This window comes from Erithacus rubecula (genome assembly GCF_903797595.1).
Source record: "Erithacus rubecula genome assembly, chromosome: 4".
Taxonomy (NCBI): Eukaryota; Metazoa; Chordata; class Aves; order Passeriformes; family Muscicapidae; genus Erithacus; species Erithacus rubecula.
In genome coordinates, this window is record NC_136686.1 from 35,341,972 (window position 1) to 35,414,060 (window position 72,089).

The window sequence follows — 72,089 nt, forward strand, 5'->3', positions numbered from 1 at the left end:
ATTTTCCTGAAGGTAACACTTTTCCTGTCCCTTGCACTCAGGAAATCAACTCTTTTCCAGTGCTGTAATGGAGGACTGTAAAACTCTCCATCAGAACATGTGATGGGAGCCAGGCATCTATCCTATTGCACAATACAGCATATCATCTGTGTCTTGCATGCAGTTCAAAGTAAGAGCTATATCCATTAGTGTTCTTGTTGATGCTTCCCTGGCAGTAGGACTCGGTGTTGGGGAGTACATTCCCTGAATTACATTTTTTTAAAAAATCCAATCACAACTCGCTGTACAAGGACTCAATTGATTCAGTTTTCCATTTTCAAAATGAACTGAATATCAGATCCTTCTATAATTCAAATGAGTGTAACTTTTGGAATGGCCTGTGCCAGCTGAGGATATGCCTCCACCTCTCTGAGCAGCATCTAACCTCAGCTCACTCTGGTATGTAATGCTTTATCTGGAACAGGCTTGGCTAAATCCTTCTGCCTGCTTACAGAGTTCAAAGTGATTTTAAAATTGCTGGATAACCTTGAGAACTTTTCCCGTTGCAATAGAATACTCTGCCTGCAGAAAGATCATGGCATTATGGAAGCATTTGTGCATTAGTCATGTTTCCACCCTTGAAATAAACAAAAGCCATTTGCCATATGTCAACAGTAGAGCAGGATAACACTGAGGTATATTTGCTGAGGCTCTTCGTGAAGTGGAAAATAAAAGGACCTACTTCTAAATCCAGAGCTCCTGGGATTAAGGAATTAAAATCAGCTTTTTTTATTTTTTCCACCCTTTTCTCCACCATCTCCAAATATAGATCAGTTAGAGTGGAAAATCTAGCTCTTAGTACAAATGTATTGAGTACACAAAATTGGTATGTGCCTATATATTGGTAGGTTAACCACTTTTCATGCCCTACTGGGACTTCTAGACACATGTACTCAGACAGTTATTTATGGGCTGGGATTTTTCACATAATTTAGGGGTATGCAAGCTCATACTGCTAGTTTAAAAATAAAAATCCATTTATATAAACATGTGCAGTCAATACAAAATTTCAGTGACAGCACTGAAAAAATGAGTTAACCAAATGAGATGAACAAAGTTAAGTCTGAGAGTGTATAAACTCAGCAGGATTCTGGACAAAAACATCAGAGTCTTTAAAATAAAAATAGAAATGTTTATGTTGGATGATATTGAAAGTATAAGCAATAGCAGCAACAGTGTCATTCCTTCATTCTATGGTGCCCATGAACATCCCAAATTCTCTATGTTATTTAGCTATGTGCCATTTTAAAACAAAATTACCCTCCCATAATTGCTCCTTTTTAATGTTTTCTCAAGCACACACTTGTGTTTATATGTAGAGAGATATCACTAACCTGTGTTTTTCCTTTTGCTAATAATTTAAAATATAAGAATCCAAATTCATCGTATTTGTCTCCTGTGTTAAAATAGTTTGCTGCTCAAATATCTGAATGCTGTAGCTTTTAAGAAGCTGTATGAAACTTGCACAGCATGTGACCACACTTGTCGTCTGATAAACAAATATTGTGGATGTATGTACAAAGGGTTTTGTGATGGTTTGAAGAATTTTGGAATGGCCTTGTCCTTATTCCACTCAGTAAAACTAAGAGGCATTTGGGATGAAAGATAATACTACAGGAGCAAGTTTACTCAAATGTCATTCACCCTCAGGTGCTATTTTGCTGGCACACATAACGATTTGGATTATTGCTACCTTGTAGCATGCAAATACTGAAATTGTAATTTGCACAGAAAATAGTTTTTCATGCAGGATTAATGCAAGAATAATATCAAAGATGGAGGAAAGAGCAGGCTATCTGTTGTAATCCTACCCCCTTGCATCTGGAAATTTCTTAATTTCATATATCGATAGCATCTGTGGCATGTGCTTTACAAAGTGTAAGTGGTGGAAGATTTTCTGAATGAGGAAGCAGGACAGGGCACAGAGAACCCTGAAGTCCAGAAAGTCTAGCATAAAGCCCCTTGCCTGTTGAAATAACTGCTATTTGCTGCTAAGAATGCTCATCAGGTTCCAAATATTTGGCAGCAGTTCTCTTTCCATAAACATTGGAGTCACATCATACATGTCTACAGGGCTCAGCCACACCTCTTCTGCCCTTTCCTGCCTGCCTCTAGTGGTGCAGCCAACATTACAGTCCAGAATACTCTCCTTATCATTCTCAGTTCCTCCTTTTAAACCTTCTTAAGTTTTTTAGGGGTCTCAACAGGCCATCTTTCCCCAACCTCTCTCCAATTTGGAGTTGCTGACCTCTTTGTACATTGGCAAAGAAAATTTTTCTTATGCTTCGTGTGACTCTGATTTTAGCCTATGTGTTGTTAGAAATAGCTGGTGACATTTTAACTTTTCAAGAACAGTTTTGAAGCTTAAGAGCTATCTCCACCCTGTTGACCTATTTAGCCTAAACAGATTGCCAAAACTTTGAAGATGCCAAAGGTTGTGGTAGTGAGTTCCATTTGGGTCTCCCACCCAAATAAAGGGTGGAGAAATCCAGATGCAATGTCATTCGGGAAGGCCAAAAGTCCTGTAAGACTCCACAAAAAATATTTATTTTTCATTTTTTAATCAAAACCAGAATAAACAACACCACATCTTTTTTGCCTTAAACTCATGCACAAGAGAAATTTGGACCACCACTGAAGGTGGAAATTCTACATACCTGACCTTATTTTCATGCTTTTAAGCAGAAACACAATGGTTTTAGTGAGTGTTTTGCTTAAAACAGAGGACTGTTTAGCACTTGGGAAATTTTGCTTGTTTGCATTTAAATGTGCATGACAAAATATTTTGACAGCTCTTTGCCTGTGTATTGAAAATGTATGTGCAGGTAGTGTTACTTGTGAAAAGCAAATCCTGGGAGGTACCTGCTTGAAGCTGTCCACAGCAAGAAAGTTTTCTCACTTCTGTGCATTTTAGGTATAGTATAAATCAATAGATAGACAGATGATAGATAGATAGATAGACAGATAGATAGATAGATAGATAGATAGATAGATAGATAGATAGATAGATAGATAGATAGAGAGGCAGACAGTCACAAAGCTCAGCTTGCCACCAATGCTAGCTGACAGCTTTGCCAAAATGGACTGCTTTCATCCTTTCCCCAATAGCTGTTGGAGGAATCCTAGGAAGGGCTTCTTTATGCCATAGATATCCTGATCAGAAACGTAGCTACAAAATTTCTCTAGAGCATTATGCAGATGATACCTACTGGTTGCCTACTGGAAGTTTTCCTTATTGTGATTGGTACTGGGTTTGGTTGGGAGAGAGTCAGATTTATTCAGAGAATGGTGGGGGATGTGTTTTGGATTTCTGATGAAAATGGTGTTGATAACATTGAGATGTTTGGGTCACTGTTGAGTGATCACACAGGGTCAAGACCTTTTCTGCTTCTCAGACTGTCCCACCAGTGAGTAGGCTAGGAATGTACAAGAAGCTGGGAAGGGACACAGCCAGGACAGACAATCCCAGCTGACCAAAGGGATATTCTAGACCATATGGCATCACCCTCAGCAATAAAAGCTGGGAGGTGGAAGTTTCATGAGAGCTGTCATTACTACGGCACTAGCTGGGCATCATTAGGTTGGAGGTGTGCAAATATTTTTCTTTTGTGTCACATTTTTTTTAGTTGCTAATTTATCCCTCCAGTTTTTCAAACAATTAAACTGCCTTCATCTCAACACATATTTTCTCACCTTTACCCTTCTGATTCTCCCTCCATCTTGCTGTGAGGGCATAAGAGAGTGACTGCATGGTACTTAGCTGTCTATCATGGTTAAGCCATGACAACAATTGAACTGCCAAACGAGCCCATTTACTTCTCCTGAATTCCTGGAAATCAGGGATCAGAATGTGGCTTGGGTAATTGTCATGAATGTGTATCTACAGTGCTTAATTTGCCTTGTCTGTGCTCTGTTGTACTCCTAATCAGTATTATTCTAATAGCAGTGGAGGAAAAAAAAAAAAAAAAAAAAAGAATGGATGAGATTCATCTGACTAAAAATAAATATCTACAACAAAAATAATCACTTCTGGATGCCTTTGTAGTCAATGGAGAGAAACAAACATTTATAAAGTATGATTCATCTCATTCTGAGGTAGGTGTCTGTGCTGATCTTGGGTGGGGTAGAGTTAATTTTCTTCCCAGTGGCTGATGTGGGGCTGTTTTGGATTTATGCTGAACCCAGGGTTGATAACAGAGAGAAATTTTGCTATTGCTGAGCAGGACTGACACAGAGCCAAGGCCTTTTCTTTCTCCATTTGTACTGCTGCACAGGTGAGGAGATTGGGGGTGCATGGATGCATGGGAGGAGACACAGCCAGGACAAGTGATGCAGACAACCAAAGGAATATTCCAGACCCTATGACATCATGCTCAGTGCATAAAGTGGGGTGAAGAAGAATGAGGAGATCTTTGGAGTGATGGTGTGGGGCTGGCTGCTGATTGGGGTTAAACCACAACAGTGTCTATTCTAGTTTGCATGAATCATGTCCTAAAAATGCCTGATTCTCAGTGTAATAGGAGCCTCTGATGACAACTTCAAGTGTAGGTTTCTTCACTTTAGAAATCCTTATGCAAAGGGAGGTGAAGTGAATCTCATACAAGGAGATGCTGGGAAGAGATAAACTACCACATAAGGCCAGAACATCTAGCTTAGTACCACCAGAGTTTTATGCCTAAGACAAGATATTTAAAGAATAATGCAAGACCAAGGCAAGTATTATATTTCTTTGTTATCCTCTCCCAGCTTCTGGTAGTCAACAGATTACAGTCTATGTGCCAGAGGTTTCCCTCTGAATCATTGCTTATTATGATGTCTTCTATGCATTTGTTTAGACCAGTGAATTAATGTATCCCACTGGCCCTCCCCATCAAACTGTCTTCTGAGGCTTCAGAATTCTTGTCCAGGATTAAAAGTGTTTTACTACTCCTAATCTGCCCACATACAGAAACTATTTCAGTCCAATTCCTCTGTACTTTCTCTATTTCTATTATTGTATTCAACACATATGTGCAGCATGGATTGTATTTTATTCTTAGTTTCTTTCCTGATATTTCCTAATGTCCTAGCTGTCTATTCAACCACTACTGTGTATTACACCATTTTTGTAGGTAATTATCCACCATTACTCCAGAACTGGGTTTCTTAATAGTGGCAATTAATAAATAAATGAATCATAAAGTATTCTTTTCCCTGTGTGCATTGCTTTACACTTGTCAAATAAACTCCAAATTCTAGTTTTTCACTTAGCCCTTGACATTTTTTTTTTGCAATTCTTTGCATTTATCTTAATTATGATACTCTGGTCTATTTTATATGGTCTGCAAATATTGTTGCATTCTTGTTCATCCAGTTCCTGTATAAATATGTTAAACAGGACAGATTCCAGAACAGTTTAATATAGGACAACACAGATATACTTCTATGAAAAATGACCTCTTAGCCTCAATATTTGCTCTGTGTATTTTAAGCAGTTATTTAAGTTATTTACTCTACAACAGCTGAGGTTTTTTAGAAATTCTTTAATAGAGGACCTCACCATAGTCTGTTAAATTTTATGGTGAGTATTTGCTAGTTAGTGACTGGAAGGGGTTTTACCACAAAGGGATAAAGTGAATTGTAAAATATGCACTGTATTATCAGAGAACTGGGGCTTTAGGTAGTGGAAAGAAAGCACAGAAGATCATCTTATAATAAATAACAGAGGAATTGTGTGGAAAGGGGAAAGAATGGGAAAAAAAATAATTGCTTTCATGATACAATAAATTAGTTTAAATAAGTTACAATACTACTACTTGAAAGAGCAAGGTTCAAAGGAGGAATCTTTCCTCTCCCTGTTTCAAGCCTGCTGCTTTAGAGTCTGCCTGCCTGCTTCTAATGTGAAGCTGTAGCACACCATGTGAAGTATAAATATGGATTCCTTTAGAGGTTTGATGACATTTTGTTGGAAGACACAAACATGTTTCTTGCAGATTTGTGATCTGCAAGAATTCAGTGTGTGCCAGTACATTGGAGACTGTGCCATGGATCACAGTTCAAAATTGCCAGTTCGCTCTATTTATTTACCTGGGTTAATAGAAACAAAAGAATATTGAATTGCAATTAAGCTGAACTTGGAAAAGGATTTATGAAACCTTGTCAACTGTGTTATCCAACACAATACCATTTGTGGGAGAACAAAGATTGTTCATTTAGAATATGTTGAAACCGTAAGTGAAATCACCTTACAAATATTTTTTCTCCTTGAACGGATAACATCTGAGGAGGGGAAAGCACTGCCTAACCCACTATTAAACATTAACAGGTTACCATTATAGTTAATTAGTAAGGCATTACCCATAATCCCCTGAAGACAATCACTTTCTGGCTGTCTCCCAGGCCTGCTGCAGCAGAGGCTCACTGACTCCAGAAAGCTGACAAAAGTTGTTTTTCTGCAAGAGGCATGTTGTGAAAGAAGCCTGGTGAAGGTGAAACATGTGTTGTTACTTCATCTTTAAGAGACCAGTTTGATCACAGCACTTCTGATGTTCATTTCAATGTCAGGGAAAATTTTGCATCAATTTTAAAAGCATAGCTCTGTACACTAATTGCTTTTACTCTTTGGCAGATACCTAACTTTAACTAGAAACTTACTTTAAACTTATGCCATAGTTGAGAGCTCATCAATAGAATATGAAAATTAGGTCACAGTTTGAAAAACTGCAAAATTTTTTCACCCTGTGGAGAGAACTTCTCTGGAGATCTGGATGATAGGACAGATTGTATCCTCAAGTTCACTCATGGCATAAAACTAGGAGGAGTGGCTGATACACCAGGATTACTGGACTTCTCCACAAGGATGGCCTGGCAGTAATGCTGAACATGTTTGTGTGGGACATGTGTGTTTGCTCTTTGGATTGTGCCCATATGGCCCACTTCCTGACCAGGAAAGTGCCAGCAGGATTATGGCTACAGCCCATTCAGCTGCTGAAATGAATAGAATGCTGTGCTTTAATCCATAATGACATCTCCTAGTTACTCAAAAGGAGGTTCAGAGGCTGTCAAGCTCCCAGGTATCTGGCTGGTATGTGGATGGACCATGCAGTAAGCATGTCACTAGACTGTCAGACCTTTATCACACACAGCTTGAGAACAGCTCAGCAAATGTCAACACTGACTTTTGGAGAGAGTAAAGGAACATACAAAGGGATTGCTAAGGTTCTGTTCCTTACAGGATTTCTGACTCATGGTGACAAGCTATTTCTGATGAACATCCTGATGTTTAAGCCCCCACATTTTCAAGGTGAATTTTCAATGACCTTCGAAAAGAACTCTTGCTTTTCCATTTCTTTCATACTTTTATTTTAATGTTATTCTAGCTGGTGATACCAGAAGACATGAAGTTCAGGAAAAAACTGCTTATGTCATAACTCAGCAATCGTGTCGCTCAGCTAGGCTGCATTCTCCATAAACTGCATTAAGTACTTTGTTCATTGAAATATCAGTGTGCAGGTTGCATAGTCCAGAGCACATGTAGAGTCTCTGTCAGGGGGATGTTGGATGAGAAGACCTCATGTAGCAGGCATGGTGGCTTAGCGTGTTCCATTTCTGGAGCACGGTTTATTAAACAGAGAGTATGTAAATTTGCTAATTCACCAAGGCTTCATGGCTTTGTACTGGTGACAGAGGATTCCTCTTTGAATTTTCTTGTTGAGCATTTGGCACTCCACATGGCTACATGGGTCTGGGCTGGTAAGGGACAGAAATGGAGTATTTGAGAGAAGACAACCTCAGTAAACGAAGTACCCTTGGAGAGATGATGGGCATAAGCTTGCCTAGGGTTCAGAACTTTGCCACCTCCTCACCCAACGCACACTGAGACACCTCATCTGGAAACCAGGATCTACTGTATGAACAAAGGCAGTCCTCACAAAATTTTTTGTGGGTGCCCTCATTAGAAAGCTAGAGCCCAAAGACACCCTTCCCATCCTTCTCTACATATTAATGTGAGCCTTCAGCTTCAAGGTGTAGGAAATCTAGATTCAGACCCTATTCATCTTTAAGACATGAAGATTCAGATCTCACACTTGAATGCCTTAAACCTTGGCTATGGGGAAGCAAAGGGACATGAACTTAGTTCATTTTGTCAAAGTAAATGCCAAAAAAAGAGCTAAGGCCAGAGAAAAGGAGTGAGATTGGGCAATTTCCTGAAGGAGGGAGTCCCAAGCTTTTGATCTGCACTTTCAGATAATTATTCCTGTTTATTATATCAAGAAGTCACATTAGAAGAACTGAACTGAAAAAACAAAAAGACCCCTTTACAGGGGCCTAAGTATTTTTTAATCTAACCACAGGTCCCTTCATTGCTAACTTTTATGGTGCTCTATCTCTTCAATGCCCCTGTGGTGAATTCCCTTCATTTTACTGTAGCAAGCATGGTGGCCTGTTACTGAACTTTCTTTCTGAGAACAGTGACATGACTGTAAGCTGTGTGTGTACATGCAGAATATGTGGCACATGCTTTAGCCTCACTTCCCAGAGCAGAGGTATTATTCTTACTTTGGCTCACTTAGTAATTGCACTAATGGCTGGGAGAAGAATAATGGAAACCTGGAGATTTGGCTCATGAGATACAGCTGCTGTGCCGTGAGTAAAGCCCTCTTTGGAGATATCATTTGGGGCCAATTTCCTTATTTTGTAGTCAGGCAAAACTCCCATTGACGTCAATGGGAATTTTCCTTCCATAAAAAATTGGGGGCTCAGCCTTGGCTCTGATTGTTTTGTCAGCTTGGACCACTTCAGATAATGCCATTATTCTAAACACCCATTGGTGGCAGAAAGTCTCTGTAATGTATTTAAGGTATCCTCAGGTTGCATAAAGAGGCAAAATAATGAAAACCAAGTCATCAGCAGCCTTTTGTCAGTCTTCCCTAATGCATCTTATATGAATTGTTGGACGTCCTCATATGCACAAAGATAGTAGCTATTCTGAATTTAATCTTTCAAAATACATTTTAAATCAGACATATGGTAATAGCTTGTAAGTAGAAATGTTAATAAAAATGCATCACATTCAGGGATATTTATAAATGTGAACTGCTCACTCCCCTCCAAGCTTAGGAAAAGTAAATGTTATCCATTTTCACGTAGTTTTTTAGCCAAAGTCTTTTAAGCATATAACTTTACAGCTTTCATAAAAAAAGGCATAAAAATGAAAAATGTGTTTTGCAATGAATCTGCCACTGATATGAGTGTTCAATTAAATGGACCATGCAAGAAAAGAGGAAAGATCTGCTACTGGGGTATTGCCAATGATATCCTTTGACACTTCTATGGTCTCATGTGTTCCCGATCAAGCAGTACAGAGCACTGGAAAATCCCAAACCAATTAGCTTGAAACTAGAGCAGTCTGTATACATTTGATATGCAGTCAGAGGACCCTGACTTGAAATGATTGGCACTGAACTATGGCCTTTCTATTAACTTACCTTAAACCATTTTTGCCCTTTTGTCGACACAGAAATTCACCAACTCTATTTATACCTTGGAAAATTGCATGTTTCTGCTTAGACAACAGATTCAAACTCTGTTTTTACTAGTGGCAGCCATTTGGAATTCTTTCCTACCACACTGTATCCCATTTCACTTTAAATCTTCTCTTCTGGACACACACAAGATTCATACTTCTGTAAAATCTAGTTACCAAATCTGGTCATTTATCATTGACATTACCCAGAGAATATGTAACTGGTTCTAGTCCAGCCCTTAAATTTGTTGTATTTTGTTCCCATCACATAAATTTCAGTTTTCCTGGTGCAGTTTGGTACATTTCCCAGTGTAAGATACAGGCTGCCATACAAATTGTACTGCATGTGCAGAGACAGGAGTGTCAGCTGTGCTGTGCTTTGTCTTGAGCCCCAGCCCTCCCTCCTGTCCTTCTGTGCAGCTGCTTTGAGGACAGATGACTATGAAACAAAGACTGTTAGTTGATCCATTTGAGCCACTGCTGAAGCTGCTCAATGCTGAGATTGCCATGGCTCACAGAGCTGCCTCCTACCTTTGTGGTGCAAGTTCCCAGGAAGAACCAGGATGGGAAATCACAGAGAAGGACAGACAGACTTTCCTGATGGCAGAAAGCCTGCCTGCAATCTGACCTGGGAACCAGTGTTGAGTGCCCATGATTTCTCTAGCTGTAATCTTTTGATTTTGGTACAACCCCCTGAACACCAGATAGTGAGAGAGCCATTGGTTTGGGGAGGCAACTCCTCTGTCCAGCCACTCATTCTGACTGAAGAAAGAAAAGGAAACCCTAAGAAAAGGGTGCATAAATATTTCCATCCTCTAGTCTGCCACACACTTATCCACATAGAAAGATGTATTTAGAGCATAGCAGAAGCTCTTAATGAGGTGAGAAAAACAGAATGCCCCAGAGAGGAGCTTTCCTTATGAAGCTAAGAAGTGGAAGTGTATCCTGAATATATTTGCAGTTTTGCTACCCACTGGCTTACCTTCCATAAAGCTGAAGTCTTCCTTTCCCAGTGCTAGAAATCTGGAACTACTCATAATGATTAAATTCCCTTAAAGAAAAATAAGAAAGAGAGAAAAGGAATTATTTATTGCCAAGGAATGCACGAACTACTGGAAGAAAAATTTTAGAACTGTTTAACACAATGTAACAGAGAGGTTATGCCAGTCTTCAGGATAAAAAAAAATAGTCTCCTGAGGAATTCAGCTTCTTACTTACTGTCTTATGTAATTTCATTCTCCTCTATATGGATATTATTTAGTTTAAAATATAAAAGTAGTATCAGATTTGTTTTTCATATGCAAGACATCCGATTTCCACCAGTTCAAAATTAATCTGCTATGGCTGAATTTGTGTTCTTGGGCATAAGGAAAGATACTTAGAGCAGGTTTCAAACAATTGACATGTAAAGGACCTGCCACTACTCTTCCAAACATGTCCAATTCAGATGCATCTTGATCTTTACTGGTAGAAAATGCAGTTCAAGGTTTTGCTCTCTTCATGGCAACTCACTTAAGTTTCCTTTTTGACTACACTCACCAATGTATCCTGAGCAAGCACATGGATTCCCTGCCCTGCATTTGGACAGTCGACCCCTACAGCAGAGAAAATGGGACAGATGTCAATCTCAGGGACATGTGCCATGGCAGATTTTGTGATTGTTAATAATGTTTCTTTCTCAGGACAGGACAACCTTGCCTAGACTTCCCCATGGAAAAGTCTCTGCTCTGTGCTAACCCCTTCACATTATTTGGGAGAGTATTAATTTTCTCATGTCAAAACTGGGAAGTATTCTAACAATTGTTCAAACTGATGCCCTGAATTTAATTGTTTTACTAGCATAAACATTTTCCAAAATATCTCAAATCCACCTCATTAAACTTGGAACACTAAGGAGTACACTTGAACTGGTTTGCACAGCAGGCACAAATCTTAGTGTGATACAAGTTCTCATTGGTCCTTCTGACTTAAACTGGAGTCTCAATACTGCAAGGTAGTGGTAATTTGGGAACAGAGGAAAAATGGTGATGACAAGTAAGAACAGCATTAAGAAATAAACTCAAGACTGAAAATGTTGAATAAATGTATCTATGTAGCTTTTAAAACAAATGATAGACATGTCTCAAGACTGCTGAAATAATATTATGCCTCAATTTTTTCCCATAACTTTATTCCTTTGTTTAACCAGGAATAATTCAGTACAGCTGAAATTTGGGAGCTGAATTGAAATGCAACTGGGACTAATCCCAGTAAAGTTACTTGCCTCATGCCAGCTATTGACTTCAGTACAATGAGTAATTTTAATTGCATCATGAGTGTCCGAAACACCTTCTATTCAACAGACCTCTTGGAAAAGTGAAGGCTTCTTGTTGAGATAAATCCTTTTAATTTCTTTCTTTTTTATAGTGTGTGAGAACTTAAAAAGAACTTAATCATCAAACTCCAGACTAAATTAACAGTAGGGTTCAGAACAAAGTAAGAGGACTGGAAAACATGCAACTCTTTATAATTAATTTTCATTCCCAGTGAGAAAATGAACTGATGCCATTAAAACCTAAAATACAAGTAATTGTATTTTGCATATCACTACATGGACACCTTCAGAAATGCAAGTTTGGCGTTCTCACATTTGTTGAAACAAAAAAATCCAAATTTATCTTTGCAACTGTATTATTATTTCTTAATTATTTCAGACCTTTCATCTATTGTATCATGAACTTTTTTACAGAGAAAAACAAACAATCCAATAATAAAATTTGTGTAATTTCATGGTTTTAACTTCCTTTCTTGTGAAGTGGTCAAAAAGAGCCTGTTTATTTATTCTATTTTCATTACAGAACATTTTGGCAAAAACTTAATTCTGGAGTAACTTCCTTGACATTTCACTTAGCAGTGTAAAGAAGAATGAAGAGGGGCAAAGAAGAATTTCCACCTGGAAACATTTTTTTTTTGGTGCCACCATTATTCTGTGACATCCACCAGCTATTCAAGATCTTCCTCAGTTACAAGAGAAAATGATATTTGTATGTTAATAATATATGGTTATGTTATGTTATGTTATGTTATGTTATGTTACGTTACGTTACCTTACGTTACGTTACGTTACGTTACGTTATGTTATGTTATGTTATGTTATGTCATGCTATTTTTTACAGTATGTTTTGTTCACATACAAAATTGAGGTAACAGTTCACAGTTATCCTAAGACATTTTGTTTGATGAATCATCTAAAACTGCCCCTAATCTGCATGAGATATAGGCTTTAAAAACTGAAAAAAATCTTCAGGAACTCACCAGTTCTGAGGAAGATCTTTGCAGTATCAGGATCAAAGCAAAAGTGTTCCTGGAATTCCTTCTCAGCAGAAGATAGTGTTTCAGGAAATCATCACTGGGTCAAAACCATGTATGGTACATTGATATACAACATCCCTGAAGAGTGTGTCTGTATCACATTAAATTCCACATTAGCCCAGTACAATGTGTGTGATGTATAGGCTTGGCTATGCCTCTGCACAGTTAAAATAGATTTGTAGATCAGTGTTTTCCTTATGTGTCAGGAGAGCTGTTGAAAAAAAAGTACCCCATAATATCAGGAAATGGGAAAAAACCTGGGAATGTGGTTGCATGTAAGGATAGAAACCCCTAGTAAACACTGTACTCTGAAACTGAAAGACTGTGGAGCAGTTATTAAGCCCATTAAAGCAAACAGAAGTAATTCTGACCACGAGAATTAATGCAATTCACATACAGGCTTGGGTTCTCTGAACAAGTTTGCATAAAACAAGAGCAAACCTGAAACCTTGTAAAAAAAAAAAAAAAAAAACTAAACTCGAACTGAACCAAGCCTTTTCCTGAGGGTTGGAAAAAAATTTGATTAATTGTTTAATTTTCACATTCCTCATCTTTTCCATTTTCAGCTGGGAGAAAAAGGGGACAAGAGAGCATTTTGTGGTATTTTTACTGGCCTGACTGGAGTTGAAGAGGTATTAGAGGTAATCTCATGAGAAAGTTTGACCTTGCAAGATTTCCGATTGATTTCTAAAGCCAAAAGATTCAGATACATTTGGATAGACTTTGAGCAAACATCCAAATTTCAGCATGCCTGCCTGAAATGAATATCCAAATGTTTTTATAGACCTTCCTTCCTCTCCTTGATGAACACACATTTATATTGTGTGCACATTTGGTTGTGTTATTTGGGATACTTGGGAAAATACATGTACATTCAAGTTCTTGTCAGAGGGATTTCGGGGTTGAACTGCTAATTCATTACTTAAAATAAAAGTTGATATGAAACATAAGTGCTAAGTACTCCAGAAAGTGCATTATGGAAAAACAGTTGAGCTATATGCAGTCTTCAGTCTCATTAAGAAGTGAGAAAGAGATGGAATGGAAAAAATTAACTTGTCAACATAGTCATATATAATTTTCAAAGAGCTCAATGTGAGCACAAGATGTTTCACTGACCATTGAAATAAATCAAAAAGCTGTGAATTGTTTCAGAGATTTATTGATTTAATTACTGATCATAACACAATGTGTTTGTTCTAAAGTAATCCTATAAAAAAGGAAAACACATATTTATGCATCTCTTGGACTGAAAAGCAGATCCTTTGAAATGGGTGTTACAGACTGTAAATCTCTCATTTACTATGCAAAGCTTTAAAAAGCTTTCTACAGAGAAGTGCAGCATCAACAAAGCATGCTATATGTTAGAGATTCCAATTGAGATCTTTTTGACCTCAGAGTAGCTGAAGATTTCTCTATGATCTCAGTCATCACTGAAACCTGAAACAAGAAAGGAGCACGCTGACCAGGAAGGTGATTTAGCATGGGAAAACCATTGGCATTTTTCAGTTTTACATGCAGACAGCACCTAAAAGAACTACCCTGAAACACTTGTACCAGGAGAGCAGGAGCCTGAAGCAAATTACCTGATTATTATTCTATATGAATACTTTCCAGCATTTCAGTATTTGAATATCCTGATTCATTAATTCAGTTAAGCACAAGTTGAAGTCTGCTGAGGACTGAAGGTTGTTGTGAAAGTGCTGTCCTGGGACAGGTCTGCATAGATATGGAAGCCAGTACAATGGAGGAGTACAGGAAATAGAAGCTGAAAAACTGACATATAATTATGGATAGGCAGTGAAAAGGGAGAATAAACACAACAAAATGCAAGAGAAGTCACAATGATTAAATTCATTGTCTTATGATCGATCCCTTTGTCAAGGTCAGGTTTTTCTCCTCAGGACATTCTGCTGAAAAACCTTTGCTGGACTGAAGAACTTTGTTGGGATTGTCCAAAGAACCCACAAGGCATGTGATAGATATTTTTTGTCATGACAACACAACACAGTTTATACATTTGTTTGAACAATACTTGTAATCCAGAAATTTCAAAGGTTTTGATTTTCAGGGGTTTGACTCTTTTAAAATGGGACCAGAGTAAGTTTGTGTGTGTTTAAAATGGGCAATCAGGGTGCAAGGCCCCATGAAATGGAAAGTGGAGTAAGTGAATTCAACTTAGTGTTTTAGAATAAAAAGTATCTCCTCCCATAAGAAATTGAGAACAACACAAGGATTCCCATCTATTTTACTTCTGGTCCATTTTCCACATCCAGGGTGATGAAATTAAACAATAATTAATATTATTTATTTGAGACAAAATTTTATTTTTCAGGCTGTCCACTGGCAAAATTAACTACTAAACTAAATCTCTGGGATTTCATTTGGACCTGGTTTTTGTTGGTCATTAAGGAATAAAAGTTAGTAACATCTAAAATAGTGTAACCTACATCTCCCTCAGAGCTGGAATAAACAGAAATTTTTAGTGATCTATAAAGTTTTATGTGTGACTGAACTTGAGTCAACAGTGTTTCAGTGGGATTTCTAGAAACATCAAAAGAATAAAAAGTCCAAATATAACACCATTCCACTTTGGTGGCTGAGAGTTAATAAAGTTAAAACCTCTTCCAAACTCTGTCATTTAACTCTCTATCATAACTCTTGTTACACTAAGGTTCGTTGCCAAGAATTCATAGTTGTAGAAGCAGCAAATGAAAAATGGCCTGAAAGAGCAGAGTTTTGTTAGGCAACACAGTCCAGGTACTAGATTTTGGCTTCTATGAAAGAAGGGGAGGTGGCCAAAACAACTTGAATGTAACAGCCTCCTGATATTATGCAATTACGTAACAATGAGTCTTGTCATTAATATCCATTTTAGCTGTCTCAAAGTCCTCAGCAATCCAATGCCAAAACCTCTCCCAAAGTGCATCAAGTCAATAGCCCAAAGAGGTTCCCAAGACCTAAGCAAGCAGAATAATAATGATAGCTGAGAATAAACACCTTTGTTCAGTAAAATTAATGATTGCAATGCTAGAGTTTGTGACCAGGTCATTACCTTAAAGGTTGGTCTCAATGTGGCAGCTGAGCAACCATGATGAAAAAGTTCATATGCAGAGGGCACAAAGCTGTTCTTTCCTCACTCATAACCAGGCCAAGGAGGGAAGACCTTGTGAGTGAAAATCTGAGCTGGATTTGGCCACATGTCAGTGGTGTAGCCAGGGATGCTGTGGCTATAAGATACTGCCATTATCTAGGGCTTGTTTTGACTAACACAGGCAGGAGAAGAGGAGAAGAGATGAGAATACAAAGAATGTATGTAAGACAGACAAAACAGATGAAGCAGCAGAGGCTAACACAGCACTGACCCAGAAATTGAGCTTCCCTTGCTGGGCAGAGGTGCAATTATAGGGAAATTCTTGCACTGTAGTTCAGTGTAGGCAGAGCTGACCACCCACACTCTCTGCTGCAGCCATTTGAGACTTGAGGCCTCACAAACGTATCTGCTGGAGGGAGGAGACTGTCTAGTTTCTATAAAGTCCCTAATTTGTTACTGATTTCCATAGGTTAGGCACATTAGGTTAGGCACTTAATGCCTTTCGTGGACATGGCCCCCTATCCTTACAAAAATAAGATGGTTTGGATTTCTTATTAACAATTCCAAAGAGAGATTCCTCATAGTCACTGCTAACACTTCTAAAAGCAGCAAAGGCTCCCATGTGATGTGCAGGTCAGAGACAGGTAGCAAAAGCCACAATTCTTCTCAAGGTCAGTTGTGGTGGATGACCTCAGTGTGAGTTAGATGAATGTATATGTGAAATACAAATTGAACAGGGTTTATCAGGTATGCTGAAATCCCAGTCTTGCCTATGCTAGACCAGTTCAGGAAGGGAGTTATAGAGTTTATTTCTCTGTCCCCAGATGGAGAAGCCTGCAGGGGAAGTGAAATTAAGTATTTTACATAGTATTATTCCTTTTGCGTAGGGGATGGACAGATGAAAGCATAGAGGTGACTAAGGAAGAGGAAGAAGTGGTGATCAAGGCTGTCATCTCTGTCAGATCATAGGCAGAAGCTGACAGTTTGATAGGCCAATATATTTGACAGATAGGGTGAGGCTAAATGTGAAGGATGTTGAAGGCAAAGGTAAGTTGCTTGTGTTCAAAAATGTGAAACCATTGCAAGGACACAAGGAGAGTGGTGATGCAGCCAAAGGAATGAGCTGGGAACAGGGTTCTCATCCTGCTAGATGGAAGGGAAGGCAGCAGTAGTGCTGGAACATGGCTGGAGACCAGATTATTCCAGACAAAAGACAAAAAGATGCAATACTGCTATGAGCTTTAGCTGGCTGCTGAAGGATGAATCTGTAAGCTATTATGTAAGAGGAGACAAATTGACTTGGCTCATACAGTGACTGAAAGAGGGAGAAGAATCTAAAATTTTGCCTGGTCATGGGCTGGAGAAAGTACGAAGTTAAGAGCAGTGAAAAAATTGGGATAAATTTACCATAGATTTAGTTTTAGACATTAATGATTGTCAGAGATATGGAAGTGAACTGTTAGAATGAGGATTACATTACACAGGAAGAGAGAGAATTTGCAGAGGTAAATATTTAGGAGATGGGCACCTACAAATGGGATGGAGCTAAGATCTTTAAAGAAATTTCTGCCTCTAGACTTCTCCTGTTGTCTAGGCAGCTGGAAAAGTCATGGACATCACCACGTATTTGCTTACTAAAGCACAATTTGCTAAATTTTATTAAGTTTTTCTCACTTCTACAACAGGTTACATTAGTTACATTGCCAATTAACTCCACTCCAGACATGCCAGATACTGATGGGGAGGTAATGGCAATAATGGTCATAATACAGTTTGTGGGCTTATCAAAAAGGACAATGCTTTCAGTGCAGTGATAAGACTCGCCCCAAAATGTGACAATTTACTGGATGCAAAATTGACCTTGTCTTCTATAGATTTTATATAAAAATCAATGGACAGGGAAATACTTAATGGACATGTCATTCTCATCAAAACCACCAGGCTGATGGGTTTGTAGCCAGGTTGGATTAAGTCCCAACAGCATACTGTGGTTCATTTTTTCTGTACTTGCCTTGCTGCCCCTCTCCTCAGTAATTTTTATTGATGGACTTTCACTCTTCTTGCCAGTCTCAAGAGAAATGAGGCAGTAGGGGCTTCTGTGCTTTCTTTTGGTCACTCATTTAATTATGGAATGGCAGACTTGGTATCTAACATGAGACATCAAGATGAGTTGGCCTTCAAATTTGCTCCAGGACCCATCTTGTGACAGGTTTTAACTTCACCAAAGAGTATCAACAACATTCTCACAGATTTTTTCTGAGAAACCTCACAGAAACTATTTGAAGAGACAGTAGGACTATCCTACCTATCCTTTTTTACTTCCTGCAAAAAAAATTCTTGAGAATGTCTAAAAATCAGAGTGATAGCTGGGATGCTAAGACTTGTAAACAGAACATCTTACCAACCTTTTTGGCTTAAGAGAAAAAGAAAAGAGGCAAGTCTTTGTATACCTGAAATAATTATTAACAGTTTTTATCAGGAAGAGACCAAACATGTTCAGCATCTTTTATAGTAAACATGTCTGGTGGGTTGAGGTAGAGGAGGGAAAATCATACATACTTTTTATACAGTCTGGTTGGATAGCTGGCAAGTGCACCTGTAGGGCATATGTGAATGTATAAACCCACACATGTTCACTTAAAAGGACACCGTCAGCTTGCTTCAGAGTTTTTGTTTGCTCTTTAATCTGCATTAATACCCTCTTAGAAGCTTAAACCCCATTATTTATTTCCCTATTGATTTCCTTCTTCTCTTTCCCCTTGTCAAACCCTGTGTGTGTTTGTTTTGCTTTGTTTTGAGTGGAGATAAAATTAACACAGCTGGTCTTATTTAACAACCCAAACAACTCCAATTTGTACCACACTATCAGGGCAGTGAGAGCAAGGACAAGAGTGTCAGCAGACAGAGTGCTGGGTGGGCACACCAGGGCTGTGCTGCTTGATGGTGCTGTGCTTAGGCTGGCCTTTGAGAGGGCACCAAGGCAATGCAGTTCCTGCTTTGGTCACCTGGACCTGTGAGGGAGGACAGACACATTAAAGAGGTTCAGTTCCTCTAAAAATGTGAGTAGCCACTTGCTACTTCTTCTTGAACAAAATGAATTAAAAAACAACAGTGGCCTTTTTCTTAGTCTGTGCAGTCAGGTTAACACAAATTTGATTGTGTGAAGGGTTGTGGTATAAGTGCTGCTAATTTGAGCACTTCTGTTTTCAGTTCTTGCTGCTGTTATGAGCATGGGTGTGTTTGCAGAGATGCAGAGCTCCATGAAGAGCCCTGGGGACAGAGGCTGCCTCTATTTGCCATCACCTCGGGGTACTGCAGGCAGCAGGCACACCATAGAAGTCAGCCAGTAAAAGTCCCCTGCTCCTTGCCCTCTCCACATGTAAAGGGTGCAAAGAAGAGCTTGCCAGAAAAGCAGTGGTGGCAAAGAGTCCTTCAGAGTATGGGCTTTCCAGGTAGATTGAAGTGGGGAGAAAGAAAAGATCAGGGAAGGAAGGAAAGGAAACTTTCCTAGTGAATCCTCTCTGCACTGGGTCTGTGCTGCGACCTACAGCTACCTTTGGGAATTTAACAATGGTCATTGCTCACTTGGGCTTTGCCTGTAGGATCTGTTCCAAAACAGATTAGTTTAGCTGCTGACTTTCATTTTAAGGTATTTGATCAAGTGAGGAGACTGGCAAGAAAGCAGACAATGTTCAAGGATCCAATAATGTTTCTGTCTTCATCTTTGCAGCTTTGTCAAAATCCGGTAACTCCCCTTTAAAGTTCCACATGGATGAAAGGGTTTTGTGCATTCCCTAAATTTTCACTCTAAAGGGAGGACCGTTGCCTTTGGCAGTTTGCTTAACACTGAAGGAAGGCAACCAGGACTGGCATTAGCCCTGTGCTGGTGTTCTCTCTGCTGGTGTGTTTGGACCAGTTTGCAAATGAACCCTTTCAAGTAGAAAGTGCATGAAGGTCTCATTAAACTAAGTACTTGGATAAAACATACAAAATAAGCTGTGCAAGTGATCCAAATCTGGTGTTTCATCTGTTTTTTAAGATTTCAGAGGACTATTGTCCTTTGGAAAATGACTCTCAAAAGGTTGCCATAAAAGACCAGATTCTAATCTCAGCAAAAGCTATCAAAGCAAAGAGAAATAACAGAGAAATAACAGGAATAACAGTAGAGTGAAATTCACACCCAGCCTATTTCTGGATTAAGTGTTTTATGTTCCCACTCAGTTTTCAGCTTGTCCCAGGATCAAACAACCCAAAAACTCCGCTTGTTGCACCAGCCCTTAAGCCATTCATTGATTATGTGGGTTTTCCTGTTCCTTTCATCTGCTGCTGAAGGATAATACACGAAGGCAAAGAACACACTCTGAAAAAGCCGAGGAGAAAAGGCATCCTCACAAGGAGGTCAGACGTGGCTGTTTCATCCTCTTGCACCCTCCTGGCAGGGCTTTTCCCCCTGGGCTGGTGGGATGCCAGGTTCAGGGCTTCCTTCTGCCATCTTCTGCCCCTTCGCAGTACTGCGAGCCAGGAACGCGCAGCTCAGCCTCATGCACAGCTCTCTGCTCTGTGCCAGCGGGACCTGGGCTTTTGCTCAAGGTTAGATGGTCTGATCATACATCAGGAAATAGCACAAATAACCTGTTTGCAATAGTAATTACGCTTTATGGGAGTGATGCTCTAAAGTGCTTTTAGGCAGCCCTGTTTGGACACATGCATTAAAGAGAATAGCTCACATATATAAGAAAATGGTTTTTTTTCCTGAGGTTTTTTCACCTTGACCTTGTGGTGGTAGCTGTCTCCACTCCTGTAGAGAAAGGAGCTTCATCCATCCAAATGAGATAAGATGCCCAGCGTTTTTGGAAGACAACCAAGAGGGCACTCAAAGAAGAAAGCAAGAAACCACCTACTTTCACAGAGTTAGTAGATGGCAGCACACTCCTCTAGAGGCTCAGATTTTTTGCTTCCTCAAAAAAAAAAAAAAAAAAAAAAAAAGAAAAACGAACTTGCTTTGCCCCACTTTGTTTTAAACTTTTAGACTGAAGGATAGCATTCACTAAGAGGTAAGGCTACTAAATAGATACCTCCCAAGACTTCCCCCACCTCAGTACTCATTAGTCCTTTTCATAGCTGGGTGGATTATGAATATTTGAAAATATTTTGCATACATAAACAGGGCATTGTTTAGTTTCTGCTGTATCCATCCACCGTGCTGCCAGCTATCACAGAGCATCCAGGTTCTGCACTGGCATTCTGCTGTTTGTTTTCTTATCAGTTGGTAAGTAATGTTTTCATCTTTTGAGACTACCTCAGCTACCAGCTATATTTACACATATATTCTGTGAGGCATTTAAACAAAGATAACCGTGACAGCTTTCAATTTATGTTCCTGCTGTTTGGGTCTAAGGTACAGCACCACCCAAGAAGGAGGAGTTCAGTTATTTTCTGTTTTTTCCTAAGAAACTGATTTATATTTTCTCATATATTTCTTCTCATCTCATTTTGGCCCTCGATGTATCTCTTTCTTGTCTCTTTACAAGTATTTTCTCAGAAATATAAGGTTAAAACCCCATTCACCTCTGACTTGGAGTTATGGACATGGAAGTCCCTTCCCAGCCAATTTCTATGAGCAACTGCTTCTAAAAGCTCAAATGACAGCTTTCCTGGCAAAATGCTGCTTCTCATTTCCCTTCTGTTGTTATATTTTTTGTCCTTTAAAAAATAATTAATGCTTTCTGTTCTGCTTTCTCTTACCTTCCTCTAATCTTTGTTTAATTTTTGACTTCGTACATTTGTTTTGGAAAGGTCCTTCTCTTTGCTCTTTCTAACAACCTTGTGTACTACATTTTATGAATGGTTGTGACTTTTACAGACTACAGCTTATTTTTGTGTGTGATTTTGCAGTGCTAAGGTTTTCAATAAAATTCTTCTCACCACAGATGTTTAGCTAAGTAAAAAGCTGACCTTTTTTCAGTTCTACTTGGGGTTACTTTCATGTGTTGTTAAGCACATCTAGTTAACATTGGCACATTAATTTTGTCATGAGAGTGGAGACAATAAAAGCGAAGTAAACCTTGATTAAGATCTCAAAATACAGAGGTTTTGGTTTTAGGGTTTTTTTATGTCATCATACTGTAGTTTATTTTAACAGAAAACAATTTACTTGACCAAATCTTTTGGGGCTTTCTTAGCCTGTAAGGTTTGTTTCCTTGCCTATGAATACAAATACAACTATGTCTTTTTCTTTTTTTTTTTTTTTTTTTTTTTTCTCAGTTAGAGGCAGTGTCTGTGCAGTTCTGAGCAAGATGTAGGTTTTATTGTACCTGGCTGCCCAAACAGCCTAGGTGTCAATGAACCTTTCCAAGCAAAGCTCTGTATACAGAGCTGGTCACTGTGAGTTAAGCAGAGCTCTGACACAGCACAAGTCCAGGACCTTTTCAGGGCCAAAGTCTGAAGCAATGAAAAAACACAAGTAAAATGATGCTATTTACACACTGAAGAGTAAGATAAATTCAACAGAAAAAACCTTCCAAGAAACCAATGAAAAGGTGCAAAGCATTATGAAAAAGTTATGTTTAGTTTAGGATTTCTGGAACAATACTATCTTATTAAAATTTGCTGAAAGATGCAGTATAAATTTCACCCTAGTAAAGAAGCTGAGCATACCCTGGAAAAAGAGAGTTTAGTAAATGAACATTTTATTTGCTGCAGTGTTTTTTCTGCTGCAGTTTTTTCCTTCCTGTATCTTCAGCAAATGTGTGCATTACAGTACACACCAAATTTTAATTTAAACAGTAATATGCCAGGCACCAACAGTTACACATCATTACACACAAGTTCTTTTCATCCCTTGAGGTGTGTTAGTACATAATGTGTAAGGCATACATATGCCTTACATATATATAGATGATCAAAGTATCCATCATTACATCAGTTTCACATACAAATTATTGTTATCTACAAAAATTATTTATTAACAGAATAAAGGAGAAGAAAGGCTGGGTGCAATTTCAAATTAGGGTTTCTTTCGCTGAACTTCTGGTTACATGACTCACAAATGGAGGGGTGTGAATGTGCATCTAAAGCTGTGTTTAATTTGTCTGTCTGTTCTCTGCTCATAGTTTATTGTGTAGCACAGCACTTGTATAGCCCCAATCTCTCTTGATTTCCCTTGCCCTAAGCAGCCCACAATGTTCTTCCTTCCCCTGCTTTCCCCAGTATTTCCCTGTCATTGACTCTTTGCCCTGTTCTCTCCTCTTCTCCTGATTCTGGAGCCCAGCATTTGGTTTGGAGAAGTGTTGGGATTGCAAAAGCCTGTTTGAGTGCAGCAGTCAGGGTCGGTATTGCTTGGCCATGCCCCAAAAGACTTTCTGTAACCAGAGCTGGAGCCAAAGCAGTTATACCAATTTGGCAAATGTAGAGGATTCTTCTGTGCACCAAGCACACTGGGATTGCTCTTTAACTGCCTTTAAGTTTTCTCGTGAAATCTGCAGTGACGCCCAAACAAGCCTAATGTGGTTAAGAACTCGGTCCAATGATCTCACATCCTCCACTGCAGTTGAAGGCTCATAAACACATTTTGTCTGTATTGGTATGTTGTCATAATTTGGGAGACACATTGCCTGGAAACACAATAGTTGGTTATGAAAGTGTAGTTTGATGCTGAGAGATCACAGCCAGATGTTACATTCCAGTAATCAAAAATGAGTTATTGCAGGAACATATAAAAAGTAGTGAAATGCTAATTTTATATAGCTCTTTTTCCCCCCTTTTTCTTAAAAAACATGATTTATTTTTTGTTTTTGAAAGCAGAGACTACGCAGAGGAGACAATGGTGACTAGACTACAAGGAGAAGAAATCCAAATAACTATAGAATAAGTAGAGCTAGTTGGGGGAGGCACTTAATATTATTCATTAATTTAGGATGCATATCTGATTGCAGAATGTATATCTGATTACGTGAATGAAGCATAACAGAGCTCCAAGAAATGACCAATAGACTGTAAAATCAAATGGTGCAGGAGTAAAGATGGATATTAGAAGATATGATAGATAAAATATTTCACAGGAAATTCAGAATTTGCAGATGCCTGGTGCACAAGGCAATCTCAAGGCCATTCTTCCAGAGAAGTTGCAGAATAAAAGTAGAAATGCAAGAGCTGTTTTATATCCCATATTTCTATCTCTATATTTATCTATAAAGCATGTGGTGGGAAGCCAGACAGGGGAATATCTGTTAAACTAGTGAAGAAGGAGATCAACAAAAGCTCTCTATGGGTAAGGAGATGCTTAAAATAGAGATGTAATCAGATAGTGCTGAAAGGGAAGATGCTGTCATTGAAGGAAATTAGTTTATAGAGGAACAGAGCAGAAGCAGCAAAGGAGCAGACTTGGGATCTTTATTTTTTAATATTTTTCCTGTAATGTGGAGAATGGGAGAACCCAATGGGTAATGATAATGATACAAGGGGTTGAGAGATGATCATGATATGAATAATTAGGATATGGAGAAAAAGCTGAATGGCCTGAGGCCTTGAGGAATAGAATGGGATGAATATCTGCAAAATATAATGTCAAGTATCTTGGACAGTGATAAGAAAAAAGATAAGAGAAAGTGAAGAAAACAAACTGCTAAAATGGAAAATAATCAAAAAAGACATAATATGGTTATCTGCGCTAACAAGAGAACACTTTAAATGACTCAAGAGTACTCACTGAGCTCAAAGACCAATTTCTTAAATTAAAAATTGTATTTTTATAGTTCATGAAATTATCCTAGTTGTGGCAGTGAAGTACAGTCTGGCTAAATGAGACTGGATTTTTATGTTCAGGTGAGGAGAGAGCAATAAGATCACCTATTCTGAAATTTAATGCAATATAGCCCATAGAAACCTACTCATTCATTTTTGCTCCAGGCTCAATTCCTCTCTTTGATCTAAAGTACATCTTTTCAGAAAGTAACTCAGATATAATTTAAGTGCTTCAAGTGAAGCAGAATCCACCACATTTAACAGCAAATTCTATTGAAACTGCAATGCAGATGGTTTGAGAGAAGAGCTTTTGACCTTCATGATTTTTTTTCTTTTTTTGCCATCGTTGACAGGATTTATGAGGAAATACATCAGACAGATCGTTGTGGAAGACATTAAACTTCCTACATATATTCTGATCTGATGAACTCCTTTTCAATATTTTTAGGAGTTAATGGCCTGTGGTATGTTTCTTCTGCTACTAAGACAAAGTTTAAAACCAGTGAAGTTATTACCATTTACACCAGGTAAAAATATGATCCTTTATGTATATGATTAACAGATGTTCTGGGATGAGTAAATATGTTCTAAGTAACCCAACAGAATGTAAAACATCTATAAACTATGCATCTTATACCTATATCTTACATATAGCTATAGCTATATAGCTATATATCTTATCTCTTAGTAAAGCCTTAGTAAAGACTTTGGTTTATGGTGTGATTTGTGTTAAATTGTTGCACAGATTGAAAGCTTTTAAGGTAATGTCTATTTACTTTAATATTAACTTCTTAAATACGGCATATAATCTGAGATAACCCTTTAAATTCAGTCTAAAGAATTTATCTCTAAAATAAAAGATATTCTTGCCAACAAAAAACCATCTCACCAGTTTCATATACTTACAATGGATCACCTTCAGCTTAGAAAAAAAACTTTTTTCTAACTGCCATTAAAGTTAAAGAGGCTGCCATTAAATGAAAGAGATCACATTTAAAATGTATGGAAAATAAATATCCCCATGGTAAGCTGTTCTGGGTTGCTGTCACAGAATAAATATGGAGTAGTGCAGGGTAAGACTAAATCAACCAACACAGCAGTACTCAGATGCAAACAGACATCTGATTTCTGTGTGGTTGGGTGAAAGGACAGGAAAAAAAGCTTTCAGACCTGTGAATAAATTTGACTCATGAAGAACTGTGCACCTCAAGACCCAAGCGTGGAGCTAAATCCAAGCATAGTTAAATAGTGATTAGAATGATGGTTATTCTTCTCTTTCAACATTTTTGTTTGCTGGTAATATATCCCTGGCACTAGATTCCCCTGATTCTAGAGGTCTTGGGCACCGTGGAGCAGAGTCCTGTGCACCCAGCAGTGTGTGCCCTGGAGGATGCTTGCACTGTGGCTGACATCTTTAGCAACAAGTTTATTGTGTACAGCACTGCGGTTACGCCTTAATTTTGGTACCCAAAGACTCTTTCAAAAGGAAAAATATCTTTGATGTCATATTTTGAACTAAAACCAAAATCAAAATCCTTGCATGAGAGTTGTTTTATTTTTTAGGCACCATCAGCACACTGTTAAGTATGTACTTTGTAAGGATAGTTTGAATATGATTAATCTGTTCTATGGTGCTATGAAAAGAAAGACAATGTGTCCAAACTCTACTTTTAGCTAGAGCAGTCAGCACAGGCATCTGGAGGTCAAGTATTTTTAGAGGTTTGACTTGGATTAGAGTCTGACCCCCATGTGCATGAATCATCACAGGGATTAATGAAGTGTATAAAGTGTGTGTGATTGTTAAACTCATCTGTGGGCACGACAAAGGAAGAAGTTCTTCACTTTGAGAGAGTAAAGGGTTTAGCAAAGAGAAGAAACAAAGCCTAGCCTTAAGCTGATGAGATTAATGGAAGAGTGTCTTTTATTATCTTAACTGCAGCAACTGTGTTCCAAGAAGGTAGGACATGAAAATGATCCTGTTTTACTTTTAGTTGTGAAGATTTTCTCTTTCCTCTTGGTATTCTCATCTCTGTTTTAAATGCTATCTATGAAAAAGATTCTATTTTAAATTAAAACTAGAGTTTTATTATTTGCATGTATTTACTGTAAGTTCTTCTGGCTCGTGCCATGAATATAAACATGGTTGCTCAAGATTTGGCTTTGGCCAAATACCTTCAAAGTGTCAAGTAGTTCTGATAATAACTCAGATAACATAAAATAAGGAGTATTTAACTGAATTTTGTCTTGAGTTTTTCCATCAGCTCTCTAACTGACAGAGGTCTCTGCCATTCCAGACATCCACCCAGGAAAAATATTCTGTGGCAGAGTAGTTCCCTAAAGATTGTCTTGCCTGTACTTGCAGAGGAGGATTTTACATTTTCAGAGTCAGCTTTAAGACCAGCTTTATGGAGAGCTTCAAAATCCTTCATGGATGGCATCAACAAAAGGCTTGTCTTCAGATGCTGCTCCCTTGGGGTGTCATAGTGTTTGTCAGAGAATGAGTCAAGGGGATCAGACAGCAAGTGAGGAAGCACATCATGACCTACAAGAGCCTGAGTTGGTCTCTAAGAACTCCTACAGCTACAAAAGCCCCAGGATTATTCCAGCATGTGTATTTTTTTCTTTCTATCTTAGGAAAGGAAAGTCTTGGACAACACTTGTAGCACTGAAGACACTCCTTTATACAAAAGCCAGGACTAGCCCAGCCCCATGTGTTTGTCTGATCAGAGGGAGGTAATCCCAGATAATTTGTGAAAGATGAAAAAAAGAGGAACTATTTTTACAGTAGTGGTTAGCATTTGAAGCTTAGCACTGGATGGTTCTGAGATTCCTCTGAAAGGAAAGTTCACCACTCTCAGCTCTGATTACAGGCTTGAGAGGCCAACAGTCCCTCAGCATGGGCTTCTGAGCTTTTCTGAGGAGGAACAGACTCTTTACAGCATCTTTCTTCAATGGCTTCAGAAGGAAATTAGTTTTTAGTGCAAATGTAAATTGCACATGTGCAAGTTATAATTCTGGATCATTGCCAGTAGGTAAAGTCTCTAACTCTGCTGTTTGGTAGTTACTATAAAGTTTTCAGTAATACTCTTCAGTTCCCTTCCTGTCCTTTCAGCTACAGAAAAAAACATTTGGAAAGAAAAGAGTCTTTTTATGTATAGAGGGGATAAATGAATAGCACTTGCGGGACAAAGATGAATGGAAATTGAAAAAAGAGTTTTTTCAACAAATGTTTATAGTCTGAAAATGACAGAACTTTCATATTCAAGTTTTGTAAAAAACAGGACTGAGGGGCAGAAATAAGAGTTTTGTGAGTGAGGGGATTAAACTGAAAAACAATACAAGTATCTGAATCAAGAAAGACCCCAGTGCCCACAAAGTGCTGCAGAGAAGCAGAGTTTAATGTCAGTGGGATTGTGAAGGTCAGTGAGCAGATGAGGGTTGATGGAAACTCCTCTCTGGGCTGTGAAAAGACCATACACATCTGGTAGAATACTCCCAGGGGATCTCTGAGTTCCAGGGGGTTGTGAAGCCTGTAGCTTGCTTGCTGTGCTGTGTTATTTTGATAACATCACTTTGTCTACAGAAACTAAAGTAAAGAAGCTCCCATTCAACTGTCAGAGCATGGATGTTTTATCTCAAATGAAACTTAAAGAATTAATGATGTTGAAAGCTAAAACTTACTTATTTACACTAGTTTCTAATCTTTTTTTAGGGTGTTTAGTATTTACTTACTTTGCCTCAATGAATGAGGGAATTGAGTGTCATATTATCCTGAAATAGAAGAAATACACTTGTCAAAATGAATATAAAATCTGCATTTTTGAGCAAAATTTAATGGCAGATGTTATGGACTTCCTGTGTACTAATTCTAAACATAACTAGTGAACACATTGCCTGCCTGTATTCTGCAGAATTTTCATAGAAAGCATTAAGAATACATTTTTATAGGGAATAATATAATTATAGTTGCATAACTCATGTCTATGAGACAAAAAACAAGAATGACCTGGTAAGTATCTGGTTTCTGACTGTACTGACCTGTCTGGGCCTCATATCACTGGGGTACTTCCCACCCATAGGTGGAGGGCAGCTGGGAAAATTCAGAGAGAAAGTGTCACATTTCTCTAACAGGTTTATTCCTTTTTCCCTGGAAAAAAATATGGCAGGAGAACAGTTAGACATATTATTTCAAATTTGCATTCAGACTGATTTGCCATGTAAACTTCTTTTGATTTACATAGGCATAAACAAAATTAGAATTATTTCCTGGTGTTTAGACCAGAATATGAAATATGCATGTCTTCTCCTAGATCAGGTCCCTCTGCTTGAAAAAGAAGGAAATATTCTAAAGAACCTTTTTGATTCTTCATTGACACAGGCTGTTCTCTGCATTTTTAAGGCATCTTTCTTCACAGCAACTGCACTTTATGACACAGACATTTTCAAGATATGCTGAAAATGACAGGGGTCAGAAATGCCACCCCTTCTGTAAGTCACAGCTCCCATGCATGGAGCCCTGCCTATATAATACCAACCTACAAGAAACATTTCAGCATGGGCTCTTTAGCAGGTATTTTTTTTACAAAGTTAAACTTTATAATATACTTACAGGCTGAATAGTGAGGCCCTTACTGACACTGATTATCATGTTAATCTGTGATGAATTAAATTTGAAACCACCAGAAGATTTTAAACTTGGATACATACAGTTTAAATGAATCCTGACCAGGTGCTGGGAAATAGGAAATCCCTGAAATAAGTTCTGTCATAAAAGAAGAGCTTAGTTCATCAAATACAAAAATGAGCTGAATTAAGTAAAGCAGCAGTAAACAAGTGCTGCAGAAAGTGTGTAAAGAGAAATACGTGGATGAGGTATGTGAGTTTATTCATACTTAAGGAATTATTTTACTTTAAAACTAGCCAAGTATCACTCAAAGGTTAAAGATATATATTTCAGAGAGTTTTCAGATGAAAGACTCGCAAGAAAACCAGTGGTGTATGTGAAGAGAAGGCTGTGCCCTTTGTGAGGCAGAGTGGATCACAAACTGCTTGAGGTTTGTTTTCTGGAAGAGTTGTTACTGCAGGGGAAGTGAGAGTGTTCGAGACACTAGACCTTGCTAAAACAGGAACATGTGAGTGTTGTTGGCACCAGGCCATGGAGTGCCTGAGTAGGAGTTTAGCACAGAGCTGGATGGGGATTTTCTGGTGAAACTTTTGTCAGAATAGGAACTTTTTCTGAAGATCTATCCCCATTTAGACTCTCTCCCCAGGGACAAGGTGTACATGGCTAATGTGAAAATTGTGGTCAGAAGGAAGGTATGACACACCTCTGACCAGCACCCTTCTGGCCAGCAAATTCACCTGACCCACAGAAATGCCTGGATCCTCTGAGAGCTTGTTATGAGGGATATTATATATCCACACTACCTTTCTCTAGGCCTGTGAGGAGAGGAGAGCATCAGGGTAACCTAGCTATACATTTCTCAGCTCAGAGCTGGGGCTAACAAGGCAGACAATAGGATCTCCTTGCTCCTATGTGTATGGACATGTCCTGGACATCCATGTTCATTTTCATGATAAAGCCCCTGACTCTTGTGAACTGGACTGTTTGCCACCTGAGTTTGGGCTATATCTTTTTATACAGAGTTTGTGTATCTCTTGGCTGGAGTGCAGAAGATAATAGCCATTTTGAAAGAAGTGTTTACATTGCTAATGTTTAAAAGCACCTGTTATTTAAGAATGAAAGTAAAAGCCCTAACAGGCAAGAAATCAGTTCCCAGTTAGTGAGACACTAAAAGGAGCCCAGCTCACTCTTGTAGCCCATAGCAGAGGCTTCAGATCCTGTTCTGAGACACTGCTCTGCTCATCATTGTATAGCTCACAGTATAACAGAGGAAGGGAAAGGAAGGAAGTCAGCAGCAATATCTGACAGAGAGAGGTCACACTAGATAGCTTTATGGGTGGATAATAGCTTGCTCTGAGCTGTAACTGGGGTGGGGCTGGGGTCAAAGAACTGCCGAGCTGTAATCCATAAGTGCCTCTGAAAGAATAGGCTTGCAGTTTTGGGCTACACACCCCACTATGGCAGCTTTGGGTCAGGACAAATCCATCTCATGGCAAAACTTCTGCATACATGCACACAGCACACAGTGCAACATAACTGAGATCAGATCCTCATTTCCTGTTGCTTTTTCCCTCCACTTTTTGCACCACTTCAACAGAACAAAGAAGTTCTATAAGTGAAAGATACATGCTCTTCCTTTAGGGCACTTTAAGAGCAGAAAGTGTCTGCTGTGGAATAGAGATGCTGTCCCATGGAAGAAACTCCAGTGTGGAATCCATCTCAGAATCCATCTCACATATCTTCAGATTCATGGATTCACTTTTCGGTCAGTGGCAAGAAACAGGCAGTTCAAGGGCACAGTTGATCTGTCCTGTTTTTATGCCTGCTTTAGGATAAACTTAATCACTTCTCAGCAGTCTTCATTCCTTGGAAGAAGCTGTGAAGGCACACCAGACAACTGATGCAGCCACCCATATGCATGGCTAACACTGCTTGAAAACACTCCTACTGCTTTTCACATGGTCAGCTGCAGTATCAACCCTGGATTCAAACATAGCAATCTATAGCCTGTGAGGCATGGAAGTTTCCAAGAAGTTTTGTGCTTATAATATTTTAAATCACATATCAGCTACCAAAAATCATGAAAATGGATTTAGACACATGATTAAATGCAATAGCGCTTTCTTCTACTTTTTATTCAGCCTTTGGAGTTTTGAGGTATATTTTTGTTATGCATTCCATTCTAATCCTTCAACTCAAGGCTTAAATCAAAGGATAGTTAAATGAAGGTAGGGATTCTTGTAACTGGTTGACTGTAGGATTTGAGTATAAACTCAGCTGTCATGGGAGTGCCACATATCAAAAATAAGAACTGTTAGGAAACTGTAGTATTTTGCTAAGAACCAGACATAAGAGCATTCTTCAGTTTTACAATTGAATTATTACAGGCTTTTATAATATTTCAATAAGATGTATTTGTTAACTGTAATTTGCTTGGGTTATAAATGGTTCCCTCCTTATCATGATTGACCCAGAGAGCTCTGAGAAATATCCTGGTGTACAGACTGATCCCTGGACTGGCTTTGCTGATTCAGGTTTACCAGAGAAACTAGAAAGGTGGCTTCATCAGATTGGTGATGCACCACTTAAACCTGTCCAGAAAGTCAATACACTGAGGACTTACACCTCAAAACTTGTAACTCAAAACTTGAGTAGTAGAAGATTAAGTACAAGCTTAGTCAGACCTTGTGTTGCAAGTGTGGGAAAGGGCAAGAACAGATACCAGGATTTTTCACTGGCTTGAAGGTGTTTGTGCTACTGTTTGCACTGCAAACATGCCTTTGTTAGGCAGCACACCCCATTTAGATGAATGTTGAAATACTGACAAGGCTCAGCATTTGCTTCACCTGGTATTATGGGTAAACAGCTAATTGTGAAAGCATTAAAAAGCTCTTATAATTTGCACTTCTGTTTAGACAGGAGTTAGGAAATGCAAAAAATTGCATTGAGTAGAGACCTCAGAGGAACAGGAGAGTTTGCAAGAGGTCAAGTATCCCTTTGGCTGAAAGACAAATGCAGTGACAGCCTGAAATCCATCTCTGCACACCTAATATAAGATGAATCTACTGATTCAGCAGATCCTGAGATCTACTGATCCCTTTGAAGCTTCAAGCTCCACTCTGGAGATGGTTCTCACCCATTTTCTCTGTTGTGCATTTATCACTGAGATGAGCAGAAATTCTGATCATCAAAAACCCTTTTATTGTCCACTATTCACACCCCACCATTCCAAGACTTCCCTGTTATGCATGACAAATAAATTTTTCACGTCAGAACCTGACTGTATGACTGGTTGTGCAATGAATCATCTGATATGGGGCTTTGGTCACATCCTGACCTTGTGGAAGCACCTCACAAGAGAGAAAAGGGAGGTTGTATAACAACATGAAAAATACTCAGAAGTGAGGAAGGCTCAAAGGTGAAGGAAGATAAAAGCATTGTAAAATCAACTGTAGCTGCTTGGGATGTGTCAAAGGGGAGGTGCTTTACTAGAGGTTCACTACAGACAAACTGGCTTATTCCTTTTTTCTACCAAATAATGCTTCTCTCTTTCCGGTTTCCGGTGTGAACACGTTGTCAGAGCTCCCCTGTTGTGGAGGGAGCTGTGTGTTGTGTCAGGGGGTCCCGCCCTGTGCCGCACCCAGGCTCTGCACTGATAACCCTCCTCTTCTAAGGTGTAGAGGAGCAGTAAGTAAACAGCTTTTCACAATTTTTTTTACTGGGAAAAGCCTTTGAGCATTTTGTGACACAGGCTTTGTTATTGGTAGGATATAGCTGATTACCTGAACAGTTAATGGAGGGGGAGGGTAGTGGAAACAATTTCATATACAGACAAATAGCAGCAAAATTTCTCATACCATTCCTGTGATTAATACACCTCTACAATCTACATGACCTTTGTACTTGTAGGTATGACTAGGAATGTAATCTGTGGCATAATTGCAGCTTTTTCCTTCTCCAAAGCATAAAAAAGCACTGTGTAGCCAGGAAATAAGAAATAGGCAGTCATACAGAAGATTTTAGCTGAAAATTTGTCACTTTTTGGAAACTGCTTGTTTGCATTTAAACTTAGATTGTATATTTTTATTTTAGATGCCGTTAAATATGGATATAAAATGTGTAGGAGTTGTAGCAAAGTCAGATAGATGCTGAGTTTCTGTTCAGCAGCTGTAATTCAGCATGTAAACTCGGGTCTTGCCAGAACTTGCTTGTGGTTATGTCCAACAGGCTTATTAAAAAAAAAAAACAAAACAACTCAAGAAACCCCCAAAATTCCCAAAAACCCAGCTCGTGACAAGAAACCTCCCCAAAATCCACCAGAACTGAGAAAACAGCAGAAGATCTGGGTGTTTGCACGTGAAAGATCCTTGCACACTGTCCTTTCCTGAAGAGCCAGTGTGAATGCTCGTGCTTGCCTCCTATTTTATTATTTCCTCAGCACATTTTTCCTCAGACATCTCTGACTGAGTGCCAGGGCTGAGCATCTCATGGACAAGAGTGCTGCAGCTCAAGCCTTCCTTAATCATTACCTACTCTGTGTGGAGATTTACAGCAGTGTAGTTTTTGGTACAAAATGCCATTTCCGAACTCCACTTGTAATAAACTTTCTTTACTGCAATTGTATCATCTGATTGCAGACTCCTCTTTTCAAATCCTCTATCATCTGTAATTCCCTTACTACCCTTCATTGTCCATTTTTATATGATGGTTTAAACTTTTCTCATGATTCATCTGTGGCTATGGCATCTCTCCATAAAGACACCCACATTTCTCATTTTGCTTCTTTGTGGAGTGTGTTAGATCGAAACCATACCACACAATTTTTTTCTCCCAATCCTTACAAAATCTGTATTTCATGAATGCAATTATTTTAGGAACATTCTCAGATTTAGGGTGAATATTTGGAAAAAGGTAGTCTGACAGTTGATATCCTAGAGTTACAACAAACAGTATTACTCCAGAAAGAAGCACAGGAAATCAGAGGCAGGTATCAATCCACTCCTGAAAATGGGAAAGATAGTTAAGAGAGCAGCTGGAGGGAATTATTTTAAATATAGAGTACTGGTGGGTTTTTTGTGGATCCTACAAAAGCCAGATTCTAAGTTACATCTTTTTGTCACCATCTATAGCTGTATTATATGCTAACACTTCCTATTTTTTTTTTCAAATACAGAGAGGAGATTGAGGAACAGGAATTGACATTGAAGATTGAAAACTGGAGTTGGGCCAAGTAGACTTCATAAACCAGTTTAGACCAGTGTGCCTTTAAACTCTCACACTGTGTTCACCCCCAAAATTAAAGCTTATTTTTTTTTTAAATTACAAACTCAAAGAAACCTGTGTGTGACCCTCATTCCTACAACCACTGCTGTACAGGGCTTCTTTAGAAAATAGGCTCTAGTCTATTTTATCAATCGGCAAAAATCCTCTATTTTTGCCTCAGGACTCCTAGTTGGAGGGACACAGAAGAAAACAAACAAGACAAAGCCCAAACCCAATGAAATAGGCTCATTGCCTTGCTTTCTGGAATATGCCAGGCTCCTATTGCTGAGATGTATCCTGCATCTAATGCCAGAAGTAGGGTTGCTGTGGGGTTCAAAACACTTCTGGAGATCTGCACAGTAGAACTTTTGTGCATCACAATGCTCAGGTTTGTGGGGTCCTGACTTGGTGAGGAAAAGGATCTGAAGTAGATACTCAGAGGGAGAAAATGTTGGCAGATTCCTTACCCCTCCTCTCCTGGGATAAAGCAGGCTCATCCCCTTATGCTGGTTGATATCTAAAGTGGAAGTGTGAACACAACAGAATGAATGCTGGCAGTGAACTCTAAGCAGTGAAAGAGTAAACCCTGCAACATAAAGCATCAATAAATGAAATCATTTCAACTTCCTTTTAAAAGCAGGTCTGTTTCCTCCCTCGAAACTATAACAACTTGTACTTCATTATTTACTTTGGAGGTGTAGGACAAGTCATAGGATTATTACAGAGAAGTACAAATCACAGGACCCAGTAAGAGCCTGGAGACCTGGTGATAACAACTGGTAGTGCTTCTCCAGTGCTTGGTTAATATTTACCTGCAGTAAAGCAACTATTTAAGCAATTGTGGATGACTTGGTCATAACTTTTGCTTACAGGAGCAGAGCACGGGGTATTTGACGTGCTTTGAGAGGTTTTCTGAAGACACAAGAACTACTTTTATATCAAGTCAAACTCTTAGGAAAGCTTCTTCCAAGCACTCGTTTTTGTCTCAGCTTGTTGAAAATGGCGGGCGTAAGCAAATGCATGAAATACTCCATGTTCATCTTCAACTTTTTCTTTTGGGTAAGTTAGTGTTTAAACTGTTATTAGTGATGTATGAAATGTGTTCCCCATTATCTGAATGCTGCAGTTAGAGGAATTGTAAAGAAAATAGAGCATAAGTGGAACCAGAGTATGATTCTAAATCAGGAAGAGGAGAATATATTTAACTTTTACCCTTCCCTTTGTCTTTTTCCATCTAAACACCTTTTTGCATTTAAAAGCAGACAAGCCACAAATCCGTCTCCCTGTGACATCAAGTGACATCACTCATCTCAGTCAGAAGATAATAGACTCTCCAATAACAATGGGGGGTTCTTTTCCTTTTATTGCTGCTATTTTCATGCAAGATCTGGATAATATAGTTGCAACAGAAAATATGGAAAATTTACTTGAAATTTTAGTCTTCTAATTGATAAATGGTTTTCATATCCTTCTTTTTGGTTCTTTGCTTTACATTCAGTGCATAATTAGTTTCTGATGGGAGACAGTAAATGTTTGTAAGAATGTACAGTATGTGCTGGCAGTACTGCCACAGCTGTACCAAGGTCGATGCAACACAGCACAGCAGGCAGGTTTATGGGTGTTATTTGAACCTTATTTGTCTATTTATCACATCTCAGCTGGGCTGCAAGAATTTAAGGTCCTGAAACTCTTGAAAGGTTTGAGTTAAAGAACATTTCTCTCATGCTTCAACCTCACTGTAAGATTTCCTGATAGAGCTTTGTCAGGTTCACCAGGGGTTCACTGGAACCAGAAGCGGAACTGCTTAGCCACATTATGGGCTTTGCCTCAAGGGATTTTTTTCAAGTGAAAAGGTGATACCATTCAAAAGGGACCACAAACAGTAGCCTTGAAAAATGTGTGGCTAGCCCAAATTCTTTGATTGCTTATGGACCTCACAAAGAAATTCCAGACAGACCAGCAATGGTTTGGACTGTCTTCCCCAGTTTCTTCCTCCGGTTCAATCCAGGCAGATTGAAGATTTTTGACATTTATGTTGAAGTTTTTATGCAATGGTACTTACAAGAATCTTTAAGTTTCTGAATTTGACTTTTTGTCCCTCAGGAAGTTTTTCCTGTTTTCATGGTTTGATTCCAACCAGCAACCACATACCATGCACTCACTCACTCCCCCAACAGCAGGATAGGGGAGAGAACTTAAGGCATAAAAGAACTGAAGGCCATAAAAGCTGGATAATTCATAAGTTGACATATAAACAGTTTAATAGGGAAAGAAAAGCCATTGATGCAAGCAAAACAAAAGAAGGAATTATTTCCCTGCTTCACATGGGCAGGCAGGTGTTCAGCCAGCTCCAGGAGGGCAGGGCTTAATTATGTGAAATGTTTACCTATGAACACAAATGCCATCACTCCAAATGTTCCCTGCCTTCCTCCTTCTTTCTCCCAGCTTTATCTACTGAGTGTGATGTCAAACAGTCTGGAACATCCGTCTGATCAGTTGGGGTCACCTGTCCTGGCTCCTCCCAACCTCCCATGCACCTTCAGTCTCCTCACCAGAGTAGTAGTATGAAAGGAGAAGGAAAACTTGATGTAAGCCCTGTAATAGCAAAAGCTTCTCTATATTATCAACCATCTGCTCAGCACAAATCCAAAACACAGACAGATACCAGCCACTGCGAAGAAAATTACCCCAGCCAAAACCAGCATACATGTTCACATTCATCTGTGTCTACTATAAGCAAAAACATGTCTGAGACTAACATTAGAAAAACTCCAAACTACTTATTCTAGAATGAACACTGGAGTAGTGTCCCATGCCTCCTGTTACCCTATGGATTTCTTAGGGAAAAAAAAAGAGGTGGGATCCAGGGGGCATCTTGAAACAAGCGTGGTGAAACAAACTTTCTATCTTTATACAAAATTTGGAAAACCCACACTATATTCTGAGGAGGAAAATGCTGAGAGTGTTTGCTGTGCATATGACTGACTGGATGGAACAGAGGACAGGAATCCAACCGTAGTTAACTCTTTTAGGGAAGGTTTACCACAGTCAAGATTGGGAAGAACAGATGCATGGTCTGACAGAAATATAATGAAACTCAATGTTTAATGTTTTGGTTCACATTCCTGTCTTTAATACTTGGAAATCATTAAACTGTGACAATAAGGTAAAGGGAACAGAGATGACTTTACAGCCACTCATCCCACTGCTACTCTCTCTAGTGCTCAAGGCACTAGACAAGCGGAAAATTACTGGCACTCGGAAGTGAAGGTGACTTTAACCTAAATAGATAAGAATGAAAGTTGTATATTTACCTGGTGTCCCTCCATTTTACACCCTTTGCTATCTATCAGGGAGTGTCCTTTCTTAGAAGAATCAGGAATGGGCTTCCTAGCCTTCTGACGACTTTTTCTAAGCAGTTCAAGCAGAATCACACTGAGCGTGTAAGCCCTGGAATAGTCTAAGATTGCTCTGCAAATTGACATGATTTGTGTCCTCTGTGCCCATGAGACCCATACTGGGCTCCAGCACACATAGAGTTTTTCATCTTCCCAGTTTGGTGAAAAATAGCAGACAATGGGCTTTTGAAGATCTGTGCTTTGGAACTGGGTGCTTATATGGAGTTTCTAACAGTCCTTATATTAATCCTTGTCAGTTTTGTGCATTAAGTACAAAACATGTCAGATTTTTCTTCTTTCCCTTCTTTGGAGTTTCCAGGATATCCAGTCTCACCTGCTCTCCTCATTGTATCAACTACTGCTACTTCACATGCAAAATTGTAGAATTTACCTTTTTTTTTTCCCCACTGAATAGTGATTTGTGATGCTAGTTCAAAGCAACGTGGTTAGTGACAGAGCATCTTTGATCAGTAGTTAATACCAGACTTGCAGTCCCGTCTACAAAGTGGCCTCTTCCCTGAGCCTTAATGTGAACATCTCAGTCCCTGAAGTAGCAACAGGTTTGCTGAGCCAGAGACCACATTCTCTGTAGGACCTGCCTAGAGCTGTAATTTCAGGTGTCTCAAGGAAGTGCTGCAGTCAAATATTTTCTTTAACAGAAGCAACCTTGTAAAAGTCCCTCCCGATATCCTTGAATGGAATGTTTGAAAAGGGCGTGCCAGGGGAGGAAATTCCCCACAAATTTGGCATTTGGGTGTATGAGAATTGTAGAGTCTTAATATACTGTTGGTTCAGGACTATGTGAGGCTCATCTGAGGTGATGTTGGTTTAACCAACTAGGCTGTATTTCCTCCTCACACCAAAGTTGAAAGCTCGAGAAGGATCCAAATTTGAGGAACAGCAGTACTGTTGCTGTTCAATTTATGAGACTGAGATAAGATCACTTATTCTTTATCAAGGATTACAGCAAAAACACAATAGTCCTCTAATTTTGGGAATATGGGTGAAGACATTTCCAAAGAAGCTCATTTTATTCAATCGGAAAATACTAGAGGTTCATTAAAAATGAAATTTCCTGGAATAAAATTTTATTTACTTGAAACTTTATTTTAAGAAAACTTAAAAATTAAGATGGAGTATTGCAGCAAACTTGACATGTTCAACTTGGACTCTTTGGGAACAGACCATTTTTATTTGCTATTTCAAAACCTTTCTTTATGTGTTTTGTATACTTTTTATATTATGAAAATAAATAGAAACAAACTATTAAGATTTTACAGAAAAGGAACATTTTTTTATCAACCTGAAAGAACTCTATTTTAAAAATTAAAATATGTGCACATCTTACTAAAATTTTGATTTATAAATGATGTTTCTATTTTTATGTTGAGGAAATACTGTAGTATTCCTATTTGATTGATGAATTCCTGTACATTTAGCTAGATTTGCTTTTACTACTCTGCTGTTTTTTAATGAGAGGTATATAACAAAAAAGTGTGACAAACTGTCTTTGGATTTGTTGCAATAGATGCTTCAGTGGAAAATTTCACATTAGCAAGCCCATGTTATCTAGTGAATAGACTGAAATGTACAGTCATATGATACCATCAGTTTCTAGACAGTTTCAGAAGGATTCAAAAGGTTTCAGTGGAGAGTTCTAGTTAAATTGGAGAACATATTATAGTTGTCACTGATTGTACAACTTTCTCTTTCATGTTTAAAATGTACTTATAGGAGCTTTACTTAGAGCAGGAAAATGTGTGGTACCCATGTCTGAGTGCTGGCACTATTCCATACTCAATAATCTGCTAAGGTCATTAATGTCTTTGATGCTGAATATTATATGAAAACTTCTGTGAGGAAAGTTTTTTAAAGAAAAAAATATCTAAACCATATAAAAATAACTATTTAAATTTCAATAGTCCCAGTCTTCAAGGGAAATTTTTTAACAACATTTCAGGGCCATTTATGACCTTAGTATTAATGGCAGATGAGAATAATTCTAAATCTGACTAGTCCCAGGTCCTCAGCAATGTCTCTTCCCTCCCAGTTGTCTCAGTAGGCACAATCCTTACACCTGAGTAGCCTCTTGATTACCTATATTCAACTCTTAATAAAGGGATATTCTGCATAAGAATCATTGGCAACAAGGTTAGGGATAGAGTGACTGGCACACAGGGGAATGGTGCCTCAATGATCAATGAAATAAGAGCACAACTAGGGATGAGGGAATGTATCTGGAGCTGTGATTCATTTTCCCTGACTTCAATGTCTTAAGGAAAGTCATGCTGGTCAAATATTCACGTGTACTTGGCTGTTTTCTGTAAAAATATAATGGGAACATTTACTCTAGGCATTTTATGATCTCCATTCCAAGGATTGGAGATGGCCAGATATTGCTGCATTAAAAATATCAAGAAGAATTTATTTAGAACTTTACCTAGTAGCTTTACCATAGAGAATGTCTCCAGATACGTGTCCTGAATAAGTCTTGAAACAACAGATATGCAAACACCCCTTATCAAATCTCATGTTTCCATTATACAAAAAACAACATTCTTTCCAGCACCGTTTTACACATACAATAGCAATTTATATTCCTCTCTCATCTGACAGAATTTCTGTGTGCTTCCCAAACACATGTATAAATCATCATGTAAATGCATAGTCCTCTGGGGTGGAAACATCAGGGATTTGGTGCATACCTGAAGATTTAACTACACTTACGAATTTTCCTGGAAATGAATCAATATTCTCTGCTCCAGCAATTCATGTTTCTTTTGCTTTGCCAAACAAATGATTTCAGAAGTTTGGACAGCTTATAGTGCAATTTGGATACTGAATGTTAGTAAAAAAGTTGCTGACCTTTCTAACTTGTCTTTATTTTCTCCCACAGGTGTGTGGTTGCATTATTTTAGGATTCTCTATATGGATACGTGTTACCAGTAGTCAGCAGGTAAATACATGCAGTTATATCAGCAGCATGTAAAACATGGAAACAACTGCATACACTTTAATTTCCCATCTTCATTTTCATTAATTTTCTATGTTTTTGTTTAGGTGGTTTGTGTGGGTGAAGAGGAAAGCATTTTATGGTGTTAAGATTAAACATTATGGTACAGGCAGTCAGATAAAGTGATTGAGAGGTAGCTGCTAGTGTTAGTGTAGTCTCATGCAGATGCACACAGATTTCTGTTTGAAAATGTGTCTCTCACCTTTAATGAAGTAATTATGCTTTTGTTAATGATTTTGGTGAAAGAGAGAATAACGTGGAACCATGCAGCTCATAGACTTTTCAATGTTTTTCCCTATTAGAATAGTATAGTCACATCTATTCCTAGGGTTACTCCATATGTTTGTACTGAATATTTTTATCTTTCTCACTATCTTCAATAACACAATTCTCATTTCCCCAGTAACTGCAACTTTGAAAGGGAGAAAGGATTTTTCCCTTCATTTTCAACGGCTCCTTAAAAACACCTTATCCTTTTCCCCTCATATTTGTATACAAAGAGTTTTAAATGCCCAAGAATCTAGGATTACAATGCCCTGAAAGTCCTCCTGTATAATAGAAAAAAGACCCTGAGTTGCCCTTCTGGATTTTTGTATGGGTTATTAAATTACTTAGAATATTAAAACTTTTATTTTCTGCAAAGCTGAGGAAAATACAGTTCTGAGGAGCTCTTCACCTTGCAGAAGGCAGCAGAGTTTGGTCCTATTGTTTCAGAGACCCCATGGTCCTGTAGGCCCTTTTGCCCAGTGTGTACCCACTGGCACTGACTCTAAGATTTAAGTAGTACATCTCTTCAAATGAATTTTTGCCACAGAAATGCAAATTAATTTAAAGGCTTAATTTGCATTCTTCTATTTTTGTAAAGACTTTATGACCACAGGAGTGAAGAAACAGCCAGCTGTCACATGGAAGCATTTATTTTCAGCTTTCAGATTGAGCCTTTAGTGTCGATTAAGTTGCAATTCTTCAGTTGCAATAACTCCCCTCTTGCTGTAGCACAGTTAAGAACAATAACTTTTAAACCAGTATTTTCCCACCTGGAAATAAAAAGATGGTGGAGGTAAGAAGATAGCTGTGTATATTCCCTGCCATTTGGCTGGTGACACTTACCCTTAGCCAGTCCCAGACATCTCATGTTGGGCAGAGCATGGATGCAAGAGAGCTTGATTCAAGATGACACTGTGTCCTTGGGTAAATTAGGTCATGGTGGAGAGCCCTGCCATTCCCTTCTCTGGAAGAGGAAGAATCACAACTTTCACTTCTCAATCATTTTGCTAGAAACCAAAATTGCCATACTGATACTTGACAATCTCTGGTATGATGGCTCAAAATGATGCAATGGTTCTTGGAAAACCACAACCACTACCATATCTTATTTTTTGAGATATTTCCTATTCAGAAAAGAATATTTAAATGTGTGTCAATCTGCTTTCCTGAAGCAACACTTAGTACTCCCTAAAAATCTATGAATTAAGAGTCAGGACCAAAATTGAAATAATTTTCTCACATTTTTGCCTCCAGGCAGGGCCAAAGTTCCCATTCAAAACCAATGTATGTTTCGCCTCAGTAATAATTGAGCAGACCATAAGGATTTGGCTGTAGATGAATAGAGCTTTCTAAGAATAAATAACAGGAGATTCAGTCCAACTTGGAGAGGGAAAGAACAACACATTCTTCAAATTATACTTGTCTATATACCTTTGCAATTTCCATCAGAAGATAAATGTGACAACTTCCAGACATTTTTGCTAATCTTGGCACCGGTCACACTGGAAAATATTCTTTGAACATTTTTTTCTCTTTTGGCCTTTGGCCTAAGTCAGTCCTTTGGGAACCGAATAATTTGATATTTAATAATATTGAGGTATATGAATTGTTTAGTTGAATGTCCCACACATCAAAATAGAGTTCTCATCTCTGAGGGTAATATTAGAGATCAAGCCTGGGAAAAAAAAAAATGGAAAAGAAAGAAAGCTGCTTTGGAAAATTCATCTAACTATTTCTCTAATATATGCAGCTCTGAGAAGTGTTCTCTCAGGAGCAGTCACAGAGTATGTTCCTGGTCTTCTAATGAAAAACAGAGATTTTGTTTCTTTAACATTGGGTTAATGTAGGAGAGGTTTTGAGGTAATCAAATCTTCTACTTCCAGTAAAAAGCAAAGATTCATTGACTGAAAACCAACTGAAAGCCACTTTAAAGTCAGAAGATCTTTATTTATTAATTTACTCTATAAAGTTGATTTTCATCCTGTGCAGAAACAAAGGTCATGAAAACACAGTTTTACAAAGGTTTTGACCACAACATTTGAAAAGGGAGAGCTTTGTTTATTTATGGACCAGAATTTCTCCATAGTTGATACTCAGTATGTTTATCAGTTGCAAAATAATTATCTTGTTTTGGAGAACCTTCTTGCAGCTAAAAGTTTTTTTTCCCCCTCTCTCTACTCAGGGCATGGACAGCAGCATGCTTGCAGGAGTTAATCTACTAATAGCCGTGGGTGCCATCATTATGATCCTCGGGTTCCTGGGATGCTGCGGTGCTGCAAAGGAGAGTCGCTGCATGCTGATGTTGGTAGGAAAGAAAAACATTTGTTACCTTTAACAGGCCACAGCTACATACGATGGGTAGAGTCCTTGAAAGTAGTATCAAATGAGGATAGGAATCTTTTAATTTAACCAAAAGGGTGGTTATGACCCTGTGTTTTCATTGCTTATCTTGAGTTTGGGCCTCTTCTGAATTCTGTTGTGGTAAAAACCATGGCTGGTCTCATCAGTGAGAAGGCAGGGTCCAGAGAGACTTGAGCATGCCAGTAGCTTTTTCTCCATCCAGCCATCATCAAAGTTCCTTTCATCAGCTGTCACCCATTATCTATCCTATTTCATTTTATTAATTCCCAGTTGTTCCTGTTGCTGGTCCACCTAGAATGTCCTCCCTCTTATCCTACCTGACTGTCACCTACACACTGTTATCATGACACTATTCTGGTGTGTGCCTTGTTTGGATCACCAGCTGAGCACAGTCTGTCTTGAGCACCACTTTTTCTCATTGTCAAAGAAGAAATAATTGGAGCAGCTCTGAGTGGCAAGTCCTTCTACCTACATGGTTATTCAAGCACATGAAAGATAAATGTTAACTTATAAGAAATTATATCACCTTGGTGAAAACTACCCCTTTTGTTTTCTTCCCAGTTTTTTGTTGCCCTGCTTCTGATCCTGATTCTTCAGATCGTAGGAGGTGTTTTAGGAGCAGTGAACAAATCTAAGGTACATTATTATTCTATATTTTCATTGATGTCTTTATATAGTTTTGTTTCTTTCCAAAAAAATAAATAATATATTTTAACTTGCAGGTGGAATCAACCTTTGAACTTGCTCTAAGCACCATGGTGGAGTCACTGCAAAGTACTACAGGAGAATATAAAGAGTTTCAGGAGGAGTTCAAGCAGTTCGAGAGAAAGGTAATTAAACAGTAAAAAAATAGAAGGAGTTGTTGCTATCTGTTTCATCTTTGGTGTCTGTCTCTGCTTCATTTTATGACTACTCTACCCTAGATTTGAATTTCATTCCCTGGGGATGGGGAAGGGTCTGACTTCAAGTCAAGTTGAAACACCACAGAAGGAACTTCTGTTCTCTTCAAAGGACATGGTCTTCCTGTGATAATTTCTTTGTGCAATGGTACTGTCTATAAGAGCAATGAAGCGAGGCACATCACATGCAAATAAGGCTGACAGTTAGCTAAACTCTTTCATGAGAGGACTGCATGGCCCTTTCCAACAGTTTAAAAGCTTTCTCTTCTGAAGGAACATTGATCCTTCACCATGTCCCAAATAAGAACTCTCCAGTACTTTTAAGGAAAGATTACCCCGGGGATTAGGATTATATTAGGATTAGATTAGGATTAGATTACCCCAGGAAAACATCAGGAGTGTATCTACTTTGGAATATCCAGTGCTATGATGTCATTAAATGCCATGCTTTACTGTGTGAGAAGAGGGAAGAAAATACCATGAGAAGTTGGTTTTTATTGTTTGTACTTTTCCTGACACCCCCATCCTGCAAGACCCCAGAGGGTGGTGCTTAGTGCAAGCTTGCTCCTGGGTCTCTCATTGATAACACTGACAGCATACACCCCTTCCCCTCCCACAAGCACATTGACAGAATTCCTGCTGTCTTGTGTTTTTCTGTCCCTAATGGGTGATGACTGATGGATAGACTTAAAGTTAATTTTTGTGTTTTAAAGGCTGCTATATGAAAGAAAATGAAACAAGGAAGAATATTTAGGTGCCCTATGTTACTTCCATGTATCCTTCCCCATTCCCCCTCCAGCCTTGTCCTCTGCTTTTGAGACAGCTTATTTCTTCTGATATAAGTCCTCTGGAGGGATGAGTAAAAAGAAAAATCCCATAATTATTGCATAAATTTTTAAATGTATCAGGATTGCTATATTATGTTCCACAGCCTTTGCTTTTATACAAATCTATGTGAACAATTCCAGCTGTTTTTTAATAGAGGGAGGACCTCCAACCCAAGTTTGCACCCCTGAGCTTTAGTGGCTTGAATACAGTGGAACATGAAGTGGAAACTGCACCTGGTTTAGGTTTCACAAACCTCAAATGAAGCCCTGGTCTCCTCAGTCCATTTCTAATTTAAAGAGATAACCATCATTCAAAGTGGTTGTTTTTCCAGATTTCAGAGTTTTATGTGCCTGAATTTTACATTTCCACTCTGACTTTTCAAGATGTGAAATGTGGATGTTACTGAATTACTGGAGCTGGCAACTTACCTTCTGCAAGCATAACCTTCAGAAAGAAGGTTTGATTCTCAAAAAATACTATACCCAGTGGTCCAGCTCCTTTCTAGCACTGACAATTATTAGCTTTATAATATGCTAATGCTTTTTGAGCATTTTATACTGAAAATCAGGTCCTTTTCCCCCTATCTCTTCTTTAAAAAAAAAAAAAAAAAACAAGCAAAAAACTTATGCACTTACATTCTTACAAGTGGTAAAACATTGCAAAGGGTATTTGAGACATACCAATTTGGGACAACTTCCACATTGAAAAAGATTAAATAAAATTTGGTTTTTGTTGTTCCTCTCAGCACCCTCATTTACTCTCTTAAAACCGAAAATCACATCTTTTGTAACTCTTTTCCCCATTTACTCCTTTCTTGCAGAACAAATGTTGTGGATTGGTGAATGGAACTAAAGACTGGGGACAAAATTTTAAACCTCCCTCAAAAATCTGCCAGTGTGAAGCAGAGGATCAATCATCTGACCTCTGCATAATATATCAAAGCGAATATATCTATAAAAAGGTGAGAAAAATGTTCATTCTTCATTCCAAAGAGCTGAGTTTTAACCCGAGGTTATCTTTGGTGACTTGCATAGTGAGCAGTTCATATTGTTCTGAAAAGGCAAAGTTTTGCTTTCTCTTTCTTAGCCAGAATTACCCCTGTGCCATCTGTTAAGAAATGACTGTTCATGTGTCTGCTCCTTCCTCTTCCTGAGATGTCTCCAGTTTAGGCCCTTAGCAATCTGCATGGTTACTGTTGATGAAAATTATGATGACTCTGGGTCAGAGCTGCACACTAGCTACCCTTTGGCTTTCATTCTTCTCTTAGAAAGTTTTGCTCCCACCCAGGCTTATTGTGGTAATATACATGTTGACTTAGCAAATTTCAAAATGCTAAGATATATTGAAAATCAAGCACATTAAATCAATTCCTTTGGGGTTTTATAATCCTTTAATAAAAAACCCATATTCATTTTGCAGGATCTGCTAGAAAGAAACCTTAAATATTGTGGGATTCATGGCAGAATATTCCAAGAGTGATTTCTTATAATTACAGCCTTTTGAAAATATTAATTAATGTAATAATAATAAGGCAAGATATCTGCTGACAGGTCAAAAGAAAACACACTCAGAAGACTACCATCTAATAGACAGTAGAGATCTCAAATAACAAATTTCATGGTTTGTCTGTCTCCTTATGAGGAAATCTGGACTCTATGAATATGAAAAGAAATCTTAAAAAAGAAATGCACAAAATAATTGAATAGCACAAAGTAACTGAAGTTTCAGAATACTGGTGATGCCAAGTTTGCCAGTATGCACCTAGCACCTAGCAGATTCTAGCAAATGTTCATTCTGGTTGTATAATTCTCTAATTGCACAGCTCCTTAATCAGGTCCTGCCTGAGCAATAATCTTCTCCCTGTGTAGTCCCACAGAAGCAAATCACATCTACTGGCTGTCCAAGATCAGTTTGGTGGGTTACCCTCTCAAAGAAGGAAATCAAGTTCAACAAGCAGGACTTTCCCTTCATGAAGCCATGCTGATTACTCTCTTCCTTCCAGCCTCAGACCACCAAACATTGGAAAAAATTAATTTTGAAGCTAGGTTTTCTAACCAAATATTTTTAGTTAATCCCAAGTCTAATAATAAACCTTGAAGTTTCATATCCAAAGATTAGATTGGTGGGAAACTGAAGTTCCCTTTCAGATCTGGTCATGGCTTCATTGGCTTTTTCCTGGTAGCAAATGATTATCAAGTGAAAGTAAGTACAAACATTTCTTTCCTTGTTAACTGAAAGTAATGCAAACATTAGGCATTACAGCTGCATGTCTTTCTTTGACATACTTTTTATTCTCAGCTATTAAATCTTTATACTTGGAAAGGCAAAGACTTACACAGAGCATAAGGTACACATAGCTGTGCTTTTTGTGTTCATTAGCAACAAGCCAGAGTAAATTCAAATAGCCTTTTTTAGCACAGTTAAAGAGAAGGAGAGAGAGAGAACATTTGAGAGAGTAATTTTAGAACATGCTTTCCTATATAACTGTAGGATAATATTGCTAACCAACAATTAATAATTTTGTTTTATTTTTCAGCCTTGTGGAGAAGTGATTATGCAACAAGTTAAAGACAGTCTGGTCATAATTATGGGGATTGCCTTTGGACTGGCTGTTGTAGAGGTACCAGTGTACACTGTTAAAATACTTAGTAGCTGACAAACAATATGTTGTACTTGGAAATACATTGGGAATGGGATTAAAACATATGGCTGGCTCAATTAATTGACAAGGGAAAACCACCTCTCACCTTAGCTATAACCTCACCGTTATTTCACATAAACATATTTCATTAAAGTATATGGCTGCTGAGCTGCAAACTTCAGGTGAGATCAGACCACCCTGCTGTCTGTATAAGTGTATCACATGGGACATTTTTTTCAAAAAAATTGCCAGTTCTGAAACCAGGCTGTGCCTTGACACTGAGCCCTGTATATAGAGGTGTGCAAATAAACAGCACCAGAAGACATGAGGAAGGACAGCCAGATTTTTCCTCCTCTTTCACGTCTTTTCTTGAGGAAAAATTCATCTCCAAAGAAAACTTAGTCCCTAAATTACCTATTTTTATCATTAAAAAGTTTTCATACAATATTATAATTCTAAGGCATTAAAACTTTAAGCATCAAGATGATGCATGAATGTGTCTGAGTCCACATGTGATGCTCCATATATTCCTGTGTGTAAAAAAACACAGCGTATGTGAAGTGCTTATTTTAATTTCCTCACCGTAAACTGAAGAATAACATGCAAGATTTTCTCTGAAAAGGGGAGGAAAAGAAGTGAAGCTATCCAGTCAGCTACTTGATTTTGATTTGAATAGGAGAAAATGATAAAGAAACAGAGGATTTCATCATGATGCTTTTTCAGTAATTTTTTTCTTTTCAATCTTCTGCTTTGGTTTTTGTCTGCCCTTGCTCTCCACCAGTGAATGTTTGAGGGAAAAACAGAAATGAAAAAGATTGCTGTGGAAAGTTCAGTCTATTATTCAAAGCAAAAACTTCTTAACATCATTTGCAGAGGAGTGCTCCTCGTGGTAAAAGAGTGGGCAAAAGCTCCATCTCAAAACTGAATTTCCAGGAAAGTGCTAGTAAGAGGTGAAGAATTATGTAGCTGCAGCAGTGGAAGAGCACAGGTCACCAACTTCTTAGTCAGCACAGGCTCTCTGATATTTAAGGAGCTTTATGTGGGCAGTCAGGTCTCTCACTCATATGATTACTTTGAGGGAAAAATAAGTGAAACACACTGATATTAAATGGCCTTAAAATAGAAGTGTAAAATTACATCTGTATCCCTAAGGCAAATTATAAGTCACTTTGCTCTAGTTACTGCAGTTATGTGAGTTGTAGCCCTTAGTTCATTGGCCATTATTCTTTCATGTTCTCCATCTGGCATTTTTGGTGCTGGCTGCCTCTGCCAGTCATAGAAGGATTAGAAAACAACATAAATAAACAATATGAAACTCAGCACAAACTGTCAGATGGCAATTTACATTTGATAAACATTTAGCGTTTCCATATTAACTCAAGCAGTTACAAATCAAAGACCACTTGCTCAACCACCTCTATGCTCTAGGAAATCCCAGATAAAAAAGAAGTGCTCTTCCTTCTTCTGCCTGCTTTATTATGCCACTTGTGAGCTGTTACTGCTTTCAGCTCACCCTACTACTGAAGATTATACAGATAAGAATGGCTCAGTTTCATTTAGGTGCAGGTGCAAATGTGGGCATAGTATGTCAGGGAAGCCCTAGCAGTTTATTCCAGGTGTGAGTCCATCCCTTTGTCTTAGCTGTACCTCTGCAGTACATATGCTCTTTTCTGTCTCTTCCTTAAGTAAATAATGTCAGTGTTCATGGCTTCAAAGGTGTCTGTTGGGTGCTTTCCACTTTTGTGGAATACCTTCACAGACTGGTTAACTTTAAATCCAGAAGGAAGCTTTCTGATCTGATCTCACCATCTGTCTGCCATGGGTCATGGAATAGCACCCAGTAATTCCCAATACAGAAGGTGACTCTACTAAATTTTCTATTTCAAGTAACAGCTTCTTCAGTGAATTCATTATTATTTCTATCCCAAGTCCATTACTGATAAATTCAAAATATTTGTTGCATGATCATTTGCAACTCAAAACAATGAAGTAGGTTTATAGATTTATACCTGTATACAGACACACACATATATGTGTATCTGTATACATACACTTCACACATATGTTTACACAAAAGAGAGTGACAATGGAAAAGAAGAGAGATTTCAAAGGCAGACAACCCTTAGAATACACATTCCTCTACCTTTATAAGAAAATAAAATGCTCCATTTTTGTCCAAATTTCTCGAACTTCTCTATAATTGCTGCTCCATTACATCTAACAACTGCATTTTAAATAGAGGTGCAAGATTCTTCATGCACAGAGGCAATCCAGCTTTTAAACAAATGAAACATCTCCATGGTGTTGGCAGTCTATATATCTGTGATATATACTGTAAGAGCCACATTGGAAAAAATCTTCTTCATATCAGATTTAGCCTGTAAATCCAAGACATTTACAAACAAAATACTCCCATTGTGTATCACTTATACCCTGGGATTTCCAGAACTGCCAAGTAATACCAGCAATATCTTTGTTTTCCAGATTCTTGGTTTGGTGTTTTCTATGAGCCTCTACTGCCAGATTGGGAGAAAATGAAGCTGTGAAAATGTCAGAATGATGTCACCAGTCAAATCAAGACCTTTCTAGAAAGAAGGCTAGAGAGTTGGCTGAGCACATTCAGATAAATATATGCATGTCCCAGGCAGCTGTTCTGATGAAAACGGCAGCCCTTGTGCCCGTGGATGCCTGACAACTTGCAAAAAAGACCTCTTTATATTTCATAAGACTTAATGATGTGAATATGATTTTTTATTTGCAATAAACATCTTTGTTTATGTTTCTGAGGTGTTTATTTTGTCCAAAGACAGCAATTATGTCATGTTGGGAGTCTGAGTTCACCATGTGGTGTGCCCTCATGAATGTTAAACCACCCACAGCAGAGTCAACACAAACAGCTGCAAACCATCATGCAGTGGCTGACTGCTCCAGGGAACTCAGGCCCACGGGCACCTCTGCTTGTGGAGCAGGGTGTTTTCATTCAGAGACTTGTGGGTCAGGGTTTTGTTACCTGTGAAAAGGGCAAATAGCTTGCAACCAAATTGGAAAGCCACAGTTCCTTTCAGGGATGTTTAAATCAGTATCTTGACAGCTGAGATGGACGCTCTCAGGCCCAAATTATGCTTAGGTTGCATAAACAGCTGGGTTTAGTGGCATGTGTTTTGCAAATAAGCATCAATGATGAAATCCAAGCCCACGTGGAGGCAAGGCATCCACAGGAGTCATGGAGGTAAGGCGTTGCCAAGATAGATCAGCTAAGGCAGGTGGGTGGACAAACACACGGCATGGCTGGCAGCACAGCAGCCATTGCCTTTGGACTGATCTGTGCATGCAAGGGTTTGGGCCCTGAGGCACTGACAATGACTGTCCCTGCCCAGCCACCTGGCTTTCCTGCACACTGCCCATGACAAGGACACCACGTCAGCCTCCTGGCCCTGCTGATGCTGCCCCACCAATGTCACAGCAGGGATGGGCTCCAGCTCCCCTGCCTGGTCATGGAGTCCCACCGAGCTGAGCCTGTCCATGTGTCCTGATGTGGGCTCAGCCCATCCCCAGGAAGAGTGTGATGCCAGGGCGGTGGCTGCCCTGGTGCCCTGCACTGCCCCACTCCTGACTGGGATGGAGGGATGGGCCAGGCTCTGCCTTGCCACCCCAGTGGAACCTGTGTGGTCACAGGCCCCGGGGAGCTGCTGGCCTGGGTTACCCTCTAACAGAAAGTAAATGCCATCAGGGACAAGATTTTTAAGGTATGAGGATGTCTAATGATGCCCACAGGGAGCTGCTGAGGTTTTACACAGATTGCTAGCCTCCCTGCAGTGTGTTGGGATTAGCTGATTTATGCAGCTCCACTAGATCCCCATCTTTATAACAGGAGCAACTTTAAACACCTCACACAGCTGCTCTTAATTGAAAACCAGGTATCACACTCCTCTAGTTAAAGAACACTCAGGTGCTCTCGACTGTGTTGAAACACACCCTGACCCCTCCCACCTTGACAAAGCAATGCATTGCTTAAAAATGCACTAAAATCTTCCCTTGAGCAGAGACCTTTGTCCATGTCTTACTCCAGCAGAATTGGGTAAAATTCATCTGCAGTAACCAGGTTTTTTAAAACTCAAGAGGAAGAGGAAGTTTCTGTCCCATCCCCCACCTTTCCCTAGCACTCAGACCATTAGCCAAGCAGTGACCCTGCTTTCAGTAATTCATTTGTCTCCCAGGAAAGTCATCTAGCTACCAGCCAGTTCTGGCACTTGTCCTTCCCTCTGTAGTACCTCAGAAGTTGTGCCAGAAAAAATTCTAATTTTATTGGATCAGAGAAGAACCATGACTTCATAACCCAGCTGTACTAACTAGAAAAAGAAATGCTGGCTTCTAGTTCCTTCTCCTCCTCAGACTTTTTTATCTCTGGATATCTTATCCATGATCTGAAGTCCTGAGAGCTGAGCCTAAATCACCCAGATCATGGTGTGGCACCTAGAGTCTTGGATTATCACTACAGAAAAAAAAGTGGGAACATAAGTGCAACATGGAGAGGGAATTGCACCTTTCTCCTCTTCCTCCTCCTTCCCATTAGAAGGACTATTCTATTCAAATGAAGGACCAGAGGGACTCCCATAGAGAGGGGTCTTAGAGCTATGGATGCCTAATGGATGGACATGAAGGGAAAATTACAGCTCATCCTTGCTGCCAGGAGGAGTCAACTTCAGGCAGCTGTAAACTTGAGTATTACTGGCATGGATTTGTAATGAGCATTGAGATGAGACTGACAATGTACTCTGGCTCAGACACCAGTCTGGTCCTGTATGCTGCTCTGGGGATCCAGATACGTAAAACCAAGCTGTTAATACATCTAAATTTTATTGTCTAGTGCCTAGTTTTGGATATAATAAACAAAATAGTCTTGGCTTGCATCAAATGAATGATGTACGACACATTAGATTTTCTGTTAAAAGAGTTAAAACTGTTGATATTAAAACCAGCATCAAAATGTTGTCTTCAGTGAAGGACTTTGATACAGGAGTTTTATCTGGAGCTAAGGTGAATAGTTCCTCTATTTATTTATGCAATTTGCCTCTATTACATAAAGCCCTAAGGAATAAAAGTAAAGCACTATGATTATATGCTACCATGACTGTTTAAATGGGATTGAGCCATTGAAGTAATTCAGAATATTATCAGCTTGCTGGTGAAGTGGGTTTGCCATTAAAACATGCCCATTGCCTTTGATATTGCAAAACTTACTTTCTTCCAATGTTGTGTAGCCTCCTAAAGTTTCCTTCCTCATTTTTTCAATGGAAACAGCAAAATGCTAAGCATAAAGCAAAAAGAAATCTGTCTGGATGAGATTCACTTGGCCATTTACAAAACAACAGAGTAGAAACTCATATCATGGAATTATGAAATGGTTTGGATTGGAAGGTACCTTTAAAGATCTAGTCCACCCCCACTGCCATATCTGAGCTACCACCTTGAACTCTCCCTATAATCAATGAGGAGAAGAAACACCTAGGATTTGAGCCATCTCATTCTAAAATAGATGCTCAAAGATGGTAGGAGAGCGATTTTCATTGCAAATAGGTGAAATGGAAGAGAATGAATTCCACCCCACAATACTGGAAAACCGAAGAATTGATCAGGAAAGAGCATTAGTCTAATATTCCATGAAGGTGAATTGATTATTAATTGATTCATTGATATTTTTGCTCAGTAATAATCCAGCCTGCTAGGAAATGAGCCCTACCTGTTCTCTAGGCTGATAGGATAAGATTCATTTGGTGTGCACAATGCTGTAACACAGATCCCAACCATTCCTTCATGAAGTCCTCTCGGTATTCTTATCAAAGAACATTTATAGTTAGCTATTGACTCAAAATAACAATGGGACACTTTTCTGAGCCCACAAACATTTTTTTTGATCCTGATGTCTGGAACTGCTGAAATGGAATTTGACAATAAATCCTTGACAGAACAATAAAACCATAAAGGTTTTCTTTTGTGGGGTGTTTGGGTTAGGTTGTTTTTGGTTTTTCACAACCATCTTATGCAGGGTTATGTTCATCTCAATGGTACCCCGTAAAACTAAGACTATAGAGGAAAGACACATGTCCAAGACCTTAGTTCTTTAAAATAGCAAAGGGAGAAAAAGCATTTGTCATTATAGTCTTAAATGGTATAAAAAAGAATGGTAGGAAGAAAGACAATGTGTCCTTGCCTTTGCCAAAGGAGATACTTCCACCTAAAAATCAAGTCTATTTAAAACACACTGCTGGTTTTTCATGTCAAAGCCAAGCATCTATTTAACAGCAACAGATAAGACATCATACCTGGGCCAAAATTTCTCCAAAGAAGGATTTATTGCATCATTTAAAGGATTTGTGGGGGAGATGTGTTTTTCTCAAAAAGTATTGTATTTGGGGGGAAATTAAGCCCAAAAAGAAAAAGAAAAATGTTTAAATTTATGGCAAAATATGAGTCAGTAAAGCAATGTCAGAAGCAATGAAGTGAAAATTATTAATCCTGTTACTGGAAACAAAAAATAAGGAAGAAAAAGACAGAGGCAGATAGACAAATTAAATAGGACTTTTAAAAAATGAAAGAAGAATGAAGCAAAACAGAACAGGTCAACTGAAAGAAGGAAAAAATTAAATACTATCAATATCCAAGAATTTGCTGCACTCAACTCAGCATGAGGAGTATTTGGCCCCTCTCCACCTTTGTGTCCTAGATGCCATGTTGAAAGCCAATTCAACCTGTTTTTAAATCAGCACCAAATCTGCCCCAAATCTGTCGGGCTATCCTGGCTCTGAGAAGCTGAGGCTCATCAGAGCATAGCTGGTAGCCAAAGGGTACACCAAGAGACAGCTGTGGTCATTGTATAGCCTCTGGGGGTGCCTGCAGAATGAAAGCAAGGAGGTGAAACAGCTGGCTTTCCCTCTGGAAAGGACACCAGGATGCTGTGGATCTGGCCAAAGTATCTTTGGAGACATGATTAAGTGAGGCAGCAGGGTTTATTTTTAAATTAAGATGGAGGGTTATCAGTTTAAGTTTTGAAATAGGACTGAAACCACAATATTAAAAGCCAGTTATTGGCTCTGCTGTAAGACCTGTCCTAACTGTTTAGTACAAGGTTTTCTGGCATGGGAGAAACCCGAATTTAGACTGGATTCAGCCCTCCTCAGCTGAGGGGATGTTTGACTTTGGGTTATTTGGGGGGGTCAGTTAGAGAGCAAACACCTAACATTGCTCCAGGCCAGAATCAAAACCTACTCTTGCAAAGATTCAGGCTGGAGAATCTGCCTGGACATTTTTCCTCCAGGAGAGAACTGGGATGTGCTGACATGGGGAAATGTTATGTTAGGACTTCCTTCAGGGACCAAAGGGAGGCTTAGATCTCTTTTGGCTTCATCCATGGCAATTTGATTTTTCTTAATACCAAATAAACTGGTACATTTTCTCCCCACCCCTGTCAATGGCAATATTCTCATCCTTTCACTGAAAGACTTTTTCTTTGTGCAGTGGTTTGGATTGAATTCCTTTTTGTTCTATTCAAGTATTTATTTTTTGAACTGAAAACTGACCCCTTGGTGTGTTTTGCAAAATGCTCAACCTGCTTGGGTTTCTTGGGGAGATAGAGGGGTGATGTCATTCACTTCTTGATAAGGCTGAATTCTTAATTTATCTGAGCTTGGACACTGGGGAGGAATGGGAAAATCATTCCTCTTCCTTTCTGTCTTAAATCTGCTTATAATTTTTTTTTCTCTTTGTAGAGAAATACAAGTCTCCACTTACTCCTAGATAGACTTTATAAAATTTGCTTGAGCAGTCCAGAATTCTTTAAAAGACAGGAAACAGAGACACAAAAAAGGCATGGAGGAATAAGAGGCAAACGAGGTCCTCGTGCATTAAGAGGGATAAGAGACATATAATACTCTTTCCTAATCTGTGAGGAGCTCAAATTCAGCTAATATAAGTCTTTAGAGAGACTTCATTTGCATTAACCCGTGAAAAGCTGGAAAAGATTGTTTGCTCTGTATTTTATATGGAAATTTAAGTAAACTGGGCTAATGGATTTGCACGTACAAGACTATGGAAGAAACTGGTTAAAACAACCAGAAAAACTATGGGCAAACACAAGGGCACTCTCAGTCAACTTCATAAAACAATTTCATGGCATTTCAGTGCATCAGCCCTTTACACTGATAGACTGTGATCTTGCTAACATAAGAAGATTAATTAGTGGTTTACAGGGGTCATAGTAAAAGGCCCAAAGTGTCAGTACACTGTTTCACATCTGCTATTAAGTGCACATAATGTGTTTCTCAACTATTTCAAACTTTTTTATATTGTTTGTTATCTAAAAGATTTGTCAGATCAGCTAAACCCAGGTTGATACATGAATACTGACAATTGCACTGCTGTAGTGCATTTTCTTGCTAAAGTTTCAGCTGAATATATTACTTTGCTTTAATACAAATATTTCCTAAACCCTATTTCATTATACTCATGAGTTAAAGAAGTGGCAACTCTCTAAAATATTGAGTCTATCACTATTCAACCTGACATTAAATTCTTTACTATTACAGTTACTTCAGGCCAGGGAGGATCTTCTGTAGGTTTGATTTTCTGGGCAAGAGAAGGAATTTGAATGTACTGTCTCTGTAAAAAAATATATCTTCTAGAATGTACTTAATTTTGTCTGAAAGTTTCTGTCAAAACCATTGATAACATAGCTTTGTCAAAGCTCATTATCTCTATCATTGATTAGGACTGTATTAAGAGTAATAAATATTAGGGAGTGGAGCCATGAAAATGAATGTTCATTGAGGCCTCCAATATTTACTTCTGTTTCCTGCTTGGACGAGTGTGTGCTGTAAAGACTGTTTATATCCTTTGAAATAGGGTTAAAATAGAAAAGAAAAGCCAGTGACTGAGGAAGTTTACTAGAAGTTATATAGTAATGATGTGAACAGGAATAGAAATGGATATACCAAAGCAATATACCAGCACTGCATTGATGTGCAGGAAGGGAATTACAGTCCCTTCTCCTGTGGCTGTAGGAATGGAGTTGGGAGCACACTGCCTTGGTATCCTGGCTATTGCACTTCTGTACATGTTTATAGACAGTCAAACAGAGCAAAGAGTAAGGATCATGTGGAAACAAGGCTCAGAAGATCAGAAAAAAAGATTAATAACATCACAAGTAACAACAGCTGAAAGGGGCAGGTGAGGCACAAAGCTGAGATAGTTTGGGACAAGAGGGAGTGGCTTCAAGTTGTTCCAGGGGCCATTTAGATTGGATATTAGGAAACATTCACAGAAAGGGTTGTCAAGCAACAAGAGGGAAGTGGCTTTCCAGGGAAGTAACTGAGTCATCATCCCTGAAGATACTCAAAAGATGAGTAGGCTCAGGGACGACGTTTAGTGGTGGACTTGGCAGTATGGGTTTACCACTGGACTCAGTCATCTCAAAGACATTTTCCAACTGAAATGATTTTATGATTTTATTATTCCATGACTCTGTAACATACTTAATTGCAACTGGGAGAGGAATTCAGGGAGCCAGAATGTGTATTACATGAGCTGGAGTGCAGTAGGAGTGACAAGTTTACAACCCAACCTGACTGGAAGTCTGTTGGATCCCTGCAGCATCTTGCCAACTGTTCAAGGACTGGGATGTTTGTCAGCACAAATGAGAAATTACAGACTTCTGAACACAACAGAGGGGAAAGGAAACAAGGACTTTTTCTATAGTGGTTGGATTTCAAAATAGTCCTCTGGTCTGAGAGGTGTTCCAGGGCTCATCACATTAAGTACAGGAAATTTTCTGTCAGATATGAGTTTGGGTACTGTGGTTGAGGTACAAAATATCCAGATGTGCTATCTCTGATATGCTTAATACCCTGTAGCACAATTATGATGAATTACCTGCTGCCTGTGATTTAAGATTCTGCTCTCATTCTACACATGGACTGTTAGAGTGACATGGGGAACTTCCTGCTATTACCTTTCTCATATTTCTTATATTCTCATTCCTCAGTCTTTCAGCCAGTGGAAAAAGGATTTGAATCAATAGAATGAAGAGGACATTTTAGAGTACATGGTGATGAAATTGTTTAAACATCATTTTTAAAATATATACACAAAGAAATACACAAACCATCTGAGAAAAAGAATTGCCTGTGGCTTCAACATAAGAGATGTGCTACAGATGAGGAAAGCTGTAGACAAAAGACTACAAGAACAGTTTTTTTCAAGTTGAAATTGGCTTTGCTTCAAATATTCTTGAAAGACTAATTTTCTTTGGATGGTAGTGACCATAAGTTGATGTTAACAATGCAAGTCAATTCTAATAATGCGTGGCTTTAACTGCAATAACCACAACAATATTATGTATAAGGAACAACTGCCATGAACTTCTTACTGGTGTGGAGAATTTTGTTTGCAGGTGGAGTGGATTTTATATCTTCCAAGAGGGACCCTTAAGGTATTTCTGGTCATATGGCAGCCATTTCTGAAGCTTGAAACTACAGGTGAGAAAGTTAGTATAAAGCTTTTGTTCTTGTAGATTCCTGAAATGAATTTATGCCTAGTGTCTGATGGCTATCACTTTGAGTTATATTAGAAAAGAAATGTGTTTGAGAACCTGGAACTATGTAGGCAGAAATTAAAAATGTGCACAGAGAGATGAAAACAGAAATGAAAATTGTCATTTTTCTCCAGAAATACAAGCCACCAGACTGGATATTTAGAGAGTATTTCACAGGGTAGCAAACTTTATGTACTACTGTATATTAGAGATCCTGACCATCACATCACAAATACGCTGAAGTCTCCACAAAGAGTAAATACAGAAGTTATCTGTTCTGAACTTCAGTGGATCTGTTTATCAAATTAAGATTGGAAAATTAAGGGGATTCAGTCACCTAGCAATGTCACCCAGCAATGTTTTGGGTCTTCTGGACTTCTGCTTGGTCTCCCACTGCTGCTTGATGAGACCACGTATATTCTCTGTCCTGTGTTACATCTGGCAGCCCTCCATGGGTTTCTTCCCCACCTTAGCAGAACTGAAGTCAGACAACTAACTTTAACGTTCTTGATTCTCTTTATCCTTAGAAAATATGAGGGTTTTTGCAACCAGCTGCCTACATGCTAGAAGTAGAACTCTAGGAAAGTTCAGTTTATGCCCTAAAGAGAATGATTGTGTCAAAATGCTGCTGTGGGTTAGATATGTTATGAATGCTGATTGAGCTACAGTAGTTTCACAGCTTGCTGGAAATAAGACACAGGCCTGTGTTCTGAAGTAGCTGATCCAAATGCAAGAAGGAAAAGTGAAACCAAAGCTCTTGTGGACCTTGTGGACTTAGTGTTTTGCTCATGTGAAGGAGTGACATGGAATCAGCAAAGCCACAGGCATTATGAGTAAATTAATTTCATAGGCAGCAGAAAGGAAAAGAAGGCTGAAAGGAAGGGAATAACTAACATGCTTTAAGGCTGCAAAGTGCAGTTCAGCTACACTTCCTCTTCTGAAACTTCATCATGGGAACAAAGTTATATTGGTATGGAAAACATTGGGCAATCTGAAACAGAGGTGATAGTAGAAAGCAAGGCAGCGAGCACTACTTTAATTAAGGTTCATGGGTTGTTCTAAGGCTTGCCCACATGCTGAGGACAGTTTTCTCAGGCATTGGAATTACAGAACACACAAAAATTGTGGGCCCAGGATTCTACTAGCCATTGCCCCTCCAGGGAGTATGTTTAGCTTATATTTTGTACCTCATATGTGTCTTCTTGGTCCGGACAATGTGTGGCTACACATTTTGCAGAGCTTGGGGGTCACACATAGCATGTGACAAATTCTAGCAAGGATTTCTACAATTATGAAGGCCCAGATGCCTGTAAAGTGTGCAAGGCATGACTTGGGATATGGTCTGACACTAGTCATGTCAGCAGCCTGCTGTTAAGCACACGACACAGCTCAGCACCTGAGCCACACTTTGAAGTTTAGCATTTGCCTGCAGCCAAGAAATGTCCATCCCAATGGAGTATGGATTAACACAGTGCATGGAAAATAAGCCTTCACAGTCAGTTTATAATTTATCATTTTTACTTCTCCGTATGATTTAGAAAAGATTAGAGAGCAGAACTAAGAGTCAGGGACTCTGGGGGGAGGTGAGGTGGTAGCAGATGACATAAATTCATAGAACAATAGTGAACTAATAAGATTACAGCACACTTTCACAGATTTTTTGAACCATGTTTTATTTTAAACCACCTTGTTTTTCTATGCTGAAACTGCAGAATTCTGCAGAGGATGGTACTTGTTTTTTGTAAGCACTTAAATTGCTAAACTACCAAGCTTCTGAAAAATATATCTATTTTTTCTAACAAAAATTGAGAAGTATCAGACTAGTGACCAGAAAACATTCACAGACAGGAGTCAACATTCAGGCAGATACAGTGAATTTGTGCAAGCTCAGAGCAGCAACAAAGAACACCACATCAAAATCTTAGAAAACAGAAAACTGTTTTGTTCTCTTTACCCTGCTTTAGACTAAGGAATCTTTGGGAATCAACAGATTACAAAAGCAAGTTAGTGTTTAGGGCAACAGTGCTGTGTCATTTGTGAAGTAATAATGTTCTCTTTAACACCAAAAATCTCATTTACCCAGGAGACAAAGTGGGGCCAAATCCTCATCTGATGTCAATCAGCATGATTCCTTTGCCATTAGCATGGCTTCAATGTGTTTGGTGGAGCAATAGCAATTTACTTGTGCTGAGGGCTTTGCCCTTGTGTCTCATAGCTCAAAGAAATTAAGCTGCCTTCCAAGTTTTCTGACTGAAGTTGTGTATAATTTAAATCTTGTTGCAAAAAGCCTGCTCAGATATGTTTTTCCCTTTCTGTTTCAAATGATTTTGCATATTCATCACATGAATTTAATGTAATATGTCTTATTTTCATCAAACCATGACAAACCAAGAAATGTTCACAGGTTATGCCAATGACCCATTTTGCTGAAAAAATAAAAATGCACTTAGGCTAAATTTATGTTGTTGAAAAGGCTTGTTTTTTCCCCTTGTTTTTAAATTTGCAATGAAATGTGAAGAAAGTTAACATATGAGACATTTTACATCTCATTAATAATATTTTGACAGTTCTGTTTTGAAAACCGACTCAAAATAATGCAAAAATCTGAGAAAATTATGTCAATATTATTTTAAGTTAGAAAAGCACACTTTTAAAATTTTTTTTCAGTTCATTTCATTTTTTGTTTTTTCTTTGGTCATGTTTAAAGTGGCCTGTCTTAAATTTGCAAAACACTATAAATTTGCAGTCAGAGATATGATTTTGTCCTTACTGAAATTAACAGGAAAATCATCAGAATTACAATTTTCTTTGTTTCATAGTGAGAACACCCTACAGAGATTTTAGTGGTAGCTGACATCAGGTGTGCTGCATACTTTCTCCTGCTATGATAAGTTATGCAGTAATTTTTCATACTTCTGCCATCACTAGAGTCAGCTTTTTTATTAAATGAAGTATTGGGTAGGTTTCTGCATCCATTTAATTTTATATTTGTTATGGAAGCCCTAAAAATCTCACAGTCTTTCACATGCGTGTGCCTCACCTGCAACAGGCTGCTCCCTCAGTGGTGAATTCACTCAGGAGGTGAATGCTGCTGAAGACCAACAAGAAAGTTTTGTGTGGTGTTTGTGAGAGAAGGAAAGAGCCTGAGAGGGGTTGGCCAGCCCCCAAGGTGAGGAGGACCTGCCCATGCAGGGCATAAGTCCCAGTGGAAGGAGGCTTTGAGGGACTCAGTATCACCAACAGGAGTCAGGTCCGTGCTGGTGACACTGAACTGGGGGTATGAATGCCAAAGGTCTGCCATAGGAGAAAGGGAGCAGAAAATGGTGCCAGTAGTTTGGAGATATTCACATACCAGTGCATGAAGTGTTGTGCTGGATTATTTGAGAGAGGGGGACATGAGAGAGGAACAAACCTCTTGGAGCAGATCTACCTAAGAAGAAGTTTCTAGTTTCAAATTTCCCTGCAGCTTTGTCATCTTTTCTTATCAACCCTGTGGCCACGGCAGGAAACGTCCTTATAGCTTGGGTTCAGTGTGACCCTATAATCAAAAGACACGACTCTATGCATCCAATCATGTCACTGGGGATTGCCACCATGAATGTGAAGGGGAGAAAAGTCAGAGTGGGTGAGGACATGGTGAGCCTTGGTGCTGGCCGGGCCTGGAAGGATCTGACGGCACATCTAAAGGAATAAGCTCTTGTAAGTAGAAAAGTAGAGTGTTCCTCAAAAGAACTACACAAGATGACCAAAACAAGCTGTTTCCAAGCAGATCCTTGGAAACAGCTAGGGCTGTGCTGGCATGACTTTGTCAGCAAGTCTGGAAACTCCTAACTGAAGCACAGCTCCAGCAGCCAGGCTCTAGTGTGGATCAGGACTCAAAAAGGGCCAGGATGGTCTGATGCATAATTTCCAATGCAGGTCCCGCTAGATTAGGATGTGTTTTTCATTTGAAGTTGAGCTACTCTAACCCAGTTCCCTCCAAACAAACAAACAAACAGCTGAAGGAGCAAGCAAACAACCCCGTGGGAGGGATGGCTTATTCGCACACAGCGGGGAGCAAAGTGGGGTGGGAACCAACTGGCTCCAAGTGCCGGCGCTGGCCTTGTTTTTCCCTATAACTTTCATCCTGTTTGTCACTGTTACCAGGGGTTTGCAAACCCAGAGCAAACATCTGGTCTGGTTTAATACCAACAAGAAAGAGAACTGGATATTAATTTTGATATGATAGTAAAGCAGTTTGATAGTGCTCACGCTGACAGAGCCACTACACCATTTACAATCTCTAAAACTAAATTGGTTTTCATAAAACCCTTGCAAGATCATATTAGGACTGACAATTAAAATTATAATGCAGCCAAGCCTGGCTGAGGAGCAGTAAATTTTCTGGGAATTTGGTCAGTTGGTTACATTGATTTTATATTAAGTTAGAGAAAATTTTGTTCATGTAAAGGCAAAAGGAGTTTAAATCTGTTTCATACATTGCAGCAAGGTCTCACTGATTAAAAATACCTGGGTCTGTTCCAAACTTGTCGTCATATTGGCTACATGACTGTTATAAGCAAACCCCCACAAACAGAAAGATCTGAAAGTTCAAAGCTTGTTTAACTCGAGAGTGCTTGTAAAACAAAAAAAAATGCCATTTCTGTATGGAATAATGGCTCGTAACTTTTCCAACATTATTTTTTTCATTAATATCACCTGAATCTGATATGCATGTTTCACAGCAGACTCTAAATAAGAAATCTGGTACCTTTTGGCATGTTATTCCTGTACCATCTGGCTAACAGGTACTGTACTGTTCTTGCAGTGTGACGCACCAAATAAAAAAGTCAGATCTTTTTAAAGTCACAATAAATTTCCCAAATGAGTTTGTGTGAAATGTTAAAAAGCAGAAGATAGAGGTTTTGGGTTACATTGCCTCTAATTTGAAAGGGGGATAAGTGGAGCCAGGTGGGCTACTTAGCCAATACCTGCCTGTTCCAGTTTTTTGAATCTGTGAACATTACACCCGGATACAGATGGAAATTGGAAACAATAAATGATTATTACAGAGACTTTATCATCCTGTAACTCATGCACAAAAGATGAGCCACTCTTAAGGACACTTTGAAAGTGTGCTGCTTAGGCACATATCCGGACAGATGTGGAGCAGTAGGATTATGCCATATATCAAGTGAGAGGAATACGATTTCTTAATTCCACTGTGACAAGCACAAGCATCTTCTAAGAAATAAACCTCCCCTTCTCAGTATTAATCCAGTTTCTTTCTGATGTCTCTTTTTTGGTTAGGATGAGCATCTCCCACTTCCAGAAATCTGTTAGCCCACAGATGGAAATGGGGGATAGTAGAAGAAGAGAGATGGAACAAATAGTCACAATAACTTATTGGAGTTACAGCTACAAGTCATACTCCCACTGGCCACATCAGATTTATAAGTCTGTATTTGCATTAATTTTCAAAAAAAGCTGAATTTCAGGACAACTGCAAATAAAGCCAAATCAGAATATACTCAATGACATATTTCTTCATTGACTCTCATAGACAAAGCTTTCCACATGGATGGCCTAATTTTTCTGGGGAATGGCTGGGAAGCAGAAAAATTTCCATCACCAAATCTCTCACTTTCTTCCAACTCATTTGGCAGGGGGCAATTACCCTGTGGCCCGTGGTCTCTGCTGCCTGTTCTCTTCCAGTTTTTAGTAGCAAAGGTTGAAGGAAAATCATGGCTCTAGGAACTTTAGGCAAGAGGTCAGCTCAGATCCACCACAACCTCAGGTGAGCCAAATCTCCCTGCAGAAGTGTCCGTCTTTTCCCATCAATGAGGAAGGCAGGAGCTCAGGGTTTTCCTTTGGAAGTCTTGAGTTGGTGACAAAATGAATGCTGAGACATGAAAAACCATGAAAGCAAGGGAGGATGAGCCTCTCTGCACATCTCCATAACCAGCTGGCAGGCTCTTCCTTTGGGATAGGAGACCACCACAGACAGCACAAGTCCTGATAAAGCTTGTAAGTACTGGGCAGGTCTTCCTACACTTGCCTCTGAATCTCACCCCATGAAAAGGTTTTCTAATTATTTTTGGGACAATTACACCATGGGGCTGAGCATCAGGATGCCATGCCAGGGACTGGGGTGAGGAGCAATACATGAACCCAAAGCAGGAGTCCCAGCCAGCAGTAGCCTGAGAGGAGCATGAGGGCTGTAAGGGCATGGATGGCTGCAGCCCATGTGGCATCCTAGTGGGATAGCAGGGGATACCATGGCCCTGCAGAGGGATCCTGCTTGCACAGATGGGATTCAGAGGTCTACTCAGGAGCCTAAGGCATGCCTCTGTTTTAAGGGACAGGTTTTGTTCTTTCACAGTATCACAAGGCTTTCTTAAAGTTCCCTGAGCAAAGTGCACTCACTTTGGGTTAGAAAGGAGAGGCAGAGCACCCACTGTGCTGGACTTGGGTGATTAAGTTTGCCCATGGTTTTTTTCTGCCTCTCATTCTCATGCATTACCATTTTTTACATCGCCAGTGTTGTCAGCCTTCTTTCCCTCACAATAGTCATCTCACTTCAGTTCCTTGTCAAGCATCACCCGGCTCTGCAACACAGCAATTAGTTAAAGGGCAAATAGGGAAAATAAAACATGAGCTGAAACAGCAGAACTGCATTTAAAACAAAAACAAAAACCTCTCCAAAATACCTCCATGCAAAAGAATGTGAAATTATTCCTTGGAATTGGATCAAATCAGGGTATTCCACAAGATATAAGTCTTCACTCAGGAGGAATCACTGGAATGAAGAGCAATGGTGAGCTTAACACCATCTGTATTTAAAAGAGAAAAAAAATCTGTATTGTATGAGAAATAAAACAATATTTTCAGCATTTATATTCATTCTGAATTAGTGGAAATGCCACAAGGATGGTAATTCTTTGGCCTAGCACGGAAAATGCCAGTTTCATAACAGCGGTATATGTTAACATACTTGTTCCCTTTGGGGTATTTGTATGTCTTACCAGCTTAAATAGCACCACTACTTATAAACTAGTACACAAACGCCTAACAGATGTACAAGTTCACACGAGAAGAAATCAAAAATGCACAAAATCCCTCACTCTTTCACAACTAATCCACTTTAATGTACCAAACTCAGCCCACTTGCTCTTCCTTCACTGTGAATGCTTTCTTACTCTGTGAGATCCCTGAATCCCAGCCTACCCTTTGTTCTTTCATATTTGAAATAGCTGTTGGACTTTTAGAAGCGCTCTGTAAGACTTTTTTAATTGTCTCATGAGACTCAATGCTCTGAACAAGCATAAATAAATGTCTTTCAAAAGTCTGAGAAGGATTTACTGGGGGGGTTGAGGTGGGTACTTTGCCCCTTACATAACAGCAGATGAGCTGTAACCCTCAGGGTTTCTTTTCTCCCCTTATCCATGACTGTGAGGCATTCATCCATGAACAGTTTGTCATTTATTTGGCACATTAACCTTCATCTAAACAGTTTTGAACTAACTCCTAGTTATCCTTCTTTCTAGTTCCTCTTCTTTTTTGACTTTGGGCCAGAGCTCTCTGAAGCTGATGCTTCTTCCTTCATGCTTCTTTCTTCTACCTCCTGTTTGCTGTATCCTTTCTCCAGGAGAGCATGTACATTTGGGATATTTCTATGATGTCCCACAATGTATTCCTGCAAAGAGGTGGCCTGAAAAATCTGCGTCACAGGCACATAGCATAGAGGTCTATGCAAAATAAATCAGTCTGCAGTGTTTCCCTGAAGATAAATTTATCCTTCAAAGTACAATAAAATAGTCTCCTTGAACTGAGTATTAATTTGGCTTAGCTACTTTTACAGTCCGAACTAGCTTGCTTGTGTTTGAGGTGGATTGTTCATATGGCAGTGATTTGTGTAACACCACCTACATGACTCAAATTCAGCTCAGCAGTAGAGGATGTTTGGACTGATCAGTCACTAAAGTGAATTTCTCCAAATGCTGCATAGAGCATATGGTCTTGTGTGCTGTGACACCAAAGTAATTCTTATGCTATTAAGCAACCATGTAATTTGTGAAAGAAATGAGAGAAGAAAACTTCTAGACCAATTATTAGTCCATGCCTGCAGGAGCATAAATGGGGAGTACATTCCTATCTCTTTGGAAGCACTCAGTGAGCTGAGCATCCATTACCTTTATGCTCATGAAGCTTAACTAGATGATAGTTAAAAGATGGCAAATGCTGTATCCTTAACAGTGCAGTGAATTTGCTGGTTTACTGTCAGCAGTGAGACCTAGACCATCTGGCATTTCCCCCCATGTTCTTTGCTGTAGATCCTGCCTATGGCTTTTGGGTTAGCTCTTCTCCTTTGTCGAGAGAAGCAGTAAATAAGCTGGTAAATCTGTCCTCTGCATTGTCAAATTGTAAAGTTACACCGCATCTGTACTTTCTTCTTCGTTTTGTTTTTTAATAATCTATTGGGTTTGTTTGTTCAAGTTAATGAAAATAGTATGTTATTGTTATGTAGTTATGCCAAAACACTTCACCAGAAATTTCATAAATGTTTTCTGGTGCATTGCCCGGTTTCATGTGGTTTCATTTTTTCCCTTCATATAGAAGAAAAGCACATGGAAGATAAAGATCTTAGGGTTACTACAGCTAGAAAAAGCCCCAGGATGATTCCCTTAAACAGCAAAAAAGGAGTTAATGAAAAATCAAGTACAAATGAATTATTGGCTGGCTGGCTAACAGTAAAGCTTTAAGGCCTCAATCACAGCTTTTATTTGCAACGTTACACATTTATTCTCAGCAGGAGCCCAGCCAACTTTTGGGGGGCTATTTGTGTGAGAAAGCACACATCACCACAGGGAGAGGCTTCACCACCTAACATTTGCAGCTTCACAAAGTTTCAGAATTGTCCTTTGCTCATAGTAGCATTTCTTTTGGGCTAACGAGTTTCCATACAGTTAAAAGGAGAGGGTCTTTGCCTCCAGGGATTTCACAGCTGAAGGTCAAAAAATCCAAAGGAGATCAGCCAAGGTTTGGGTTGTTGGTTTGGTTTTTTTGTGCAAATCAGCAGGATGCTACAAAATGGCATTTCACTAGCCTGTCCCTTAGGGTGTCTCTGACTAGTTCTGTTAGTATTTTCCCAGAACACATCCATTGTGCAAAAATGCTTGTTTGGAGATGGCACCTGAGAAGTTCTAGAACTGTGAGAAAGGGAATTATAAGAAGGCAAAACCTAACAAACTGCAGTTTTTTCTGATACATAGAGTAAAATTTGAGTGCAATAGAATTACACAGAGGAATATGTGTTAAAGTGTAGAATTTGTCCCACTGATGGTAATATATCTACTGATATTTTTTGAAAGCCTGGATTCTGACAAATCAGCTTTATATCCCATCTTTGCATCCTGTCTGTATACATCTACTGAAGTTCTGAGCTGTGGAACTTCCTGGAAATTTTTAAGAATAGTCCTCATTTCTGATTTCTCTGTTCATGTTAAATTTAATGGAAAGCACTCTTTGATTTTATTCAACTGGGATCAAACTCTCAAACATAATTTAAGACCTCAGCCAGTTCCAATTGCAGCAACCAGGTCCAAACACTAACAGCTAGACTTGCATATGCAGATTGCCAAATGGAAGGAAAACAGGCTGAAAGAAGCATAAATACAAAGGGCACCGAAAATAAATTTATTGGAAATGAACACTGAGTCTGAATTAAAACCTGAATTGCTTTCAAATCAGTTTCAAAGAACTGATACAGATGGAAAGGCCTTCTTAGCCAGTATTATGTCCCTTACCTTAGATAAACTAACCTACTCATGATGTATAGTGGAGTCACTTATTTTTCTCTGATGCATCTGCCAAATATCTGTATGTGCAAGTGATTTCACAGACCCTGGATTGCTTTCAGAGGCAGGGATGTAGACATATAAGTTCCCAAGTCAAAGTAATGTGACCCTCTTTGTAGCTAAATACTTTTTCTCCCTCCAGTTTCACGTGCACTAGTACAAATTTCCCCAAGATCAGCCACATCTGCGTGGAGTTATGTGAGAAGGCACTTTGATGAACCACATGATAAGGGCACAGATTCTGAATATGGGGCCCAGGTTACAGTATTGGGCCACAGCCTTTCCCCTGCTCTAGGACACCTCAGGCCTGAGTAGCAAATTTGGCAGATTTAACATGAAGCAGACCACCTGGATTTAACATTTAATTTAATTACCTGAAAATTAAACACTAAAGGAATGAAGTTAAAAAAAAGTAACAAAGAGTCTTATGTGGTGAGGTGGTGGGTGGTGGTAAACTGCCCCATGTTGTTTCTCAGTCCTGCCCACCACGAGTTCCCATCTCATCTAACTCAATGCTCTTCTGCTCAGCTTTTCACTCCCACCCCTCCAGCCCCTTTCACTCATCCCCATCTGCAAAGGAACCTGGTCTGTATTTCCAGATCTCCTTGTGCCTGGTCTCCTATTGCCCATGCATGTCCCTGGGGAAAAGCCAGCTTGTTCATGGGATGATATCTCATCCCTCTCCTTAGACTTGTTCCATCACCACCTCTGTCCACATCCACTGCCTGTCTTCCATCAACTATGTCACTCCATACCCTGATTGTCCCTGGAGAAACAGTGGAATTTTAAAAACCTGGTCACAGTCTGCATCCATGAAGAGCCTTCTACAGCTGCACCATGAGGGTGCAAGGTGAGGCAGAGAGAAAAGACTTTGCCTTGGATCAAAAACTGGGAAGATGTCATGGCTCTCCCAACATGTCAGGTACCAGTTTCATGGGGGAAGAACGTGAAGTAGGAGCCAGTTACAAGGGTGTGCATTATCTGAGACTTGACTCCACCATCAAAGAACTAGTACCTGTTCATCAAACTTACAATAAATTGTTAACAGTAAATTATTAGCAAACTTACAATACATATAACAATGTCTAGGACAGCTGGGGTTGGAAGAACCAAATATGGAGCTATTTATTCTGTGGAGCCACAGAATAAATTCAGCAAATTTCCTCTCATCCACAGAGACAAATTATTTCCATGAACATGAGTCTGTCTTATCCTCTTCCTCCATATTTCCTACCCTCTTCCTCCACCAGTAGAGGTACAACAATAAAATAGATTTTCTTTTTCTGCCCTTGGAAAGACCCACTGCACATTAGTAACTTCCCTTTTGAAATCTAAACTGAAAAATTATGTGCACTAGCATACCATATTGTATTATTATTCTTGAAGCCAAGCTCCCCTTGGGTATCTATACAGCTTAAGAAAAGCAGTGACGGGATATATAGCTGAACAGAGGATTTCCAGTGCAGCCACTGTCCAATTGACAGTGACATTTTGGTGGGATATGTTGATTCTGTCAGAATTTGTGCAGGTGGGTGGCCAGAACCACAATATATATTCAATTATACATTTCTTTTGTCTTTCTGACTTTTCCTTCCAATTTGAAATAAAAAAATAAATCAAATCTGGAAATGGTAATTTTTCTGTGGAGCAGGAATTCCTAAGCCTTAACCAAAGAAGAAACTATTTGTTTATTTTTCCATTTGGCTCTTCCTCTCTATTTCTCTGGCTTCTTTCACTCAGCTACCCTTCCCATTCCCCTTTTTTGTTTCTTCTGCTCACTTTCCCCCTTTCACTGCTCCATTTCTCAGCTGAACTTTTCTCTCTCTGCTGGCTTTGCAATCTATTTCACAGCTGATCCTTTGCTGAGTGTGAACTCAGTAACACTGGAGGTGAACTTTCACACTTGTGTCAATTCAGAGGATTAGGGTAGATGGGTTTTCCCCTCTTTATGAAGTAAGTGAGGTTAATGTATAAACTTCCTCTCTCTCTGCTTTATAGTCTCCTTGGTTTTATTATCTTAACTTGCCATTTTGTTTTAAACCCCTGATCCATGTCTAAACACAACCTCATGTGAACTACCTGGCCACCACTTCTCCATAGCCTAGCTCCCCTCTTTGAGTACTAGAGCTGCCATTTGAAACAGAACTTTAAATTAGAAATGACTTCAGTGTTCAGTGCAGACCCTTCAGTAATGGAGTTCGCTAATGGAGTTCCTGCTATAGGCACCTTTTTCCTCTCAACCTGAGAAAAGTTTTACCTCCCTTATTATTTTCACTAGCAGTAGCACAGGTTGTTTTAATATTCTATGCTGCCTGTAACATATTGCAGATGTACCAGTGTGAAATGGTCCCTCGTTATTGGAATGCAATAAAAAGAAAACAAGCTTCTCAAGAGGAAAGAAGGTAAAAGAAAAAAGTTAACTCAGTTTGGGCCTGAAATTCCCCAGATTTTTATACTAGCATTAACGTTTATAATACAGCTATTAAATTATGCAGAAGTGCATTTAAAAGAGCTCTGGGCTAAATTCCATATTCCTTCTTTTACTCAGTCCCCATATCTGTTGCTGAAGCAGTAATAGAGCTTGCCTGATTAAGGCAGAAAAGTAACATTTGCAAAAGCGTGGTGGTAATTCTAGGACCTCTTCCCTGAAATTGAGAAGCCTGAGGTTATGCTTGTGTCATGCCTCACAGAACAATGAGCAGACACCTGACACAGCAGAAAGCACATCATTTCAGGACATATCCAGCACCATTTCAGGACAGTACACCAGGAGCCTGGGCATCTCATCTGTGCTGTACCCCAGCTCAGGGCAGAGCATTTCAGCTCAGCTGCACCTTGTTGGCCTGGCTGCAGCATGCTGGAGACTGGGGCTGGTGTTCACACACATTTCTGCACCATAGTTTGAGGGTATTGGTTTTGTTATCTGTGCACTGTGTGCTCTTGCATGGTGTAGATCTACTGTGAGACAGTTTTTAAATGGGACCTAGTCTCCTAAATTAATAGGAAATTTGCAAAATGTCCATGGAAAACACAAGCACCAAATATTTGCCCTTGAAGGAAAGCCCTCATCTGGTATGGTTCTGACACACTCTGCCTTTTCTCGTTAAGCATGCAGTGCATTAGGACATGTCAAACGAGGCAAGTTATATCAGATATAAATGATACAAGCTGTATCCCTAAAGGAAAAGGGCCAAGTAATCCAACTGAATAGCATCCGTGATGTTCTCAAGTATGTTTAATGCAGCACAAAAGTGGTAACAGGATCAAATTGTGTGCCTGTGCATTTGTTCTGTGCACCCATGGCTGTCTCTAAAGGGCTTTTGGATCATCTGAGCTGGCAGATGAACTCCTTCTCTAATTCTAAATGCACCTTCAAATTGCTTGCATGAGTGTGTAGATATCTCCAGCAAGAAACTTGAAGCCAAGTACAAGCATTTCCATTTGTTTTAATTCACTGCCTCTGTGAAATGAGACCAAGGCAGAATGCCCCTTTCTTCCTCAGAAGAGCAGAGGATTGTGTCAGTGCATATCTCGAGGCAAGCTGCATTTTTTCACACCAATTTACTCCAAGTTCAGAAAGAGCTCCTTGCATACACGATTTTCACCCAGGGTTTGTTTTTTCAAGTGTAATGTTTATAACGAATCCC

The 72,089-nt window shown here is 39.1% G+C and overlaps 1 protein-coding gene across 4 annotated transcripts; it reads left to right on the forward strand.

The window, feature by feature from the left end:
• Positions 1 to 21,182: 21,182 nt before the first annotated feature.
• Positions 21,183 to 50,796, forward strand: TSPAN8 (tetraspanin 8). 4 transcript variants are annotated; one of them, XM_079305154.1, is made up of 9 exons: positions 21,183 to 21,255; positions 35,487 to 35,673; positions 40,909 to 40,968; positions 43,475 to 43,597; positions 44,215 to 44,289; positions 44,376 to 44,483; positions 46,201 to 46,341; positions 47,917 to 48,000; positions 50,506 to 50,796. In XM_079305154.1, the coding sequence occupies exons 2-9, from the start codon at positions 35,614 to 35,616 to the stop codon at positions 50,557 to 50,559; spliced, it is 705 nt and encodes a 234-aa protein (XP_079161280.1). In that variant the 5' UTR covers positions 21,183 to 21,255; positions 35,487 to 35,613; the 3' UTR covers positions 50,560 to 50,796. The 4 variants fall into 4 exon arrangements, with proteins under 4 accessions (XP_079161280.1, XP_079161281.1, XP_079161279.1 ...); XM_079305155.1 differs by lacking the exon at positions 21,183 to 21,255 and adding an exon at positions 32,938 to 33,039; XM_079305153.1 differs by lacking the exon at positions 21,183 to 21,255 and adding an exon at positions 35,268 to 35,393.
• The last annotated feature ends 21,293 nt before the right edge of the window (positions 50,797 to 72,089 follow it).

Excerpts from the sequence above, each read along its gene's own strand:
- TSPAN8 (XM_079305154.1), top strand. The coding sequence starts at position 35,614 with ATGGCGGGCGTAAGCAAATGCATGAAATACTCCATGTTCATCTTCAAC. Across the intron at positions 44,484-46,200 it reads TCAAGCAGTTCGAGAGAAAG|AACAAATGTTGTGGATTGGT; the intron begins GTAATTAAACAG and ends CCTTTCTTGCAG. Across the intron at positions 48,001-50,505 it reads TTGGACTGGCTGTTGTAGAG|ATTCTTGGTTTGGTGTTTTC; the intron begins GTACCAGTGTAC and ends TTTGTTTTCCAG.